General features: G+C 40.4%; 1 protein-coding gene across 3 annotated transcripts; it reads right to left on the bottom strand.

Moving 5' to 3' along the window:
• Positions 1-15,146: 15,146 nt before the first annotated feature.
• LOC139754677 (EEF1A lysine methyltransferase 1) lies at positions 15,147-66,634 on the bottom strand. 3 transcript variants are annotated; one of them, XM_071672224.1, is made up of 4 exons: positions 66,404-66,634; positions 53,233-53,413; positions 43,616-43,763; positions 15,147-15,734 (listed from the first exon to the last, which is right to left on the bottom strand). In XM_071672224.1, the coding sequence occupies exons 2-4, from the start codon at positions 53,383-53,385 to the stop codon at positions 15,382-15,384; spliced, it is 654 nt and encodes a 217-aa protein (XP_071528325.1). In that variant the 5' UTR covers positions 53,386-53,413; positions 66,404-66,634; the 3' UTR covers positions 15,147-15,381. The 3 variants fall into 3 exon arrangements, with proteins under 3 accessions (XP_071528325.1, XP_071528327.1, XP_071528328.1); XM_071672226.1 differs by lacking the exon at positions 66,404-66,634 and adding an exon at positions 66,189-66,303; XM_071672227.1 differs by lacking the exon at positions 66,404-66,634 and adding an exon at positions 62,169-62,179 and having other exon boundaries at positions 53,233-53,416.
• Between the last annotated feature and the right edge of the window lie 5,455 nt (positions 66,635-72,089).

Genomic DNA, 72,089 nt, shown 5'->3' with positions numbered 1-72,089 from the left:
ACGGTCGTATACCGGGATTGACGTGCTGTCAGTGGATTGAACCAGGGCATGTGAAGCGTCTGGGGTAATCCTTGGAAAGTTATGTATACATTGAAATGTATAGGTATGTATATGTGTGTGTGTAACATATATGTATATGTATATACATGTGTATGTGGGTGGGTTGGGCCATTCTATCATCTGTTTCCTTGTGACAGCGACAAAGTATAATGATAAGATAATGATAATGATATATATATATATATATATATATATATATATATATATATATATATATATATATATATATATTATTATTATTATTATTTTTATTATACTTTGTCGCTGTCTCCCGCGTTTGCGAGGTAGCGCAAGGAAACAGACGAAAGAAATGGCCCAACCCCCCCCCCCATACACATGTATATACATACGTCCACACACGCAAATATACATACCTACACAGTTTTCCATGGTTTACCCCAGACGCTTCACATGCCCTGCTTCAATCCACTGACAGCACGTCAACCCCGGTATACCACATCGCTCCAATTCACTCTATTCCTTGCCCTCCTTTCACCCTCCTGCATGTTCAGGCCCTGATCACACAAAATCTTTTTCACTCCATCTTTCCACCTCCTTTTTGGTCTCCCTCTTCTCCTTGTTCCCTCCACCTCCGACACATATATCCTCTTGGTCAATCTTTCCTCACTCATCCTCTCCATGTGCCCAAACCACTTCAAAACACCCTCTTCTGCTCTCTCAACCACGCTCTTTTTATTTCCACACATCTCTCTTACCCTTACGTTACTCACTCGATCAAACCACCTCACACCACACATTGTCCTCAAACATCTGTTTCCTTGCGCTACCTCGCAAACGCGGGAGACAGCGACAAAGCAAAATAAATAATAAATAAATAACGTATGTCAGTAGGAGAGATGGCCAGAGAGGGTTATTGGATTACATGTTAACTGATAGGTGCGTGAAAAAGAGTCTTTTGGATGTTAATGTGCTGAGACGGGCAGCTGGAGGACAGCGACAAAGCAAAATATAAATATATATATATTTTTTTTTTTTTTTTTTTTTTGCTTTGTTGCTGTCTCCCGCATTTGCGAGGTAGCGCAAGGAAACAGACGAAAGAAATGGCCCAACCCACCCCCATACACATGTATATACATACGTCCACACATGCAAATATACATACGTACACAGCTTTCCATGGTCTACCCCAAAAGCTTCACATGCCCTGATTCAATCCCCTGACAGCACGTCAATCCACGTCAAACTCTCATCAGCCGGTATACCACATCGGTCCAATTCACTCAATTCCTTGCCCTCCTTTCACCCTCCTGCATGTTCAGGCCCCGATCACACAAAATCTTTTTCACTCCATCTTTCCACCTCCAATTTGGTCTCCCACTTCTCGTTCCCTCCACCTCCGACACATATATCCTCTTGGTCAATCTTTCCTCACTCATTCTCTCCATGTGCCCAAACCATTTCAAAACACCCTCTTCTGCTCTCTCAACCACGCTCTTTTTATTTCCACACATCTCTCTTACCCTTACGTTACTTACTCGATCAAACCACCTCACACCACACATTGTCCTCAAACATCTCATTTCCAGCACATCCACCCTCCTGCGCACAACTCTATCCATAGCCCACGCCTCGCAACCATACAACATTGTTGGAACCACTATTCCTTCAAACATACCCATTTTTGCTTTCCAAGATAATGTTCTCGACTTCCACACATTCTTCAAGGCTCCCAGGATTTTCGCCCCCTCCCCCACCCTATGATCCACTTCTGCTTCCATGGTTTCATCCGCTGCCAGATCCACTCCCAGATATCTAAAACACTTTACTTCCTCCAGTTTTTCTCCATTCAAACTTACCTCCCAATTGACTTGACCCTCAACCCTACTGTACCTAATAACCTTGCTCTTATTCACATTTACTCTTAACTTTCTTCTTTCACGCACTTTACCAAACTCATCCTTTGTTGCTGTCTCCCATGTTGGTGAGGTAGCGCAAGTAAACAGTCGTAAGAATGGCCCAACCCACCCACATACACATGTATATACACACACGTCCACACAAGCACATATACATTCCTATACATCTCAGCGTATACACACAGACATATACATATATACACATGTACACAATTCATACTGTCTGCCTTCATTCATTCCCATTGCCACCCCGCCACACATGAAATAACAACCCCCTCCCCCCTGATGTGCGCAAGGTAGCACTAGGAAAAGACAAAAAAGGCCACATTCGTTCACACTCAGTCTCAAGCTGTCATGTAATAATGCATCGAAGCCACAGCTCCCTTTCCACATCCAGGCCCCACAGAACTTTCCAAGGATTACCCCAGACGCTTCACATGCCCTGGTTCAATCCATTGACAGCACGTCGACCCCGGTATACCACATCGTTCCAGTTCACTCTATTCCTTGCACGCCTTTCACCCTCCTGCATGTTCAGGCCCCGATCACTCAAAATCTTTTTCACACCATCTTTCCACCTTCGGTTCGGTCTCCCACTTCTCCTTGTTCCCTCCACCTCTGACACATATATTCTCTTGGTCAATCTTTCCTCACTCATTCTCTCCGTGTGACCAAACATTTCAAAACACCCTCTTCTGCTCTCTCAACCACACTCTTTTTATTACCACACATCTCTCTTACCTTATTATTACTTACTCGATCAAACCACCTCACACCACATATTGTCCTCAAACATCTCATTTCCAGCACATCCACTCTCCTCCACACAACTCTATCCATAGCCCACGCCTCGCAACTATACAACATTGTTGGAACCAATACTCCTTCCAACATACCCATTTTTGCTTTCCGAGATAATGTTGTTGACTTCCACACATTCTTCAAGGCTCCCAAAATTTTCGCCCCCTCCCCCACCCTATGATTCACTTCTGCTTCCATGGTTCCATCCGCTGCCAAATCCACTCCCAGATATCTAAAACACTTCACTTCCTCCAGTTTTTCTCCATTCAGACTTACCTCCCAATTGACTTGACCCTCAACCCTACTGTACCTAATAACCTTGCTCTTATTCACATGTACTCTCAGCTTTCTTCTTTCACACACTTTGCCAAACTCAGTCACCAGCTTCTGCAGTTTCTCACATGAATCAGCCACTAGCGTTGTATCATCAGGCAACAACAACTGACTCACTTCCCAAGCTCTCTCATCCACAACAGACTGCATAATTGCCCCTCTTTCCAAAACTCTTGCATTCACCTCCCTAACAACCCCATCCATAAACAGATTAGACAACCATGGAGACATCACATACCCCTGCCGCAGACCTACATTCACTGAGAACCCATCTCTTTCCTCTCTTCCTACACATACACATGCCTTACATCATCGATAAAAACTTTTCACTGCTTCTAACAACTTGCCTCCCACACCATATATTTTAACTTTCTAAAAGGGGAAACAGAACAAAGAGTCACGCGGGAAGTGCTCATCCTCCTCAAAGGCTCAGATTGCGGTGTCTGTGTGTGGATGTAACCAAGATGAGAAAAAAGGAGAGATAGGTAGTATGTTTAAGGAAAGCAACCTGGATGTTTTGGCTCTGAGTAAAACGAAGCTCAAGGGTAAAGGGGAAGAGTGGTTTGGGAATGTCTTGGGAGTAAAGTCAGGGGTTAGTGAGAGGACAAGAGCAAGGGAAGGAGTAGCACTACTCCTGAAACAGGAGTGGTGGGAGTATGTGATAGAGTGTAAGAAAGGAAACTCTAGATTGATATGGGTAACACTGAAAGTGGATGGATAGAGATTGGTGATTATTGGTTCATATGCACCTGGGCATGAGAAGAAAGATCACGAGAGGCAAGCGTTTTGGGAGCAACTGAGTGAGTGTGTTAGTAGTTTTGATGCATGAGACCGGGTTATAGTGATGGGTGATTTGAATGTAAAGGTGAGTAATGTGGCAGTAGAGGGAGTAATTGGTATACATGGGGTGTTCAGTGTTGTAAATGGAAATGGTGAAGAGCTTGTAGACTTATGTGCTGAAAAAGATTGGTAATTGCGAATACCTGATTTAAAAAGAGAGATATACATAAGTATACGTATGTAAGTAGGAGAGAGGGCCAGAGAGCGTTATTGGATTACGTGTTAATTGATAGGTGCGTGAAAGAGAGACTTTTGGATGTTAATGTGCTGAGAGGTGCAACTGGAGGGATGTCTGATCATTATCTTGTGGAGGCGAAGGTGAAGATTTGTAGAGGTTTTCAGAAAAGAAGAGAGAATGTTGGGGTGAAGAGATTGATGAGAGTAAGTGAGCTTGGGAAAGAGACTTGTGTGAGGAAGTACCAGGAGAGACTGAGCACAGAATGGAAAAAGGTGAAACTAAGGACGTAAGGGGAGTGGGGGAGGAATGGGATGTATTTAGGAAAGCAGTGATGGCTTGCACAAAAGATGCTTGTGGCATGAGAAGTGTGGGAGGTTGGCAGATTAGAAAGGGTAGTGAGTGGTGGGATGAAGAATTAAGATTATTACTGAAAGAGAAGAGAGAGGCATTTGGATGATTTTTGCAAGGAAATAATGCATATGACTGGGAGATGTATAAAAGAAAGAGGCAGGATGTCAAGAGACGGATGCAAGAGGTGAAAAAGAGGGCAAATGGGAGTTGGGGTGAGAGAGTATCATTAAATTTTATGGAGAATAAAAAGATGTTTTGGAAGGAGCTAAATAAAGTGCGTAAGACAAGGGAACAAATGGGGATATCAGTGAAGAGGGCAAATTGGGAGGTGATAACAAGTAGTGGTGATGTGAAAAGGAGTTGAAGTGAGTATTTTGAAGGTTTGTTGAATGTGTTTGATGATAGAGTGGTACATATAGGGCGTTTTGGTTGAGGTGGTGTGCAAATGAGAGGGTTAGGGAGAATGATTTGGTAAACAGAGAATAGGTAGTAAAAGCTTTGCGGAAGATGAAAGCTGGCAAGTCGGCGGGTTTGGATGGTATTGCAGTTGAATTTATTAAAAAGGGGGTGACTGTATTGTTGACTGGTTGGTAAGGTTATTTAATGTATGTATGACTCATGGTGAGGTGCTTGTGGATTGGCAGAATGCTTGCATAGTGCCATTGTACAAAGCAAAAGGGATAAAAGTAAGTGCTCAAATTACAGAGGTATAAGTTTGTTGAGTATTCCTGGTAAATTATATGGGAGGGTATTGATTGAGAGGGTGAAGGCATGTACAGAGCATCAGATTGGGGAAGAGCAGTGTGGTTTCGCAAGTAGTACAGGATGTTTGGATCAGGTGTTTGCTTTGAGGAATGTATGTGAGAAATACTTAGAAAAGCAAATGGATTTGTGTGTAGCATTTATGGACCTGGAGAAGGCATATGATAGAGTTGATAGAGATGGTTGTGGAAGGTATTAAGAATATATGGTGTGGGAGGTAAGTTGTTAGAAGCAGTGAAAAGTTTTTATCGAGGATGTAAGGCATGTGTACGAGTAGAAAGAGAGGACAGTGATTGGTTCTCAGTGAATGTAGGTTTGCGGCAGGGGGTGTGTGATGTCTCCACGGTTGTTTAATTTGTTTATGGATGTGGTTGTTAGGGAGGTGAATGCAAGAGTTTTGGAAAGAGGGGCAAGTATGCAGTCTGTTGTGGATGAGAGAGCTTGGGAAGTGAGTCAGTTGTTGTTCGCTGATGATACAGCGCTGGTGGCTGATTTGGGTGAGAAACTGCAGAAGCTGGTTACTTAGTTTTGTAAAGTGTGTGAAAGAAGAAAGCTGAGGGTAAATGTGAATAATAGCAAGGTTATTAGGTACAGTAGAGTTGAGGGACAAGTCAAATGGGAGGTAAGTTTGAATGGAGAAAAAGTAGTGGAAGTGAAGTGTTTTAGATATCTGGTAGTGGATTTGGCAGCAGATGGAACCATGGAAGAGGAAGTGAATCATAGGGTGGGGGAGGGGGTGAAAGTTCTGGGAGCATTGAAGAATGTGTGGAAGTCGAGAACGTTATCTTGGAAAGTAAAAATACTTATGTTTGAAGGAATAGTGGTTCTAACAATGTTATATGGTTGCGAGGCATGGGCTATAGATAGAGTTTTGCAGAGGAGGGTGGATGTGGTGGAAATGAGATGTTTGAGGACAATATGTGATGTGAGGTGGTTTGATTAAGTAATGAAAGGGTAAGAGAGATATGTATTTATATTTATTTTGCTTTGTCGCTGTCTCCCGCATTAGCGTGGTAGCGCAAGGAAACAGACGAAAGAATGGCCCAACCCACCCACATACACATGTATATACATACACGTCCACACACGCAAATATACATACCTATACATCTCAACGTATACATATATATACACACACAGACATATACATATATACACATGTAATAAAAAGAGTATGTTTGAGAAAGTTGAAGAGGGTGTTTTGAAAGGTTTGGTCACATGGAGAGAATGAGTGAGGAAAGATTGACAAAGAAGATATATGTCTCAGAGGTAGAGGGAACGAGGAGAGGTGGGAGGCCAAATTGGAGGTGGAAAGATGGAGTGAAAAAGATTTTGAGTGATCGGGGCCTGAACATGCAGGAGGGTGAACAGGCGTGCAAGGAATAGAGTGAATTGGAACGATGTGGTATACCGGGGTCGACGTGCTGTTAATGGATTGAACCAGGGCATGTGAAGCGTCTGGGGCAAAACATGGAAAGTTCTGTGGGGCCTGGATGTGGAAAGGGAGCTGTGGTTTTGGTGCATTATTACATAACAGCTAGAGACTGAGTGTGAACGAATGTGGCCTTTGTTGTCTTTTCCTAGCGCTACCTCGCACACATTTGGGGGGAGGGGGTTGTTATTTTATGTGTGGCGGGATGGCGATGGGAATGAATAAGGGCAGACAGTATGAAGTATGTAAGTGTGTATATATGTATATGTCTGTGTGTGTATATATATGTATACGTTGAAATGTATAGGTATGTATATTTGCGTGTGTGGACGTGTATGTATATACATGTGTATATGGGTGGGTTGGGCCATTTCTTTCGTCTGTTTCCTTGCGCTACCTCGCTAACGCGGGAGACAGTGACAAAGCAAAATAAATTAAATAAATAATATATATGTATCTTCTTTGTCAATCGTTGCTCACTCATTCTCTCCATGTGACCAAACCATATATATTTATAGCAGTGAAAAGTTTTTATCAAGGATGTAAGGCATGTGTATTAGTAGGAAGAGAGGAAAGTGGTTGGTTTCCAGTGAATGTCAGTTTGCAGTAGATGTGTGTGATGTCCCCATAGTGGTTTAATTTGTTTATGGATGTGGTTGTTACGGAGGTGAATACAAGAGATTTGGAGAGAGGGGTAAGTATGCAGTATGTTGTGGGTGAGAGCCCTTGGGTAGTGAGTCAGCAGTTATTCGCTGATGATACAGTGCTGGTGTCTGATTCAGATGAGAAACTGCATAGGTTGGTGACTGAGTTTGGTAAAGTGTGTCAAAGGAGAAAGTTGAGAGTAAATGTGAATAAGAGCACGGGTTATTAGGTTCATTAGGGTGGAGGGACAAGTTATTTGGGAGGTAAGTTTGAATGGAGAAAAACTGGAGTAAGTGAAGTGTTTTAGATATCTGGGAGTGGACTGAGTAGAGGATGGAACTATGGAAGCGGAAGTGAGTCACAGGGTGGGGTGAAAGTTCTGGGATCATTGAAGAATGCGTGGAAGGTGAGAATGTTATCTCGGAAAGCAAAAATGGTTATGTTTGAAGGAAAGGTGGCTCCAACAATGTTCCATGGTTGCGAGGCATGGGCTATAGATAGGATTGTATCGAGGAGGGTGGATGTGTTGGAGATGAAATGTTTGAGGACAATATGTGGTGTGAGGTGGTTTGATCGAGTAAGTCATAAAAGGGTAAGAGAGATGTGTGGTGATAAAAAGAGTGTGGCTGAGAGAGCAGAAGACGGTGTGTTGAAATGGTTTGGACACATGGACAGAATGAGTGAGGAAAGGTCGACAAAGATATCATATTTGTCAAAGGTGGAGGGAAGAGGGAGAAGCGGGAGACCAAATTGGAGGTGGAAGGATGGAAAGAAAAAGATTTTGAGTGATCGGGGAATGAACATACAGGAGGGTGAAAGGCGTGCAACGAGTAGAGTGAATTGGAATAATGTGGTATACTGGGGTCAATGTGCTGTCAATGGATTGAACCAAGGCATGTGAAGCATCTGGGGTGAACCATGGAAAGTTTTGTGGGGCCTGGATGTGGAAAGGGAGCTGTGGTTTTGGTGCATTACACGTGACAGCTAGAGATTGAGTGTGACCTTGGGCAGCTTCTGAATGTATCATTGTTAGGAACACTAGCCGCTGCGCCATGGTAGTATAGATGATCTCTCACCCCTAGTTTGTGTAGTCTCCTACTTTATCATCATATACAACCAAGCTAGCAAAAAGTACATAACTCAAGGGCACAGATAAAATGTAACCAGAAATTTACTCACATGTTTTGCACCTCATAGAGTGGAGGCATTAGCTAAGACACAATGATTCACCATCAGCAGAAATCAGAACAATTACAAACTCTAATTTGCATCATCACTATCCATATCAATGAAATACAAACTGAAAACTTGCTCTCTTTTCTCAACATAGTGAATCAGAAGACCTAAGCAATCAACTCTTGTGCACATTAAAGAAAATACACTCATATTACACCAGTCCAGCCCGTACTCATGAAGCTCTCCTGGCCTATTCCAATGAAATACCCTCTCCTAAAGAACAGGCAACCATACTCATGAGACACTGTTCAGCAACAAGCCACACACCAACTGCACCCATAAACAGGAAAGTCAAGAAAAGACATAAAGTCCATCGAAAAACAACTGCCTACTCACCCTCTGTTCTCACTGATACATGCAATGCAATTGAAATGTTAAAGAACTTTTCTACTACAGGCCCTGACAACATATCAGACTTACATAAAACACTATGGCCCATTTGCAATCCAAGCACTTACAGATATCTTGAATTATTCATGGCTACACAGTATCTAACATCTGGAAACTTGCCATCATAAGACCAATCCTAAACCCCCCTCCATACCACCAGACTCCCCTTCCTCCTCCCTCCTTATTTGACTTCCGTTCTCTGTATCCAAGCTGGGAAAAAATATTCCACAACTGAATACAGAAAAAAATACACTTCCCCTCTCAGTATGGCTTTAGACCCAGACATTCTTCCATCAGACTAGTCACCCATGTCCTAAATGTATTCAAGGAACCACAACTCCACTCTCTCTTAAACATGGTACCTGTAGCAATAGACATTAACAAAGCATTTGACACTGTCCCTTGACACATCCTCACATAAAATTTACTTAAAAACACCCTCCGCAACAGTAACCAAAAGTAGTTGGCCAGTTTCATAGCCAGCCACTATGCCAGTCACTCACAATGGCATCACCTCTAAAACACTTAAACTCTACAGTGGACTTCCCCAAGGAGCAGTTTTTTCCATCTTTTTTCAAGCTCTTCTACATGACCTTCCATTACATTAGGCAAACCTCATCATGAAGGTCCTTTCATATGTGGAGGACCTCACAATTACATCACAACACCCAACATTACATTTCCAGCATCACACCTGCAACACTGTATTATACAGCTGGAACAGTGGCTCATCCAGAGTGGAATGTCAACACCATAGAAGTTTACAGTCATTCTTTTAACCTCAAACAGACTTGAACCGAGTTCACATCCTCCAATCACTTTGAATGGGTAGTCTTTCCCACTGAGCAAAATAGCAACCATTCTCTGCATTACATATGACACACACATGACCAATAACATCAACACCAAAGCAACACACCAACACACCAACTAAGCATCCTCAGAACATTGGCTGGTGTGAGATTTGAACATGAAAAAAGATGTTCCCTCAACATCCTATGTAAACAATTCGTCCACTCAAACTTTAAAATGTGCCACCTGCCTGGTCTTCCACCCTCTCAAAAGTATGAGAAAAAGCTTCAAACCACTCAAAATAATACACTGTGAATAATCACTGTCTGCCCAGCAACCACAAACACCAACACTTTCACAGTTAAACAAAGATCATCCCAATAGTCTCCCACCGTAACATGCTCAGCACTCGGTTTTATGCAACAGCCCTAGACCCTCCCACCCAAATCACTCAATAACTAATCACCCAACTCCCAAGGAGAAATAAAAAGCTTTCCCCTGCGTCACACCTCAGTACCCTTTAAACACAAATCCTGCACCTTCAAAAAATATAAAACTGGCAAAACACATACACAATGAAATAACCTGACAAGCACTAAACAGCCAATCTCCCATCTCAGTTTTGAATTCTAACCCACCAGGCATACGCTTATCAAAATCCACTCTCTCAGAACAAACATGAGTCACGCTATCTCACTAACACTGGATATCACTCATCCTTACAACTTTACATTGTTTCAGCTTATCCCAAGACCCTTTATCCCCAAACACATACTACTCAGTTACCTTGCACTCTCTGCACATAGATTGACAGAGCATCACAACAGCACCACAGAGAGGGTAGTAGTGTTAGGAGATGGTAACAGCAGACTGACAGTATTGTATGCAAATACTGATTGATTAATAGTTAATGGGAAAGTGCACCTATCGTTGGGGTTGTGGAAAGAAAGCTAACTGAAGAGGTAAAATCTCATCATTGTGAGAGAGAAGAGAAGGCAGAGGAAGGTGAGAAATGGTTTTCTTGATGAAAGATAGCCTTAAGTTCCATGAAATAGTGGAACATGGCCCATTCAGAAAATACATAATGGGAATAGTAACTGATGGGAAGAAGTATACAGTGGTGTAATTATATAATTCTCCAAAATATTTTCCAACATTAAAAAAAACAGCTTTCATTCTATTTTCTTGCAGTATTTTTTTTTTTTTTTTTATTATACTTTGTCGCTGTCTCCCGCGTTTGCGAGGTAGCGCAAGGAAACAGACCAAAGAAATGGCCCGACCCCCCCCATACACATGTATATACATACGTCCACACACGCAAATATACATACCTACAGAGCTTTTCATGGTTTACCCCAGACGCTTCACATGCCTTGATTCAATCCACTGACAGCACGTCAACCCCGGTATACCACATCGCTCCAATTCACTGTATTCCTAATAACCTTGCTCTTATTCACATTTACTCTTAACTTTCTTCTTCCACACACTTTACCAAACTCAGTCACCAGCTTCTGCAGTTTCTCACATGAATCAGCCACCAGCGCTGTATCATCAGCGAACAACTGACTCACTTCCCAAGCTCTCTCATCCCCAACAGACTTCATACTTGCCCCTCTTTCCAAAACTCTTGCATTTACCTCCCTAACAACCCCATCCATAAACAAATTAAACAACCATGGAGACATCACACACCCCTGCCGCAAACCTACATTCACTGAGAACCAATCACTTTCCTCTCTTCCTACACGTACACATGCCTTACATCCTCGATAAAAACTTTTCACTGCTTCTAACAACTTTCCTCCCACACCATATATTCTTAATACCTTCCACAGAGCATCTCTATCAACTCTATCATATGCCTTCTCCAGATCCATAAATGCTACATACAAATCCATTTGCTTTTCTAAGTATTTCTCACATACATTCTTCAAAGCAAACACCTGATCCTCACATCCTCTACCACTTCTGAAACCACACTGCTCTTCCCCAATCTGATGCTCTGTACATGCCTTCACCCTCTCAATCAATACCCTCCCATATAATTTACCAGGAATACTCAACAAACTTATACCTCTGTAATTTGAGCACTCACTCTTATCCCCTTTGCCTTTGTACAATGGCACTATGCACGCATTCCGCCAATCCTCAGGCACCTCACCATGAGTCATACATACATTAAATAACCTTACCAACCAGTCAACAATACAGTCACCCCCTTTTTTAATAAATTCCACTGCAATACCATCCAAACCTGCTGCCTTGCCGGCTTTCATCTTCCGCAAAGCTTTCACTACCTCTTCTCTGTTTACCAAATCATTTTCCCTAACCCTCTCACTTTGCACACCACCTCGACCAAAACACCCTATATCTGCCACTCTATCATCAAACACATTCAACAAACCTTCAAAATACTCACTCCATCTCCTTCTCACATCACCACTACTTGTTATCACCTCCCCATTTGCGCCCTTCACTGAAGTTCCCATTTGCTCCCTTGTCTTACGCACTTTATTTACCTCCTTCCAGAACATCTTTTTATTCTCCCTAAAATTTAATGATACTCTCTCACCCCAACTCTCATTTGCCCTTTTTTTCACCTCTTGCACCTTTCTCTTGACCTCCTGTCTCTTGCAGTATACATTCATAAATATCATTGTTATGAAAGAATGATTGAATTTGCATACTTTGTCCTAGAATAAATCCATGTTGACCTTCATTATGTAGCTATTCTTGATTAGATGTTTTAATACATGTCCTTTTATCACTCTTTAAAAGACTTGTATTACATGGGAAATCAGGCTAACTGGTTTGTGCAGTTTCGATATTAGTTTGGATCCTCTTCTGTGTATTGGCATTACATATGCCATATTGTGATTGTCTCCAATTATATATTCATCCATATTTTGCCTTAACAGTACAGTAACATCACTGGTTTCACTGTTGCTGTCTTTTTCGTTTTAAGGAATTTAGGTGGGATTCCATCTGGGCCTTGGGCTGAAGCTTTTCTGAACTGTTCAGTGGTTCTGGTAATATCATCATCTGACATCTTAGTATCTATGAGTGCATTTTCATAATGTCTGTTAAACAGTTCATCATTTAATTTCTCACATTTTGAGCTGAATACCAATTTGTATATTTTTTTCTTTTTTTTTTTTTTGCTTTGTCGCTGTCTCCCGCGTTTGCGAGGTAGCGCAAGGAAACAGACGAAAGAAATGGCCCAACCCACCCCCATACTCATGTATATACATACGTCCCCACACGCAAATACACATACCTACACAGCTTTCCATGGTTTACCCCAGACGCTTCACATGCCTTGATTCAATCCACTGACAGCACGTCAACCCCGGTATACCACATCGCTCCAATTCACTCTATTCCTTGCCCTCCTTTCACCCTCCTGCATGTTCAGGCCCCGATCACACAAAATCTTTTTCACTCCATCTTTCCACCTCCAATTTGGTCTCCCTCCTCTCCTCGTTCCCTCCACCTCCGACACATATATTCTCTTGGTCAATCTTTCCTCACTCATTCTCTCCATGTGCCCGAACCATTTCAAAACACCCTCTTCTGCTCTCTCAACCACGCTCTTTTTATTTCCACACATCTCTCTTACCCTTACGTTACTTACTCGATCAAACCACCTCACACCACACATTGTCCTCAAACATCTCATTTCCAGCACATCTATCCTCCTGCGCACAACTCTATCCATAGCCCACGCCTTGCAACCATACAACATTGTTGGAACCACTGTTCCTTCAAACATACCCATTTTTGCTTTCCGAGATAATGTTCTCGACTTCCACACATTCTTCAAGGCTCCCAGAATTTTCGCCCCCTCCCCCACCCTATGATCCACTTCCGCTTCCATGGTTCCATCCGCTGCCAGATCCACTCCCAGATATCTAAAACACTTCACTTCCAGTTTTTCTCCATTCAAACTCACCTCCCAATTGACTTGACCCTCAACCCAACTGTACCTAATAACCTTGCTCTTATTCACATTTACTCAACTTTCTTCTTTCACACACTTTACCAAACTCAGTCACCAGCTTCTGCAGTTTCTCACATGAATCAGCCACCAGCGCTGTATCATCAGCGAACAACAACTGACTCACTTCCCAAGCTGTCTCATCCCCAACAGACTTTGTATATATCCTTGGAATCATTTTCATACTTTTCTCCAATCTTAAAGGGTTGTTTTTGATTTATTTTTTTTTGAGTTGATCATGTATGTGAACCTTAACTTTGGGTTTCTTTCCATGTTCTGTGTAACTCTTTCTTCATTCATTTTCTGTTTTACAGGATTTTAATACTTTTACATTTGCATTTTTTGAGTATTTTCTCTTCATGCTTTCTTATTCTTGCCTCTTTTGTCACTATATTTTTCTTCTTTTTTATGCCTCTTTGTAAATTCAGTTTTCTGTTACTGGGTATCTTCTTTATTGCATTTTTTCTTTTTTAAGGTATTTCCCATGAAAATCTCAATCCAATTTATGTTAAAGATAGTTTTATTGGTTTCTCTCTATTCTAATTTCTTGAGATGAAAGTTTGTCACACAGCCTACTCTGTTATCACATTTGCATCTTTATTCAAGAGATGGAAGGATGCAATAAAAGAGGCTCTGGGTTTTGCAGGCTTGAACATTCATTTGTGTGAGGCATATTTGAGAAAGAATGAATTGGATATGTGTGGTTTATGGAGGGCACTGTGTTGTCAGTGGCTTGAAATAGGGCATATGAAGTGGTAAGGGTAAACCAATAAATAGGCTGTGGGTGATGGGTTCTGGTTTTGTTGCCTTATCCAAGACAAACACAGACTGGATGTGTGCAAATAAGACCATTCTTCATCTGTCCCAGACACTATCTTGCTAAAGTGAGAGAAGCAGTTGGCTATAAATGAGAAATAAAGACAAGAAACCTATAGCAAGTATAATCAATACATGACCTACATTCATCACCTGCTTCCCAAAAGCAGATGAAAGATGGTGAAATATGTAATGTAAGAAAAAATTTGAGAATGATTGACAGAGTAGGTCAGAAGTTGCATGGAGAGACAAGTGTATGAAATGTAAGAAAAAATTTGAGAATGATTGACAGAGTAGGTCAGAAGTTGCATGGAGAGACAAGTGTGAGGTGAAGAATGGATGAAGGTATAAAACGTAACCACTAAGGGATTACATTTCTAAAGGATTATCTAACTTCCCATATCAAAACAAGAAAGGCATCAGTCAAATCTTGCAACAGAATAAGTTGTATTAATATAATTTTATAAAAAAGATATTCAGAACTTAGTGAATACATGGAAACAATAAAAAGTGCCTTCATTAAAATGTTTCTTCTTAATATCACAATAAATGACTTTCTTCTTAAGCCCAAAGAAAAGATGAGTACCATTCATTCATCCTGAATTCCAGATCCTTGGTAAAAACAAAACCAAATCCAACAAAATAATCTTTATTTCTACATAACAGAAATCATCTTGGTGTTTAACAAATTATTTGAATTCCAGCATATAAAATATTTTAAGAAAAGTTTGTGATGTAACAAAACTTTGTGCCAATCACTATGATTGACCATACCAGTAACTATACTGTAAATTGGATAATGCTTATCATACCTGAATTCAATTTTATGTAATATTACACAGTATGAGTTCAAGACAATTTTGCTTTATCAGTTTTGGCAATAATCATCAAAGTTATAGTTAGCATAGCACATAAAAGGATTACTGAGGCTCTTTGCATGCTTTACTTCAAACTCGCATTTATTTGCTTTTAATAACCGCCCTACTAACTCCTCCATAACTGATCCAGTACAAACAATAATCTTAGCACTGGGCTTCATTAAAAACTTGACTGTGATAGCAGTTTTAGTAAGGCAGTCTTCAGAGAGATATGGAGGATCAACTACAATGAGATCAAATTGTTCACAAAGGTCTCTGGGAACTCCTAAGGGATTCTTGAAGTCGTAAAAGATAAACTCTTCTTTGTAGATAGCAAATCTTTTATCATATTCCAAAACTTTCACTGAAAAAGAAGATAAAATTATAATTGTAAACAATTCATAAAATTATTATAAAACTTATATTTAGTTTAAAGAATCACAACCTCATCAGGAATACCTTTAACTCTGAAACACAAACATCAGCTTTCTTAAATATTCTGGTTACTGCATATATATCTTTTGTTAATATCCATTGTTCATGCAATAAATGTTTTTTTATTAAATCTTATTACTTATATAGTCAATACAGTCTTGGTTAAACTAATATTCACTCTTTCCATATACACACATGTTATAGGATAAAATCCCTTACAGCATCAACAACTTTACATGAATATTCAAGCCAATGCCAAACTTTTGTGAGGTTACATAATACTTGACAAGCTACTGTATCACAATACTATGGTCACTGGCAACTTTGGGTTGGCCAAAGCTTTGGAACTCTATCCTCTAATGTTTTTCGTAACAGCTATGACCAGCCCTTTTTAAAAGGAAGGTTTACTGCTTCCGCTAAAATTCTTAGAATCTTTTCCTCTTTTCTTCTTACTTCTCTTTAACCTTTTTTCATATTTCAGCTATGGTCTGGCCTCACTGAGTACCTTGTCCATTACTTGAACTGTCAACTTACAAAACAAAATAGACTGGTTTCCTTTAGTAACATTTACATGACTTAAGTTTTCTTTGTGGTTTGAAACACCCATAAACTACTGTTGTGTCCCTGTTTTATTCTTTAATTGTTTTGCCTTCTTTCCCTACCCACAACTTGTGTTTATGTTATGAGGCAACCTTTCTTCTTTTCATACATTCTTATTTTATGATTATAGTGTAAGCAACAACTCTTTAATCAAGCAATAGCATTTGTTGAGCTAATGAAAGATTTGTGAACTTTTAATGAAAATGTAGTTTTGAAGTTTGAAAAATTTTATCTCTGAGGCAGTGTCACATGAGCAATGAGATATTTCATTGATATTTAGGGGGTTAAGACCTTCTAACTGCCCATCAAACCATTGGTGTAGTACTAGCTTTCCTCATCCTTACTATTTGCTGACTTGTAGTAATGGCAGTTTGCTTGTTTTGGGTCCACCTTTGACTAATCACAGGCCACCTTAATGATTACATCACTGACCCACTTACTCCAGGGCACAGGATCTACCCGGCTGCTTAGACTTTGCAGATCATGTGCATCATCCCAAAAGTGGTCACTGTTGGCAAAGGGAAAGATTTTTCCTAAAGAGAAAGGAAAGCAGGGTAAGGTAAGAAAATTCTAAATATGATCAAGAGGCACATCAAAATTCAACTCTTTTGAAGGAAGAGTCCCATGTCAAATAGGCTTCATCCACTGTCTAAACTGTATGTTGTTTTTGGATTAGTAATTATTTATCCTAATAGTGGAACAAGTAACCATAGTCAGATGAATGCCTGTAATGTTGATCAACATGAAAGTTGTGAAAAAATACTAGATTTTAGACTTGCAAATGATAAAGATCTTTGTACTACATCTGACAAAAATTTGTAAATGATATGAAAGGGATAAGTGAAATCATACCGAGTAAAATACCATATAGTGTGTAATGTATTTGGGTCTATTTGGAATGAAATCACATCTAGAAAAAACCCCTACTCATCATATAAAAGCATAAAGAGGTCTTCATTTATCATTTATACCCAACTGCTTCTCCCACTTTAGCAAGGTAGTGTCTGGGACAGATGAAGAATAGTCTTATTTCCTCAAATCCACTCTGTGGTTGTTTTGGATAATGCAACAAAACCAGAACCCACCATCCACAGCCAAGTCCCACATCCCACAAACAATTTATTGGTTTACCCTTATCACTTCATATGTCCTACTTCAAGCCACTGACAACACAATGCCCTCCATACACCAAATCTATCCACTTCATTCTCTCTCAAATATGCCTCTCACACTACTGAATGATCAAGCACCAAAAACCCAGAGCCTCTTTTACTCTATCCTTCTATCTCCTGGAATGAAGATGTGAATGTGATACAACAACAGAGTACAACATATGCCACACCCTCCCACATCAATAGAGGGAAGAAAATACTACTTTTGGGAGGTATTTTCTTCATTAATATATGGCACAGAGTTATTCTGTAAAGGAAAATATTTTGAAATTTCAATATTCTTGTGTATGGGCACTTAACTTTAGAGAAAACTTGCAAATTGAAAGGGTTAAATGGGGTGGGGCTCCCAAAAATATAGCAAGGTCTTGTAGTTGTTAGATCCTAACAAGATCTAAACATTGTGTTGGCTGTGCTAGGGAACTCCCTTTTCCTTACACAAAGTATTGGAAGGTCCAGTTGTGCCCTCAACTGGAGAAGCACCTGAAGCTCTAACCCAAGGCCCTCTATTAAAACATTGGTGAGCCTAAGAAAAAAGGAATTCTACCCTTTTTGCTCTTATTTCATATGATGGGATCTATGATTCACCCCTTCTTAACAAGACATACTGAGACAGAAGCAGTTGCTCATAAAGTGTGCCTGCTGAAAAATATCGGTTTTGAAGGATGAAAACATTTTTCTTTAAGGCATCAAGATACATTTCTTAGAAATATGTCAGCTAAGGTTCTGTTCAGCCTCTTAGTCGGTGAGCAGGCAGCAGCCTGTGCTCACCCTTTGCAAATGACTCAAAGGTATTCATGACTAATGCTCATCTGAAGGGGTCCATTCTCAGCCAATCAGCAACCAACACCAGGTTAAAATATATCAGCTGCCTCCCACTGGCTACTTAAAGCTCAGACATTTTTCAGAGCACAGGTGTCCATCCAAAGTAGCCACAAACCCAAAGAGAAAATCTTTTGAAAAAGGAGTAGCCCAGTCAAGGGATAATAGGAAAAATTGCTCGGAAAACTGCTTCAGAGATTTAATTATTTATTTATTTATAATTACTCCAAGGCCAGTTTCCATGAAAGAATTCTGGTGTTATCCAAGACGTTTCTAAAGGCTCCTGCAGCATAAGGCTATGCTACTTCCAGTGACAGGGAAATGTAGACTCCTTTGAAGTGAAAATTTCTTTGATGAGCTGTACTTCCGATGATACAGCCTCACTTGTGGTGTAATCTGGAGTACGCAAAGCACGTTAACACCTGCTTCAAAGATTTAAGTTTTTGCGCCCCTCAAAACCTATTTTTTTTTCCTTCACAGTCTGTCCCCCAAGAACTGAGAGCATACAGGCATGAAGGAGGATGGGAAAAAAAAAAACTTCATAATAAATTCAAAGCAAAGGATCTATTGCAAATCAGGGGTACTCTGGAAGCTGATTTCTTGGAAGGGAAAGTCCCCCAGAAACACAGGGTATGCCCACCATGTCAAAAACTAAGGTACCTATTATTAAAGAAGGAAGAAGGGTGTCAAGCATCTTAATGATTTCCTTCATTCTAGATGCAGTGGTTCCCAATTTGGGGGCTATGGCCCCCTAGGGGACCTTTTTGCCATTTGAAGGGGGCCAGTGGCACCTATATCTGGTGACAATGATGCTGCTCAGAAAGAGCTTCTGAATCTTCAGGAAGATTCAGGTGCCAAGATTGAACCTATCTATGTATATCTCTGATGCCCATTCCCTCCAGGTATTCCCATCAAGGGTTGGCCATGGCAAAGGAGTCTCCTCTTATCCCTGTCCTTACATGCCACCCTCACATACACCATTCCACGCATTCTTCCTCTGTTTCTCTAACTCCAATATTCCTCCACCCTATTTGCTCATGTCACAGGCATTCTTCCACTTGCATCAACCCCTTTCATTGTACTATCATACACTCTCCTCGTAAACTCCCATTCTTGCATTCTTTCCACATGCCCAAACACTTCAAAGTATTATGTTTCATCCATTCTACCACTCTATAATTCATTCCCTTTGCATTCCTTGCCATACCACATCTCTCATACACCCTTTCATTTCTTTCTTCATTCCATCTAGTCACACTACATGCTCATCTCAAACAGCTCATTTCCACAGCCTGGATTCTTGACCTCTGTGCCTCATTCTACGTCCATGTTCTGGCTGCAAAGGTCAGGGTTGGGAGGACTATGATGTCCCTTAATCCTCTCTCCACTTCGATATATACACCCCTACCCCTCATTATTCTATTAAGGGGCCCAATGACTCTTCTACAATTTATTGCTTTCTTCCTTATCTCTCCTTCCATATGACCACACTTACCCAAGACAGCTCCCAGATACTTAAATTCCCTCACTTCTTCCACTTTTTTCCCCCATATCCTTAACAATTTAGTACACTCTTCTTTTACTCTATATGGTTTTACTAAATCTATACTTTCACTCTGTTTCCTGAAGTAGAATACTTCACTGTGTTTTGGTCATCAGTGGCAGCTAGCTATGCAAACCAATGTGATTTAATGCTCCATCTTTTCTCATTTTTTCTTTGTTTAGCTGAGATGGCACAGGCAAATGAAGCCCTAATTGAAGCCATCTCAATAACACTATATGGTGGCTGGTTCAAGTGAGAAACTGCAGAAGCTGGTGACTGAGTTTGGAAGAGTGTGTGAAAGGGGAAAGTTTAGAGTAAATGTGAAAAAGAGCAAGGTTTGAATGGAGAAAAACTGGAGGAAGTGAAGTGTTTTAGATATTTGCAAGTGGACCTTGCAGGGAATGGAACCATGGAAGAGTTATAGGGTGAGGGAGGGGGCAAAGGTTCTGGAAAGTGTGTGAAGAGCCTGTTATCTCAGAGGGCATAAATGGATATGTTTCAAGAAATAGTAATTCCAACAATACTATATGACTGCATGGCATGGGTTATAGATAAGAGTTGTTGGGGGGAGGGTGGGTGTTGGAAATGAAATGTTCGAGGACAATATGTGGTGTGAGATGGTTTGACTGAGGAGAGTTAAAAGTGTGCACAAAATAGAGTGAATTGGAATGATTGGTATACTGAGGTTAACTTGCCATCAGTGAACTGATCAGGGCATATGAAATTTTTTTTTTTTTTTTTTTTTTTTTCTTTGTCTCCCGCGTTTGCGAGGTAGCGCAAGGAAACAGACGAAAGAAATGGCCCAACCCACCCCCATACACATGTATATACATACGTCCACACACACAAATATACATACCTACACAGCTTTCCATGGTTTACCCCAGACGCTTCACATGCCTTGATTCAATCCACTGACAGCACGTCAACCCCGGTATACCACATCGATCCAATTCACTCTATTCCTTGCCCTCCTTTCACCCTCCTGCATGTTCAGGCCCCGATCACACAAAATCTTTTTCACTCCATCTTTCCACCTCCAATTTGGTCTCCCTCTTCTCCTCGTTCCCTCCACCTCCGACACATATATCCTCTTGGTCAATCTTTCCTCACTCATTCTCTCCATGTGACCAAACCATTTCAAAACACCCTCTTCTGCTCTCTCAACCACGCTCTTTTTATTTCCACACATCTCTCTTACCCTTACGTTACTTACTCGATCAAACCACCTCACACCACACATTGTCCTCAAACATCTCATTTCCAGCACATCTATCCTCCTGCGCACAACTCTATCCATAGTCCACGCCTCACAACCATACAACATTGTTGGAACCACTATTCCTTCAAACATACCCATTTTTGCTTTCCGAGATAATGTTCTCGACTTCCACACATTCTTCAAGGCTCCCAGAATTTTCGCCCCCTCCCCCACCCTATGATCCACTTCCGCTTCCATGTTTCCATCCGCTGCCAGATCCACTCCCAGATATCTAAAACACTTCACTTCCTCCAGTTTTTCTCCATTCAAACTCACCTCCCAATTGACTTGACCCTCAACCCTACTGTACCTAATAACCTTGCTCTTATTCACATTTACTCTTAACTTTCTTCTTTCACACACTTTACCAAACTCAGTCACCAGCTTCTGCAGTTTCTCACATGAATCAGCCACCAGCGCTGTATCATCAGCGAACAACAACTGACTCACTTCCCGAGCTCTCTTATCCCCAACAGACTTCATACTTGCCCCTCTTTCCAAAACTCTTGCATTCACCTCCCTAACAACCCCATCCATAAACAAATTAAACAACCATGGAGACATCACACACCCCTGCCGCAAACCTACATTCACTGAGAACCAATCACTTTCCTCTCTTCCTACACGTACACATGCCTTACATCCTCGATAAAAACTTTTCACTGCTTCTAACAACTTGCCTCCCACACCATATATTCTTAATACCTTCCACAGAGCATCTCTATCAACTCTATCATATGCCTTCTCCAGATCCATAAATGCTACATACAAATCCATTTGCTTTTCTAAGTATTTCTCACATTCTTCAAAGCAAACACCTGATCCACACATCCTCTACCACTTCTGAAACCACACTGCTCTTCCCCAATCTGATGCTCTGTACATGCCTTCACCCTCTCAATCAATACCCTCCCATATAATTTGCCAGGAATACTCAACAAACTTATACCTCTGTAATTTGAGCACTCACTCTTATCCCCTTTGCCTTTGTACAATGGCACTATGCACGCATTCCGCCAATCCTCAGGCACCTCACCATGAGTCATACATACATTAAATAACCTTACCAACCAGTCAACAATACAGTCACCCCCTTTTTTAATAAATTCCACTGCAATACCATCCAAACCTGCTGCCTTGCCGGCTTTCATCTTCTGCAAAGCTTTTACTACCTCTTCTCTGTTTACCAAATCATTTTCCCTAACCCTCGCACTTTTCACACCACCTCGACCAAAACACCCTATATCTGGCATATGAAATATCCGGGCTTAACCATGGAAAGGTCTGTGGGGCCTGGATGTGGATAGGGAGCTGTGATTTTGGTGCATTGCACATGACAGCTAGAGAATGGATGCGAGTGGATGTGGCCTTCATCTGTTTCCTGGTGGTACCTAGCTGACACAGGGGGCAACGATTGGGTGTGGAGATGGAGAATAGAATATGTTACTATATTTTCTTTTTCCTTCAAGCATTTGTGTTGTTTATCCTTTGGGGCAGAGTGGCACTGGGAATGGATGATGGTGAACAATTATGAATATGTATGTACCTGTGTACATATATATGTACATGTAAGTTGATATGTTGATCACACTAGTCTATGATGATAGTTATGAAGGTGAAATTACAGTTTAGTAGGAGTTTAGATAATTCAACATATAATTTTTCTATATGTGCATCAATACATGTTTCACAGAGACAATCCGCTTCATCAGGTGCAAACAGTTCATAAAGATTTTCAATCCCAATACCACCACAAAAGTTTCATCTTTCCTGTGCCACTCTCGACTATACATTGGCCTGACCTTAAAGGGAAAGTGGGGGGCAAATTGTGGTGAAGGGGGGTTGACCTTGGTAACGAGATGTGTTCAGCTATTTTTCTCAAGTTATCGTTTCTTCTTAATTCTTTCATAATGATTTGGTTGATAATAAGATGTGCTTTAAAGTTACCTGGGGACAAGTTAAGGTTCTTAGTATTAGCAGTTAAGAAAGATTCATTGACGCTATGGGTAGCATATTGGGTACAATGTGACTAGGTTGTTAAGGTCTACAGTGTAGTTGTTTTCATGACAGTGTTTAGCAAAAACATTCCTGTGGTCATCCCTCTGTATTGAATGACTGTGCCCATAGCATCTCTCAGTTATTAGTAGTCTAATCAATGTATACTTTATATGCCGTACATTTGATGGCATGAATACTCCCTGGTCGATGTATACACATTTGATGGCAGAAATACTCCCTGGTTAATGTATACATCTTTATTTGCCTTACATTTGATGGCATAAATACTCCCAATTTTCTGATAATTTGGACTTAAATTTTTGAACGGCTGGAGTTCCTGTCTAGTTTTGAACACACCGCCAGTCTCGACAGAAAATTAGTACATAAGATAAGAAAACAGTGATAGTGTTCAATTTGTATAGGTTCCCTCACTTGTGGGTATTGCACTTGATGTGGCAAAGAAAGAAGCCAAAAGAGCCGTTGAAAAGGCTGAGGTAGATATAATATGTATTCAGACATTGAACCAGTTAAGGAAGTGATAGAAGATGAGTTGAAATGGAAGAAAATATATGAGAAGAGTGAAATGATGAGGCATTATGTACATAATCTTAATAACACAAATTTTACATGAGGGAAAGATAAGAGTAAGTAGGTGGAAAGCCTTAGTGTTTATAAGGTTACAATTGGGTTGTAAATATTACTGGAAATTTGGAGCAGTAAGAAATGAACAAGATAAAGAATGAAGAATATGTATAAGGTCCAGATCACACACCTTGCCTAATTATGTAAGAATATCAGTCACTAAGGGAATTTAGAAATGAACAGATTGATAATCTTGCCAAGCAAATTGAATGGATGCATAACAATGGGAAGATAGATAAGATTTTAAAGATATATAGGTATTTTGCTCCTAGAATATAACGTCATTATTTGTGAAATTATGTGAGCTCCAGGAGGGACATTTTTGGACTGGGGAGGGGATGACATATGTCATTCCATTGAGGTACTGAATATTTTCTTTTACCTCTATAAACATGTCATCCAAAAATTCTCATCAAAATACAATATCAGAACAGATTGGAGGTGGAGCACAACCCACAATGCACTTTGAGGGTGATAAAACTGAGAATCAAGAAGCTGGTTGATGATACATGGCATCATCCATCAAACTGATTAAAAAGGGGAATGCAAAAAAAGTCTTGCAATGTGTTTGAAAGAGATTTCTAATGAGCTACCAGAATATATATTTCATATTCTTTCTACCACAGGGATTTTTCATTTCATTTTTCATTCCATGAACATACTCAAAGAATTTTAAAGAATCACCTTTACACATTACATGGGGCGGGGTAACAGCAGGAATGGACGAAGGCAAGCAAGTATGAATATGTATATGTGTATGTATGTATATGTCTGTATGTGTAAGTATACATGTGTATATGTTCATAAGTGTATGCATGTATATGTGCGTTTATGTATATATGCGTGTATAATAGTGGATGGGCCATTCTTTGTCTGTTTCCTAGAACTACCTCGCTGATGTGGGAAACAGCAATTATGTAGAAGAAGGAGTCATGCGGGGAGTGCTCAGCCTCTTCGAAGGCTCAGATTGGGGTGTCTAAATGTGTGTGGATGTAACCAAGATGAGAAAAAGGAGAGACAGATATTATGTTTGAGGAAAGGAACCCGGATGTTTTGGCTCTGAGTGAAACTAAACTCAAGGGTAAAGGGGAAGAGTGGTTTGGGAATGTTTTGGGAGTAAAGTCAGGGGTTGGTGAGAGGACAAGAGCAAAGGAAGGAGTAGCACTACTCTTGAAATAGGAGTTGTGGGAGTATGTGATAGAGTGTAAAATAGTAAACTCTAGATTGATATAGGTAAAACTGAAAGTGGATGGAGAGAGATGGGTGATTAATGGTGCCTATGCACCTGGGCATGAGAAGAAAGATGATGAGAGGCAGGTGTTCTGGGAGCAGCTGAGTGAGTGTGTTAGCAGTTTTGATGCAAAAGACTGGGTTATAGTGATGATGATTTGAATGCAAAGGTGAGTGATGTGGCAGTTGAAGGAATAATTGGTGTACATGGGGTGTTCAGTGTTGGAAATGGTGAGGAGCTTGTGGATTTGTGTGCTGAAAAAGGACTGGTGATTGGGAATACCTGGTTTAAAAAGAGAGATATACATAAGATATACATAAGAGATGGCCAAAAAGCATTATTGGATTATGTGTTAATTGATAGGCGCATGAAAGAGAGACTTCTGGATGTTAATGTGCTGAGAGGTGCAGCTGGAGGGATGTCTGATCATTATCTTGTAGAGGCGAAGATGAAAATTTGTAGAGGTTTTCAGAAAAGAAGAGAAAATGCTGGGGTGAAAAGAGTGGTGAGAGTAAGCGAGCTTGGGAAGGAGACTTGAGTGAGGAAGTACCAGGAGAGACTGAGTGCCGAATGGAAAAGATGAGAGCAAAGGATGTAAGGGGAGTGGGGGAGGAATGGGATGTATTCAGGGAAGCAGTGATGGCTTGTGCAAAAGATGCTTGTGGCATGAGAAGTGTGGGAGATGGGCAGATTTGAAAGGGTAGTGAGTGGTGGGATGAAGAAGTAAGATTATTAGTGAAAGAGAAGAGAGAGGCATTTGGATGATTTTTGCAGGGAAATAGTGCAAATGACTGGGAGACGTATGAAAGAAAGAGGCAAAATGTCAAGAGAAAGGTGCAAGAGGTGAAAAAGAGGGCAAATGAGAGTTGGGGCAAGAGAGTATCATTAAATTTTAGGGAATAAAAAGATGTTTTGGAAGGAGGTAAATAAAGTGCGTAAGACAAGAGAACAAATGGGAACATTGGTGAAGGGAGCTAATGGGGAGGTAATAACAAGGAGTGGTGATGTGAGAAGGAGATGGAGTGAGTATTTTAAAGGTTTGTTGAATGTGTTAGATGATAGAGTGGCAGATATAGGGTGTTTTGGTCAAGGTGGTGTGTGAAGTGATAGGGGTCGGGGAGACTGGTTTGGTAAACAGCGAAGAGGTAATGAAAGCTTTGTGGAAGATGAAAGCCGGCAAGGCGGCGGGTTTAGATGGTATTGTAGTGGAACTTATTAAAAAAGGGGGTGACTGTGTTGTTGACTGGTTAGTGAGGATATTCAATGTATGTATGGCTTATGGTGAAGTGCCTGAGGATTGGCAGAATGCATGCATAGTGCCATTGTATAAAGGCAAATTACAGAGGTATAAGATTGTTGTTTCCCATTATATGGGAGGGTATTGATTGAGAGGGTGAAGGCATGTACAGAGCATCAGATTGGGGAAGAGCAGTGCGGTTTCAGAAGTGGTAGAGGATGTGTGGATCAGGTGTTTGCTTTGAAGAATGTATGTGAGAAATACTTAGAAAAGCAAATGGATTTGTATGTAGCATTTATGGATCTGGAGAAGGCATATGATAGAGTTGATAGAGATGCTCTGTGGAAGGTATTAAGAATATATGGTGTGGGAGGCAAGTTGTTAGAAGCAGTGAAAAGTTTTTATCGAGGATGTAAGGCATGTGTACGTGTAGGAAGAGAGGAAAGTGATTGGTTCTCAGTGAATGTAGGTTTGCGGCAGGGGTGTGTGATGTCTCCATGGTTGTTTAATTTGTTTATGGATGGGGTTGTTAGGGAGGTAAATGCAAGAGTCCTGGAAAGAGGGGCAAGTATGAAGTCTGTTGGGGATGAGAGAGCTTGGGAAGTGAGTCAGTTGTTGTTCGCTGATGATACAGCGCTGGTGGCTGATTCATGTGAGAAACTGCAGAAGCTGGTGACTGAGTTTGGTAAAGTGTGTGGAAGAAGAAAGTTAAGAGTAAATGTGAATAAGAGCAAGGTTATTAGGTACAGTAGGGGTGAGGGTCAAGTCAATTGGGAGGTGAGTTTGAATGGAGAAAAACTGGAGGAAGTGAAGTGTTTTAGATATCTGGGAGTGGATCTGTCAGCGGATGGAACCATGGAAGCGGAAGTGGATCATAGGGTGGGGGAGGGGGCGAAAATTTTGGGAGCCTTGAAAAATGTGTGGAAGTCGAGAACATTATCTCGGAAAGCAAAAGTGGGTATGTTTGAAGGAATAGTGGTTCCAACAATGTTGTATGGTTGCGAGGCGTGGGCTGTGGATAGAGATGTGCGCAGGAGGATGGATGTGCTGGAAATGAGATGTTTGAGGACAATGTGTGGTGTGAGGTGGTTTGAGCGAGTGAGTAACGTAAGGGTAAGAGAGATGTGTGGAAATAAAAAGAGCGTGGTTGAGAGAGCAGAAGAGGGTGTTTTGAAATGGTTTGGGCACATGGAGAGAATGAGTGAGGAAAGATTGACCAAGAGGATATATGTGTCGGAGGTGGAGGGAACGAGGAGAAGAGGGAGACCAAATTGGAGGTGGAAAGATGGAGTGAAAAAGATTTTGTGTGATCGGGGCCTGAACATGCAGGAGGGTGAAAGGAGGGCAAGGAATAGAGTGAATTGGAGCGATGTGGTATACAGGGGTTGACGTGCTGTCAGTGGATTGAATCAAGGCATGTGAAGCGTCTGGGGTAAACCATGGAAAGCTGTGTAGGTATGTATATTTGCGTGTGTGGACGTATGTACATGTGTATGGGGGGGGGGGGTGGGCCATTTCTTTCGTCTGTTTCCTTGCGCTACCTCGCAAACGCGGGAGACAGCGACAAAGTATAAAAAAAAAAAAAAAAAAAAAAAGATTGTTGTGTATTCCTGGGAAATAAGGGAGGATATTGATTGAAAGGATGAAGGCTTGTACAGAGCATCAGATTGGGGAAGAGCAGTGTGGTTTCAAAAGTGGTAGAGGATGTGTGGATCAGGTGTTTGCTTTGAAGAATGTACATGAGAAATACTTAGAAAAAATAAATGGATTTGTATGTAGCATTTATGGATCTGAAGAAGGCATATGATAGAGTTGATAGAGATGCTCTGTGGAAGGTATTAAGATTAAATGGAATGGGAGGCAGGTTGCTAGAAGCAGTGAAAAGTATTTGTTGAGGATATAAGGCATGTGTACAAGTAGGAAGAGAGGAAAGTGATTGTTTCCCAGTGAATGTTGGTTTGCGGCAGGCGTGTGTGATGTCTCCATGGTTATTTAATTTGTTTATGGATGGGGTTGTTAGGGAGGTGAATGCAAGAGTTTTGGAGAGAGGGGCAAGTGTGCAGTCTGTTGTGGATGAGAGGGCTTGGGAAGTGAGTCAGTTGTTGTTCGCTGATGATACAGCACTGGTGGCTGATGTGGGTGAGAAACTGCAGAAGCTGGTGACTGAGTTTGGAAAAGTGTGTGAAAGAAGAAAGGTGAGAGTAAATGTGAATAAGAGCAAGGTTATTAGGTACAGTAGGGTTGAGGGACAAGTCAATTGGGAGGTAAGTTTGAATGGAGAAAAACTAGAATTGAAGTATTTAAGATATCTGTGAGTGGATTTGGCAGTGGATGGAACCATGGAAGTGGAAGTGAGTCACAGGGTGGGGGAGGAGGCTAAGGCTCTGGGAGCTTTGAAGAATGTGTGGAAGGCGAGAACATTATCTCAGAAAGGAAAAATGGGTATGTTTGAAGGAATGGGGGTTCCAACAATGATATATGGTTGCGAGGCATGGGCTATAGATAGGGTTGTTTGGAGGAGGGTGGATGTGTTGGAAATAAGATGTCTGAGGACAATATGTGTGTGAGATGGTTTGATCGAGTAAGTAATGAAAGGGTAAGAGAGATGTGTGGTAATAAAAAGAGTGTGGTTGAGAGAGCAGAAGTGGGTGTGTTGAAATGGTTTGGTCACTTGGAGAGAACGAGTGAGGAAAGATTGACCAAGAGGATATGTTTGTCAGAGGTGGAGGGAACGAGGAGGAATGGGAGACCAAACTGGAGGTGGAAGGAAGGAGTGAAAAAGATTTTGAGCGATCAGGGCCTGAACATGCAGGATGGTGAAAGGCGTGCAAGGAATAGAGTGAATTGGATCAATGTGGTATACCGGAGTCGACTTGCTGTCAATGGATTGGCCCAGGGTATATGAAATGTCTAGGGTAAACCATGGAAAGTTTTGTGGGGCCTAGATGTGGAAAGGGAGCTGTGGTTCCATTGCATTATACATGATAGCTAGAGACTGAGTGTGAACGAATGTGGCCTTTGTTGTCTTTTCCTAACGCTACCTCGCGTGCCTGCAGGGTGGGGTGGTGATGGGAATGAATAAAGGCAGCAAGTATGAATTATGTACATGTGTATATATGTATATGTCTGTGTATGTATATATATGTATACATTGAAATATATAAGTGTGTATATGTGCTTGTGTGGACGTGTATGTATATATATTTGTATGTGGGTGGGTTGGGCCATTCTTTCGTCTGTTTCCTTGCGCTACCTCGCTAACGTGGGAGACAGTGACAAAGTATAATAAAATGAATAATATATATATGTCAATGAACTGAACCAGGGCATGTGAAACATCTGGGGTAGACCATGGAAGGGTCTGTGGGGCTTGGATGTGGATAGGAAGCTATGGTTTCAGTGCATTACACATGACAGCTAGAGACTGAGTGTGAACGAATGTGGCCTTTTTTGTTACAGTTCCTGACATTACTTAGCTGAAGTGGGGGGTTGCAATGCTGTTTCCTGTGGGGTAGGGTGGTGCTGGCAATGGATTGAAGGTAAGCATTCAAACTTATCCCTGAGGATATGGGAGAAAAAATACTTCCCACATATTCCCTGCATGTCATAGAAGGTGCCTGAGGGGCAGGAGTGGGGTGCTAGAAATCCTCCCCCTCTAGTTTTTCCTTTTCCAAAAAAAGGAACAGAGAAGGAGGCCAAGTGAGGATTTTATCTCTAAGGCTCAGTCCTCTGTTCTTGATGCTACCTTGCTAACACAGGAAAATGCGAATATGTATGAAAAAAAATTAAATTAACTGCCAACAATATCTTGGAATAATTTTTGTGAGGGTTCATTAAAGGGGACATTATGTGAAAACTTCCTAAACTATAAAGAGTTTGGGCATCACTGGAGGATTCTCCCTCCCCTGGTCAGGGCCAAAAGTCCACATCATAGCTGGGCCTTAACTGATATATGAAGATTATGAAAGGGAAAAAGAAGACATGGGAAAGTATTTATGAATTTTGGAGGTAATGAAAAACCTGTCTTTTAAAATGTGCCAGGTCATAGTTATTGGGAAAGACATTAGAGGGTAGAGAGTTCTAAAGCTTCGATGTGTAGGGAAAAGGTGTAATCAAAATGGCCAACCCTTGAGCAGCCAATGGCCACACAGTAACCATGTGATGCAAGAGCTTGCTGAGATATATTAAAATGAGTTAGAGAAGGAGCAGAACTGAAGGATGTGGATGAATGCAGTGTTGAGTCATCAGCATATGAGTGAATTTTATTATTTGTGGAAGAGATGAAATTGTTGAAAAATGAGAAGAAAAAGTGGAGGGAATGGGACAAAACCTTGAGGGACACTGCTCTTGATGGAGAAAAGTGGGGATGCTGGTCCATCAGCACCACAGAGATAAAGTGACTGGAGAGGAAGCTAGATATAAAGGAGCAAAGTGAGGGAGGGAAGCCAGAAGAAGGGAGCTTAGAGGTTTCTCACACCACTGTTCTACTGTAAGGCCCAGGTCAAACCAGTAAGTGGTGAAATCTATCTATCTATCTATTTATATCTCTGATGTCTGTTCCCTTTTGGAACTCACATCAAGAAAGTGGTCATGGGAAAAGTGTCTTCACTTATCACTGTCCTTACATGCCTCCCTCACATACACCATTCCATTCATTCTTCCATTTCTCTCCCTCCAGTACTTTCTCATGTACAAAAATTTGAAATGCTTATGATTTGTATGGCACTGTAATAAAGAGAATCCACTTAACTTCTCTGTATCATTCCAGTTTAATAAATGTACTGGTGGAGCAAATACCAGACATCAGATTCTTCAAGGAAGACAACTGTATTCTGGCCAATCTGAACTGAAGTAAGTAGAAGTCATTATATTATTATTCATTATACTTAATCGCTGTTTCCCTCATCAGCGAGGTAGCACAAGGAAACAGACGAAGAATGGCCCAACCCCCCTATGTACACATATAAATGCCCATACACGCACATATACATACATGTACATTTCAACATATACAGACTTATACAAATATACACGTGCATATTCATACTTGCTGCCTTCATCCACTCCCGTCAGCACTCCACCACACAGGAAACAGCATCTCTCCTTCAGAAAGGTAGCACCAGGAAAAAAGAAAAATGCCACTTTCGTTCACAGTCTCTAGCTGTCATGTGTAATGCACCGAAACCACAGCTCCCTTTCCCCATCCAAACCCCACAGACCTTTCCATGGTTTACCCCAGACGCTTCACATGCCCTAGTTTAATCCACTGACAGCATGTTGACCCCAGTTTACCACATTGTTCCAATTCACTCTTTTCCTTGCCCTTTTTTCATCCTCCTGTATGTTCAGGGCCCCAATTGCTCAAAATCTTTTTCACTCCATCCCTCCACCTCCAATTCGGTCTCCTGCTTCTCCTTGTTCCCTCCACCTCCAATTCGGTCTCCTGCTTCTCCTTGTTCCCTCCACCTCTGACATATATATCCTCTTTGTACATCTTTCCTCACTCATTCTCTCCATGTGTCTATACCATTTCAACACACTCTCTTCTGCTCTCTCAACCACACTCTTTTCATTACCACACATACCTCTTACCCTTTCATTACTTACTCGATCAAACCACCACACACCACATATTGTCCTCAAACTTTTCATTTCCAACACATCCACCCTTGTCTATAGCTCATACCTTGCAACCATATAACATTGTTGGAACCACTCTCCCTTCAAACATACCCATTTTTACTCTCCGAGATAACGTTCTCACCTTTCACACATTTTTCAATGCTCCCAGAACCTTCGCTCCCTCCCCCACCCTGTGACTCACTTCTGCTTCCACAGTTCCATCCATTGCAAGTCCACTCCCAGATATCTAAAACACTTCAATTCTAGTTTTTCTCCATTCAAACTTACCTCCCAATTAACTTGCCCTTCAGCCCTACTGAACCTAACAACCTGGATCTTATTCACATTTACTCTTAACTTTCTTCTTTCATTCACTTTACCAAACTCAGTCACCAACCTCTGTAGATTCTCACCCGAATCAGTCACCAGCTCTGTATCATCAGCGAACAACAACTGACTCACTTCCCAAGCCCTCTTGTCCACAACAGACTTCATACTTACCTCTTTCTCCAAAACTCTTGCATTCACTTCCCTAACCACCCCATCCATAAACAAATTGAACAACCATGGAGACATCATGCACCCCTGCTGCAAACCGACATTCACTGGGAACTACACTTTCCTCCCTTCCTACTTGTACACATGCCTTACATCCTTGGTAGAAATCATATGTTATTTAATGAGTCATATATAAGCTTACTCCAAACCTTTGCCTGTAGAATGTTTGAGAAAAAACTATCCATGTTAAAAAAACAAAACCCAGGATAGAGGTAGAGGTCATACATTTCTGAGTCTAATCCAAGGTGTATGGTATTGCTGAAGAAATCCCTGGGACAAAGGTGTTGACCCCCTTGTAACTAGCATGTTACTGAGTCTCGAAAAAGCACCTGTTAAAAAGAGCCCTTTCTAGAGGACTAACTAAGGATGAATATCAATCTGGTTCCAAAATCTTCCAGCCAGGAGTTTTTACATTTTTAAATTGCTCTTCCTTCTGAGAGTGTAGTAAAACATATCTCAGAAGTAACAAAGATATCCACTGAAGTGACACTTCAAAGGAGAGGGAACCAAAAGAAAGGTTTCTCCTAATCAAAATCCCTTTTGGCAATTATCTGAACTGCAGAAGTCATCTGCCAAGAAAAGCATACTTCCTGAAAAGAGAGAGAGAGAGAGAGAGAGAGAGAGAGAGAGAGAGAGAGAGAGAGAGAGAGAGAGAGAGAGAGAGAGAGAGAAGGGAGGCTGTGAGCACAACCAAGCCAGGTACTTTATTATGACTTTAGAATTGGCAAGGCTTTGCAAATGTCTCGTGCATTAGATATTGGATAGCCACAGTCTTGTTGTAAAAACAAAAATCCCAGCTCAAGGTGCTCTGGAAAGTGAAAAACCATGGGTCCAACATCCCCTAAGTGTAGAAAAGGTAAGGCTACTGTACCCACTTCAAGGGCCCCACTTTATTATCTGAAAAACAGAAAACCCTTCCTGATTCGAAGCATTTATCTGAACTACTAGAGGGGGTGACAGGAGATCCTATGAGACAATGGTCTAGAGTGTATTTTGGCACTGAAAATATGAGTCTGTGTGTGTTCAAGGGCCCCACTTTATCATCTGAAAAACGGAAAACCCTTCCTCATTCGAAGCATTTAGCTGAACTACTAGAGGGGGTGGCAGGAGATCCTATGAGACAATGGTCTAGAGTGTATTTTGGCACTGAAAATATGAGTCTGTGTGTTCCAAAGAATCACTATCCATATAAAAACTGCTGAAATGAAGGGGTCCAGGACTTGCAGCTCTTGTCTAGTGCATGTCTGAAGCTGAAAGTACTAAAACTGTAGAGCCATATAAAAACTAAAAGGTTTTGCTGAATTGCCAGGGCTGAGCATCAAATGAATGTGAGAACTTCCTGAAATTGGAATGTCAGTGGGTTTTCAAACTGGGTTCCTTGGAACCCAAAGGTTTTGAGAAAGCTTGTTGGGGTCATGAGATCTTTTAGGAGAGACTAGAAAGAGAGGTGAGATGCTTCTGTGTTCTTTTTTCTGTTTATTTCGTTCTTGCTTTTTGTGAAAATGATTGACAATGTAGGAAGAAGTCAAGGCTTAGTGTGAATAATAAGATATCCAAGACTCGGAACTGTCAACATAGAATTGGCAATGCTTATCAAGATATGGTATGTGCTGACCCATGCAGTCACACAGGAAACAGATGTGTCTTTTGCAAACATACAGCTGATCATTAAACACTACTTGTAACTGATCCAGTGAGATTATCAGCATTTCTAGGTTTAGTTGTCATAGTTCACAAGATTTTAAAGGTATTATATACATTTCAAATATGACTGTTCTTTCATTCCAAATAATGAATAAACATGAAGATGTTTTGTAAAGATCTTTTTGCTGGCCTATAAGAGCTCAGAAAGAAACTGTATGTGATTTGTCGGTTTTCCAATGTTTTCCAAGTTGAATTATGACTGCATTTGAACCTCTTGGATATGTTTCTGGCAGTTTATTTAAATAATAAGTTTCTGTGGTTTCAAAAGGTATGAAAACCCCCTGCTTTGAGGGATGGTCATCTTGAACTGCCAAGTCTCTGCACATATAGAAGGCAAATACTTCCTCATACTAGAAATTACCTGAAGAGTCAGCAGGCTTCTCATTGGCTTGGCTAAATGATCACTGTTTAAAGTGTGGTAAACCCCCAAGTGGTGGTCAACTTGAACTTCAAATGCAGGATCTGCAGACTAGTAAATGCCAAAAATTTCCTCTTACTGGGGGTTAGGTCTGGTGGATGTCCTATAAAAAAGTCACCTTGAACCATTGTTACAGCATTTTTTTGTGTCTAGAAGACAATTCTAAATTCATTCTTTTCCTTTGAATTCCTTCTTAGATTGGAAAAACATTATAGATAAATCTGGCCCCTCTGCATGCTCCAGAACATCACTGTCATACCAACTCTGCAGCATAATCCTTTAATGGCGAAGTCAGGAATTGTCTTAAATCTGTCCATAATGGGTATGAAGTTCCTAACTCCACCTAAGGTATCTTTTCAGCAGATACCCACTAGTGTTATGACTTCTTAAAATGCAACATTTTTAAGTTTTAGAGATCACCACCAACTATTAAGGGATACTGTCATAAAAAACTGCCTAAAGACCCACAACCATGGCTTCAAAAAGGGTGCCTCTGTTTCTGGTGGGGGCAACTACAGAATGTGCAAAATGGTCTTTCCAAGAGGAGAAAAGATGTAGTGAAAAACCTATCTAAATATTCTTTAAGATTAGTAAAACAGAACCCCCAACTTACTGTCTTCTCCCTGTAATTACTATGAACAAGAAAAAACAATAGTTCTAACCTGGTGTTCTTAGAAGATTAAACTACAAGAATCTTTTGAATAGTCTCAAGGGGAAAGAGAAACTGCATGTCATCTGCACCATAACTGTAGTACAGATTACCCAAGTCTCTTGCATAGAAATGAATACTGTTATAAAGTTTTCTATATATCTATATCTCTGATGCCTGTTCCTTCAGGGAACTCCCTTAAGGGGGTGGCCATGGCAAAAGAATCTCCATAACTGTTGAATTCTAGTGCTGCTTCATATCCTTTAGTACCTCACCCTTAACAGGTCACTGGCAGAGGGCAAATCTAGCTCAGTGTTTCCGGAGGTTCCTATCCATAGATTCTCTGAAAAACTCTAGAATCACATGTTTTGTCAGCTAGAGGGAGGGTTCACAAAGGGCAGTGTGTGAGAGAAGACTTACCAACTAATATGACTTGCATTTTGTTTGCACCAAGTTATATCATATAATTTTTTGCTTCTTAATTCTAGGAGAATAATATTTAATCTCTCCTATTATAAATGTAACCACTCTGGAGGTCATAACAGATTCAACAGACTCATAACGATGGAGCTCTCAAAGGGCTAATGGAATGAAGGGTTTTTGATAGTGGAGAGATTCTGTGTCCTCAAGTTTCCAGGACAGAGATTAGCTAGATAAAAAAAAAAAAGAAATCATCCAAGGAAAAGGACAATCAAAAGGCCCCTAAAAATGGCCTTTTGACTCTCAATGTACAATCTAGGCCATTAGGTACTTGTGAAAACTCTTAAAGATTACTGATAAGAGCTGCAAAATTGTTAACAAACTAAGAGGTGGTGAAACAAATTTTTGTTGTTTGTACACAGTGTCCAGACCTCTCTTACATGTATCTAAAACTCAAGACAGATACATAATACATGACCTGAATCAAAAGAGTTGAAAACCTGCAAGAAAAAAGAGAATGACAAGGCACTATGAAGACAGGGGAAGCAATATTCATGTAGGTAACCAGGTGTGTCTATAATGGTCTTTAGGCTGAAAGAAGATCATCTATCAAGCAAGGGGTAAAGGGTAGCCATAGAAGGGTAGAATATCCATAAATTACTTCAAGAATTGACTTAGCAGAAGCAAGTGGAGATAAAAGAAATCAGGAGAATGAGGAAATACATACAAGACACCAGGAGAAAGTCAATTAGGGTAAAATGTAGTATGGAGAACCAAAGAGAATTGGTAAAAGATAAAAAAATAAAAGGTATCAGATCAAGGCAGATGGAGGAACTACATTCCCATTTCTAGCCCAAGAAGGCTGGAACAAACTAACTAATTAACTATGCTGGAAAGTCTGTATACACATGCAAACAGCCAGTGGCAAATGGAGAGGAAGTAGAATTTAAGGACCATATACGAGACTGCAACCCCAACACTGTGGGAATGGTAGGAATAAACCTTGCAAATGAACTAAAGTCTAACTTGATGTGTCTGAAAGGGCACACAATAACAAGGAGGGACAGGATTAGCCCTCTTAATAAGGGATTCCACTAAATTCCAGGAAATATCAGTAAGTGGTACCCTCACACAATACTTAATTGCTATGGGTAAGAAGTGTCTTGTAACAGTGTTGATTTACAATCCTTGAAAGAATTTTAGTGACCCAGAGCAAGTCTTTTTTGTGAACAGTGAAGGAAATGGCGAGAAACACTCTCCTCAGAGATGGTAAAGTACTGATAATGGGAGATCTCAATTACATGGAAATAGACTGGAAAGACATATTTGAAATCATGAAGACAAATTCCTTACTTAACGGTGAAGTTTTCAGGGGTCTTCGTCTCCCATAGCCAGGCTGCTGGACTGTCATTGGTCAACCAAGCTGTTGGAAGCTGCATCCCTAGGGCTTCCATTGGCCCTTAAACCTGGCTGGCCCATTACATTCTGTAGGTCCTTTATCCAGTGCACTCTTAGACTTATCTTTTGAGCATTCCATGCTGGCAAGGTGCCGAGGAGTCTTGGGTCCTCGATGTTTAAGGTGCTCTCTCTTTTTGTGCACATTGCACTTTTGTATTTTAGAGGTAAAATTTTACAGTCTTCCATGTCTGTTGAGCCACTAGGATAATATTTCTGAATGAAAGCTAGGAAATATAACTGCTAGGATTTTCCAGGTATAGTTGACATACCTCTTCCATCTGTGCTCCAAAGGAGTGTAGCCTCAAAGTTTTAGCCATTCCCAGTAATTTGATTCCTTAAACACATTGATATGGACTGTGAAAGGTCTGTGAACACATTCTAATTTTGTAATTTCACTCACCTTTTAGGGTAATGTTAGAATGGAATAATAATCAATTCATAAAAGAATCAGCACCATGAATAACATCATCATTGTCTCTTCTTCCTTGTCTTGAAGGTTCTAAGGATCCATCTTACCACCCTTCTGCATTAGGCAACCATTGTTTTGTTGTGTATGCTAAAGGTTAGGTCATCACACATCACTTTGTGGTCTTTTACTTTATTCAACTGGTTTCTGATAGCATCTTTGTCTGTCTAGTGCTGAGTTCTTTTATTTCTTCATTTTTCTCATACTGGAGGAGTTGAAACTTATCTCTCCTGAAGAGTTAGTTGTTCTTGGTTGCCCAATTAAAGACTTTGTTTATGTATCTTTGTAGCCTTTCAACATCTGTTGTTGTGATTTTCATACTTGTGCTCTAATCATCTGCAAAGGATGATATGAAACTGTGGCTCATACTTATATCAATGTCAGATATAAGAATAAGGAACAGGAGTCCAAGTACAGTTCCAAGGGGACTGAGCTCTTTATTGTGGAGGCACTGAAGATGACATGGTTTACATGTAATCTATTAGTTAAAAAGTTGTATACTCATCTAATTTTTCTGGTTATTCCCATCTTTGACATTTTATGTACTATGTCAAGTGCTTTTCCAAAGTGTGTAAATCACAGTATTTTTGTTTTTCTGAGCTTAAACAATCCTATTGTAGTAGTCAAGCAACTACAGGAGGCAAGATCTTTCTGCCCTAAAACCTTGCTGTCCTGGGTAATGTAGATTGTTCACTTCAGTAAATTCATTCAGTTCGTCTCTTCGGAATCTTTTGAAGATTTTAATGATGTGTGATGTTCATACTATTAGTCAATAGTTTTTTTTGTTAGCTTTGCTTCCATCTTTGTGGAGTGGGGCAATGTGAGTCAGTTTCAGACTTCTCGGAATGATGCCAAAATTCTGACTGTTTCTCAAGAGGATATTTAGGGGCTCGTGCTAGAGGTGTTTAGCATTTCTTTATGATGAATAAGTTCATGGGCATACTCTTGATGGCTTACTTAAGGATAATTGTTTAGGGAGAAGTTTACTGGGCATAATACGGGCTTTGGCTCACTTGATAACTAATCATATTATGTCTTTAGAATCTCACTTACATCCTGGTGTTTGTCTGTAAAATCACATCATCTGTTTTAAGTTGGGCAATTTTTTCCTATTTCATTAATAGCTTTTTTTTCTGGTGTTTAATATGAAAGTATATTGGAGGACTTCCTTTATCAGCATGTCACAGAGCATACAAGAGGTGGAGAGATCATATTCCATCTCTACATGTCTTTTTCTTTATACACTGCAACATGAAAATATTTATTTATTCATTTATTTATTTTGCATTGTCGCTGTCTCCCGCATTAGCGAGGTAGCGCAAGGAAACAGATGAAAGAATGGCCCAACCCACCCACATACACATGAATATACATACATGTCCACACATGCAAATATACATACCTATACAACTCAATGTATACATATATATATACACACACAGCCATATACATATATACACATGTACATAATTCATACTGTCTGCCTTTATTCATTCCCATCGCCACCCCGCCACACATGGAATAACTACCCCCTCCCCCCCTCATGTGAGCGAGGTAGCACTAGGAAAAGACAACAAAGGCCCCATTCGTTCACACTCAGTCTCTAGCTGTCATGTAATAATGCACCGAAACCACAGCTCCCTTTCCACATCCAGGCCCCACACTCTTTGCATGGTTTACCCCAGACGCTTCACATGCCCTGGTTCAATCCACTGACAGCACGTCGACCCCGGTATACCACATCGTTCCAATTCACTATTCCTTGCCTGCCTTTCACCCTCCTGCATGTTCAGGCCCCAATCACTCAAAATCTTTTTCACTCCATCTTTCCACCTCCATTTGGTCTCCCACTTCTCCTCGTTCCCTCCACCTCTGACACATATATCCTCTTTGTCAATCTTTCCTCAGTCATTCTCTCCATGTGACCAAACCATTTCAAAACACCCTCTTCTGCTCTCTCAACCACACTCTTTTTATTACCACATATCTCTCTTACCCTATTATTACTTACTCGATCAAACCACCTCACACCACATATTGTCCTCAAACATCTCATTTCCGGCACATCCACCCTCCTGTGCACAACTCTATCCATAGCCCATGCCTTGCAACCATACAACATTGTTGGAACCACTATTCCTTCAAACATACCCATTTTTGCTTTCCGAGATAATGTTCTCGACTTCCACACATTCTTCAAGGCTCCCAGAATTTTCGCCCCCTCTCCCACCCTATGACTCACTTCCACTTCCATGGTTCCATCCGATGCCAAATCCACTCCCAGATATCTAAAACACTTCACTTCCTCCAGTTTTTCTCAATTCAAACTTACCTCCCAATTCACTTGTCCCTCAACCCTACTGTACCAAATAACCTTGCTCTTATTCACATTTACTCTCAACTTTCTTCTTTCACACACTTTACCAAACTCAGTCACAAGCTTCTGCAGTTTCTCACCCACATCAGCCACCAGCGCTGTATCATCAGTGAACAACAACTGACTCACTTCCCAAGCTCTCTCATCCACAACAGACTGCATCCTTGCCCCTCTTTCCAAAACTCTTGCATTCACCTCTCTAACAACCCCATCCATAAACAAATTAAACAACCATGAAGACATCACACACCCCTGCCGCAGACCTACATTCACTGAGAACCAATCACTTTCCTCTCTTCCTACACGTACACATGCCTTACATCCTCGATAAAAACTTTTCACTGCTTCTAACAACTTTCCTCCCACACCATATATTCTTAATACGTTCCACAGAGCATCTCTATCATATGCCTTCTCCAGATCCATAAATGCTACATACAAATCCATTTGTTTTTTTAAGTATTTCTCACATACATTCTTCAAAGCAAACACCTGATCCACTCATCCTCTACCACTTCTGAAACCACACTGCTCTTCCCCAATCTGATGCTCTGTACATGCCTTCACCCTCTCAATCAGTACCCTCCCATATAATTTACCGGGAATACTTAACAAACTTATACCTCTGTAATTTGAGCACTCACTCTTATCCCCTTTGCCTTTGTACAATGGCACTGTGCAAGCGTTCCGCCAATCATCAGGCACCTCACCATGAATCATACATACATTAAATAACCTTACCAACCAGTCAACAATACAGTCACCCCTTTTTTTTTATAAATTCCACTGCAATACCATCCAAACCTGCTGCCTTGCCGGCTTTCATCTTCTGCAAAGCTTTTACTACCTCTTCGCTGTTTACCAAATCATTTTCCCTAACCCTCTCACTTTGCATACCACCTCGACCAAAACTTCCTATATCTGCCACTCTATCATCAAACACATTCAACAAACCTTCAAAGTACTCACTCCATCTTCTCACATCACCACTACTTGTTATCACCTCCCCATTAGCCCCCTTCTCTGAAATTCCCATTTGTTCCCTTGTCTTACGCACTTTATTTACCTCCTTCTAAAACATCTTTTTATTCCCCCTAAAATTTAATGACAGTCTCTCACCCCAACTCCCATTTGCCCTCTTTTTCACCTCTTGCACCTTTCTCTTGACCTCCTGCCTCTTTCTTTTATACATCTCCCACTCATTTGCATTATTTCCCTGCAAAAATCGTCCAAATGCCTCTCTCTTCTCTTTCACTAATAATCTTACTTCTTCATCCCACCACTCACTACCCTTTCTAATCTTCCCACCTCCCACACTTCTCATGCCACAAGCATCTTTTGCGCAAGCCATCACTGCTTCCCTAAATACATCCCATTCCTCCCCCACTCACCTTACATCCTTTGTTCTCACCTTTTTCCATTCTGTACTCAGTCTCTCCTGGTACTTCCTCACACAAGTCTCCTTCCCAAGCTCACTTACTCTCACCACTCTCTCCACCCCAACATTCTCTCTTCCTTTCTGAAAACCTCTACAAATCTTCACCTTCGCCTCCACAAGATAATGATCAGACATCCCTCCAGTTGCACCTCTCAGCACATTAACATCCAAAAGTCTCTCTTTCGCGTGCCTATCAATTAACACGTAATCCAATAACGCTTTCTGGCCATCTCTCCTACTTACATACATATACTTATGTATATCTCTCTTTTTAAACCAGGTATTCCCAGTCACTAGTCCTTTTTCAGCACACAAATCTATAAACTCTTCACCATTTCCATTTATAAAACTGAACTCCCCATGTATACCAATTATTCCCTCAACTACCACATTACTCACCTTTGCATTCAAATCACCCATCACTATAACCTGGTCTCGTGCATCAAAACTACTAACACACTCATTCAGCTGCTCCCAAAACACTTGCCTCTCATGATCCTTCTTCTCATGCCCAGGTGCATATGCACCAATAGTCACCCATCTCTCTCCATCAACTTTCAGTTCTACCCAAATCAATCTAGAGTTTACTTTCTTACTCTCTATGACATACTCCCACCACTCCTGTTTCAGGAGTAGTGCTACTCCTTCCCTTGCTCTCGTCCTCTCACTAACCCCTGACTTTACTCCCAAGACATTCCCAAACCACTCTTCCCCTTTACCCTTGCACTTCGTTTCACTCAGAGCCAAAACATCCAGGTTCCTCTCCTCAAACATACTACCTATCTCTCCTTTTTTCTCATCTTGGTTACACCCACAAACATTTAGACACACCAATCTGAGCCTTCGAGGAGGATGAGCACTCTCCGTGTGACTCCTTCTTCTGTTTCCCCTTTTAGAAAGTTAAAATACAAGGAGGGGAGGGTTTCTAGCCCCCCCCGCTCCCGTCCCCTTTAGTCGCCTTCTACAACACGTGAGGAATGCGTGGGAAGTATTCTTTCTCCCCTATCCCCAGGGAGAAATAGAATGAAACATGAAAATAGAATATATAAAGTATGATCCTCCAGTTGGAAAGAGTGATCATGCAGTGCTTGTTTGTTAGTATGTAGTGGTGGAGGATGCAAGACAAAGATTAGTGTGGGTACAAAGCCCAAAGAAGTACAGTCAGGGCAACAACACTGAATTGATCAGGTGCTTTGAAAATATTGACTGGGAGAGGGAGTTACGTAATGAGTATAGACTCATGCTTTACAAGGTTTTTTGAATTCTACAATGAGGAGTCAGAATTCAGTGTGGCCATTTGTGCAAAATGGTGAGGGATCAATGAACTAGACACTCCTAAGGCCCATTTTGTAAGAACTACCTGTTAACTGAAGTGTCAACTGACATCAGTAGAACAAAGCTAAAGAAATTGGAGACGACTGGTTAACATTTATCCCTAAGCAGGAACTTGCCTGTGGTTCAACTGGAGTTGTGGCCAACAGCAATGCTTTCTAGGTCCTTTCTCTAGCATCAATTCCCATGCCTAGGGCCCATACAAGTAAAACCTCCCAAACAACTAGAAAAAACAACACAAACACAAGGAAAAAGATAATCATGGAGGAGGGAGAAACACTGGCAAAAAAGGAGGGGCTACCAGCACTGATTATGGCAAAGTAATCACTCAGTACAAGTAATAAGAATAAACAATTGAATTTATAAATTGAATAAATTATACAGTACACCACACCCTTAAGACACTGGGGGGGAAGTGCAGGCAAAAACCAAAGGCTGGGAAAAGACATTTAGTCTAAATGTGGAGCTGCTGGAACAAGTGAGTTGGTGACAACATTAGTATGGCTGCCTCTTTTTGGCTGAAGGATGGCTTTAAATACACTAGCTGCCACTACAGATGCGTGGGGAAAGCCAGCACTACCCTACCAGTCTGATGATATTAAAAGGTCCAAACCCCCTAAATACCCTAGAGGTAACTCACTGCTTATTTGACAAGCCAGCAAAAGAGAAAAATATATATTTGATCTTATGATTATTGCCATTTATTTTGCTAAGCTTTATGTAGGATGCAGTGAATCTTCACATGTAATATAATTATAGAGTACTGTACCTGTACTTCCATCAGTTTTCTGAAATACAAGCTGGGTGATGCCACAAATGAATAGAGGAATAATGATGAATCTAAATGCAGTGGAGGTAAACTTACAAGTGCAATTGTGTTCCATTTTCTTCAGCATTCTAAACACTGTTGGTGTTGAAACACAAGCTATAGATCCATTACTGCCAGCCGATTTTACACATCCTTCAGCTAATCTTTTTGCAGTCTCTTCTGTGTACCAAAACTGACTCATATTCTAGAATAGACCATATAAAAAAACACTGATAAATATATGTACAAATTTATGAGAGAATGAATCAAATTGAAAAACACTTGAAATCAGTATAAAGCTAGAGAACGAGTTTTGATCTTGTGAAAAACTATCCTTTCCTAGAGAAGGTTATTGAGTAAAAGAAATGGGAGACCTCCACAGTCTTGGAAGATAAAGCAAAATCCCTCTCACAACCTATGGATAATCTTAACATGTATCTCGAAGGTAGGACTTGAGAGTTTAGTAGTCTCAATGGTGTTGTAAGGAGGTGAGGCATGGGCTGTAGATAAGAACGTAAGAAAAAGTGAATAAGATAGAAATTAAAAGTTTGAGGACAATATGTGGTGTGAGGAGGGTTGAGCAAGAAAGAAATGGTTGGGTAAGAGAGAGGTGTGGTAATGAGAAGAGTATGTATGAGAAAGTTGAGGATAGTGTGCAGATATGGTACAGACATATAGAGAGAATGATTGAGGAGAGGTTGACAAAGATGATGTGCATCAGATGTGGAGGGTATGGGGGGTGTACCAATTGGAGATGAGACGTAAGGCATGAATAAGGTCTTTAATTGCTTGGGGTCTGAACTTTCAGGATGGTGTAAGGCATGCTTGGGATAGAGTGAATTGGAGCAATGTGGTATGCATAACCTCTACAGGGGTTTACATGCTGTCATTGTACTGAACCAAGGCATATGAAGTGGCTAGGGGACATAGAGAAAGGTCTGTGGGGCCTGTTGTGGATGGGGGCTGTGGCTTTAGTACATTACACATGACAGGAAGATAATGGATCTGAGTGAATAAGGCTATTTCTTCATATGTTGCTGGTGCTACCTCACTACTGCAAGAAACAGCAGACATGTATGAAAAAGTCTAAGGACAGGATCACCTTGCACAAACTACTACTGATTAACATCATGTCATAGTGAATAAGGTTTATGAGACAAGGTCCAATCCAGGTAAAGCAAACGTACCTAAATCTTTCATTTCCACAAAGCTACAAACCACACTAAAGGTAGTTTAACCCTTAACTCTTCAATTTGGTTTTCTACCCATTCTGTGAATTTTATGTTTTTCTAATTTTATAGAAAATTTATTGAGCCTTGAAGTTTTAGATATTCATATGGAATAAAAGAAATCCTTCAAAGGTATCTTTGGTCCACTACTATCACACCAATAACCAGTAAAGATTTTGTAGATATTTCTGTGGAGTGCACAAACGTTGTGAGAGGAAGGCTGGAGCATTGAGATGCCTCTACACATTTATCCTAACCTTCACTGAAAAATTGGTTACTGGTTATTATTGTTTTATCTAATCTGATACGTTATCTTTTTCGTTATTTACAGTATGATTCACTGATAATTTTTTCAAAACAACAAATTATGAAAGTTTGTATAATTACCACCTGCTCCAGTCAGATGGAGAGTTGTCAGAATTATGTGGTAGCTGGCAACACTGCCTCTATTAGTGGTCCAAACACCTTTTTAATGTCTCATTATGGTCACCTTTCAATGCAAGCAGAGTGTGAATTCACGAAATCCCTGTCCACATGATCTGATAACAGATTATCCTCCTCATGTAATGCAGGATTATCTTTTGCCAGGTCCTATAAATCTAGGTAAAGCTGTTTAATTTTCTTCATTGAAAACACATGAGAAGGTGCTGTTATTGGCATAGCTGGGGGATGACTGACTGTGGAGAGAAATCCTTGTCTGCTGCCTCTGAGGCTTGACAGGCAACTTTGAAATAGAGGTGTAAAATTTGATATGTAAATATGTCTAGAAGAGTTGCCTGGCTTTTGTAAATATACATGTTTAAGAGTTTAGGGGTTAAGAAAGTAAAAAAGAAGCAGTAGGGTCCTCTGTAGTTGCAAATAGTCTTCCTGTGTATATCTATGTAAATCTTTGATGACCATTCCCTTTGCCATCTCTCTCTAGGGGTTAACCACAACAAAAGTCTCAGTAACTGGTGAACTTGAGGGTTGCAAATTAAGAAATTGCTTTCTCCTTAACAAGGGACAAAGTCATCCAGTGAGAGGGAAAACAAGACTGTAGCTAAACAGAGGGAAAACTGTCAAACATACTATAAAAACAAGGTAGTGAACACCACATAGACTGTATTCAACAAATCCAGGATAAAAGTCTTAGCAGAGCTCCACTGCCCCTAGTGACTAATGTGATCCTTGATAGGTTTCTCATTTAAGAAGCAGAGACCCACCTTATAACTTCATGGGAAAAAGCATTTAAGAAGGATGGGATTTCAGGTTGAGTTGTTTGATATGTATGGCCATGTTTCTTGCCATCATAGGGAGTTTACAGGTATGAGAGATAAAATAATCTCCAGAAAAGTGAAATTTAGCATTCAAGTAGACTTTGAAGGTGTATACTGAATGGGGACATGAAAATATTTGGGTTTGGGTGGATACTTATCCAAGCATATCTTAATGAAACTGAGCATGTTTTTGTAACAAAATGTGGCATGAATCTCACTATTGGGATGAACTCTATCTAAATCTCTCTGACGGTGTCCTAATGCAATTGTTAATAGGCTTAATTGCAATGACAACATATAAGATATTGTTCTAGTTACAAATGAGTATCTTGTCTATAATGTGGCTGGAGAAAAGTTCTGTGATCACTTACAATTGACTTCTAAGTGACTTCCAATACTGCTTGTAATGCTGATCACCATGACAGTTGTGAAAAAATATCAGAATATGGACTGGAAAGGATTCAGTAAGGTACTCAAAGTAATAAAAGGAAATTTGTGCCAATGTGTAGCAGATATTAATTATCCATGGTGGAACAGCAAAATAAAAAACTTCCTGCTTTTCTATGAAAACAGCACACAAGAAGGTTAAAATATTAGTAACCAAAATTATTAAGTTATGTAAATTTGTGTCAAAAAAATATGATATAATTAATTGATTGCACTATCCAAAAACCTCATCTGTGGAGCTCCTGCAACTCTTAGGCTGCATTCCAATCAGGAGTAAGGATTGTGATGTTCCTAAATGAGACTGTACTCATATGTCAAAGCAAACATCACTATAAAGCATATATTACTGAAAAAAGCAAAAGAAACACAAGGGAATTTCATAATTATGACAAGTAAAATGGTCATAATTGCACTCACTCATATAATTCATTAATGACAGACATAGGTGACTTGGTTTGGAACAATGAAATTGTGGTAAAGATGAGCAATTTTTTTGATATGTAAGAATACGGAACAGCAGGTGTGCAAGTATTGTTCCTTGTGGGACTGAGCTGTTTACTGTAGAGGCACTAGAAATGGCCTGGTTTACAACTATGTGCTGTGCTCTGTTAGTTAAAAAAGTTGTATATCCATCTCCCAAAGTTTCCAGTTCCATCTTGTGCATTTTATTTGCTGACACCATGACCATATATGTCAAATGCTTTTGCATAGCCAGTACTCATCACATCAACATTTTGGTTGTCCTGCAGAGTCTCCACAATTCTTGGATATTGGTCAAGCAGCTAAAAGAAACAAGATCCTTCTGCCCTAAGACCATGTTGTCCTGGGTTATGTATATATTCATATCCATACTTTCAGTCTCTTTGCACCCTAGGACTCTCTCAAAGATTCTACTAATGTGCATTGTCATTGCTATCCATCAATTTATCTGGGACTGCTTGGCTTCCACTTTAAGGAGTGGGGCTATAAGAGTCTGATTCAAAGTCTTGGGAATGATGCTAAACCTAAGTTTTTCTATGGAGGATTTTTAGTACTCATGTAGGAGGTGATTTGCATTTCTTTATGAAGACCGAGTTAAAGGAATCCAGTTCTGGGACAGTGTATAGGCATGCTCTCAATGGCTTTCTCAAAATCCTGAGGTGAGTTGGTGATATCTGCCTTGGAACATAAGAGGATTACTGTTTAGGAAGAAGTTTTTTGGGTCATTTTTCTTCTTTTTTTTTTCAGGTCTGCATTTTATTTTTGCCACCTGCTTGCCCTGCTCATTCTACCTTAGATCTCTTAAGCTTTCTCCTCGCTGGTGCGTGTCTGTTGTATCATTGGAATACCAAACTGGTCATGTCTCTAACATGCTCCACTTGGTTTTGATACTCAGAAGGATTGCCCAGTCTGCAGCTGATACCTCGTTGATCACATCATCCAATTTTATCTACTCACTATTAAAAATAAAACTACTGAATACACCTCTAGGGTTCCCCAAGTTTTGCCCATGCAGTTTATCATCCCATCTTGTTTTTCCTTTAATTACGTCGTGATCAGAATACAGTACAAGGTGTTTGATATGGTGGTGTCACATATTAGGTCCACATTATTTGTAAAGATTTAGTTCCGTGTTATTTTACTCTGGTTGGTTTTGTTATTATTCTGACCGAGGGCAAACTTGTCACAGAGTCTGTATAACTCTTTTGCATGTGTTCATCCAGTGTGTGTAGTTTTAGCTACAGTGTTGTTTCCTACCTGCTTCTCTTTCATGTGTGGTAAATTAAAGTTCTCTGTAATGAATATTTTTGGGACTGGGTTTCCAAGGAGATCAAGACATGATTCTGTGTTTCTTTTTTATGTAACTTCTTATGGTTTTGCATCTGTTGGTATTTATTTTAATGCAATGACCAGGTTTTGGTTTTTGAACTTGACAACATGTGCTTCTTTTATTACATCATTTGAGGGATTCAGGAGCTCAGTTGTTTGAGAGTATCTATTTTAGACTGTTCAACTCCTCCACATGATCTTCTGGTTCTGTCACATATAGGATCCAGATCTCACTAGTCATAAGTTCTTTAGTCTATGTTTCAGTAAAGGCCACAAATACCACCTTTGACTTTTTAAACAAGTCTCTTATGAAGGGGATTTTATTTGTTCTGTGGGGTTTGAATCCCTGTATATTGGCATATGTAAAGGATGTTAAATGACTTGTTTCTACGTTGTTTTAGGGGTTTAAGATACTCTGCTCTGTTGCGTTCAGATTTTTTATCACTGTGTAGGTGGACACCAGTTTCATTTCTTCCTGTAGCAGTTCTCACCTGTTTCTGTTTGGCCCTGTGTCTGAATCTCAAAAAGGATTCTTATTTTATTGGCACAAGGGATATGTCTTATTGTCATTGTCCCTTGTGTGTGGTGGCCCTCTCAGTACGCTAGACTACCCATAAAACCACACCCAGAGGACCTTGATGATGCCATTTAAACTGATTTTTCATTAATGAGAGAAAAGAACTGATTATTGAAAATACAGAAAAATAATAGAAATACTGTATTTATAAACAACACAGGAAACTTATTTATTGCTTTACATGATATTGGTCACAAGCTCCTTGATACATGTATTATATGCATCCCAAAAAAGTGTTACTCTCAGTGAAACTAAATGAAGCCAAATTTACTTTAGACTAACAATAATGTTATACATAACATTTCATAGGAATATTTCTGGACATATTTTCTCACGTATGTTGTTTTGTGTGTTGCTTTAATGTACTGAAGATTATCAACATAATTAGATTGATTCAAATTCATCAGTAGGACTTCATGTACTATAATATCACACATATACCCAGTTTTATATAAAAACTCAAAGGGTGGAGGAGAGCGCGGAAGGACTGCTGCACCATTGTTGTTTATTTATGGTAAACCTGGATGCATGAACAGATGGTGAACACTATGTGAATGCCACAACACTTGCACTCAAAGGTAGTTTGAAAAGTTGACTTTTTAATGCATGTTTACGGGGAAGTACCTGTTCTATTAATCTCATAATTTTATAACAAACAGAAAAGCGTGCAGTGTACATTGGTATTAGTAAAATATAGTATTGCATAATGTTATGAATCTTCCCATGTATCTATATCTCTAATGCCTGTTCCCTCCTGGAAATCCCTCAAATGGGTGGCCAAGGCAATAGATTCCCCCTAATTAATGAGCTCCAATGCTGTTGTCTTATCCATAGTGCCTTACCCTTAATAAGCCACTGGGAGAGGCCAACTCTAGTGCAGTGTTTGCAGGGGCTCCTTCCTAATATTCCTTCTGACTACTCCTACCTAATGTTTGTACCTACTATTTCTACCCAACTCTCCCACCTGATATTCTTACCTTCTACTTCAACATAATGTTTCCCCCTTATGCTCTTGCCTAAGTGTTCCTATTTACTACTGTCTATTGCTCGTACCTACCATTTTGCCAAAGAGAAAGGCTAGCTCAGAGTGCTCACAGGAAATTCTAGAGTTATAAAGAATGAGCTGTGTGAGTTGACTGTTGTCAAGTATTTTGTGCTACCAGGAAAGATTGTTTGTGGACAGAATGCCAGCAGTCCACATGTGAGTGAGGCAGAAAGAAGAGACAGCTACATGGTTTAGAGGAGTGCAACTTAACCACTGAAGTCCTGGCTTACTATGCAGCTATCACTTACCCTACTGAAAAATCTTGTGAGATGGCAGTATGATAATTTACAAGAGAAATCTGGCAATGATGTGCTTGAGGTGTTTTGAATATGAATCAAAAAGTGTCTGCTTTTTTTTTTTGTGTGTGTGTGTACAGGGAGGGAGTTTTTAAGTTATTCATATATAAATGATTTACTTGGTATGCATCTGTTGGTGAGCAAATGGACTGAGGGAAAAATATAGAGTACAACCTAACTGGTATTGTATTAAAACAAGTCTGGAGGGAGAAGTAAAGAACATCATCCTTTTGCTATCCTGTCAAAGGTTTCATAGGCAGTATTAAAATGATAATCATAAATTTCATGAGTCAAGTGAAATTTAGCATCCTCTTTACAGATATAATTATTTTATTATACATGATCGCTGCTTCCTGCGTTAGCGAGGTAACACCAGGAAACAGATGAAGAATAGCCCATCCATTCACATAACTATGCATGGATGCTCATACATGCACATAAACATACATATACATGTGTATATATACATATACACAGATATATATACATATGTGGACTCATAGGAATATCTTGATCACATGCAAAATTGTGATCCTTTCCAATATATATACACATTCATACTTGCTTGCCTTCTTCCATTCCTGGCACCACCCCACCCCACAGAGAACAGCACCACTGCCCCCTGCTTCAGCAAGGTAGTGCCAGGAAAACAGACAAAAAAGGCCACATTTGTTCACACTCACCGAATGTTTGTACCGAAACCACAGCTCCCTATCCATATCCAGACCCCACAGACCTTTCCATGGTTTTCCCCAGATGTTTCACATGCCTTGGGTCCGTCCATTCATAGCACATCGCCCCTCGTATACCATATCGTTCCAATTTGCTCTATTCCTTGCTCCCCTCTCACCCTCTTGTATGTTCAGCCCCTGGTCGCTCAAAATCTTTTTCACTCCATCCTTCTACCTCCAATTTGGTCTCCCACTTCTTGTTCCCTCCACCTCTGACATATATATATCCTCTTTGTCAATCTTTCCTCACTCATTCTCTTCATATGCCCTATCCATTTCAACACACTGGTGTCTCTTCTGCTCTCTCAACTACACTCTTTTTATTTCCACATATCTCTCTTACCCTTTCATTACTTTCTTGATCAAACCACCTCACACCACATACTGTCCATAAACATTTCATTTCCAGCACAGCCATCCTCCTCCATACAACCCTATCCATTGTCCATGCCTCGCAACCATATAATATTTGCATAACTACTATTCCTTCAAACATATCCATTTTTGCTCTTCAAGATAACGTTTTCTCTTTCCACACAATCTTCACTGGTCCCAGAACCTTCACCCCCTCCCCCACCCATGATTTTCACTTTCATGGTTCCATTCACTGGTAAGACCACTCCCAGATATCTAAAACACTTCACTTCCTCCAGTTTTTCTCCATTCAAACTCATATCCCAACTAACTTGTCCCTCAATCCACACAACACTTTTCCAAACTCAGTCACCAACTTCTGCAGTTTCTTGCTCAAATCAGCCACCACTGCTGTATCATCGGTGAACAACAACTGACTCACTTCTCAGGCCCTCTCATCCCCTGCAGACTGAATGCTTACCCCACTTTCCACTTACCCCACTCTTGCATTTACCTCCCTAACAACCCCATCCATAAACAAATTTAACAATCATGGGGACTTTACACACCACTGCTACAGACTAACCTTCACTGGGAATTAATCACTCTCCTCTCTTTCTACTCATGCACATGCATTACATACTTGATAAAAGCCTCTCTGCTTCTAGCAGTGTACCTCCCTCACCATATACTCTTGTAAGCTTCCACAAAGCATCTCTATCACCCCTATCATATGCCTTCTCCAGGTCCATTAATGCCACATATGAATCCATCTGTTTTTCTAAGTATTTCGCAAACATTCTTCGAAGCAAACACCTGATCCACACATCTTCTACCACTTCTGAAACCACACTGCTCCTCCTCAATCTCATGCTCTGTACATGCCTTCATCCTTCCAGTCAGTACCCTCCCATACAATTTTCCAGGAATACTCAATAAACTTATGCCTTTGTAATCTGAGCACTTGCCTTTATCCCCTTTGCCTATACATGCCCTTACACTATACATGCATTCAGCCAGTCCCCAGGCACTTCATTATGGTCTGTACATAGAGTGAATATCCTTACCAACCATTCAACAACACAGTCACCCCCTTTCTTAATAAATTGAACTGCAGTACCATCCAAACCTTGCCAGATTTCATCTTCCACAAGGCTTTCATCATCTCTTCTTTCTTCACCAAGGAATTATCTTTGAAAGTATCTATAAAGAAAAGAGAGAGAAATAAAATATGTAGGTTCAACTGTAATGATTAAGAAAGTACTGCAGCAGACCAACTCATGAAATGGGCAAACTTGTTCATCGGTAAACTCTGCTTCTTCACCAGCTGACAACAAAGAGAGGCAGACTTTGGCAGGTATCAACACAGTGGAAGGAAAGGCAGTGTAATATGACTGGTGGAAATGTAAGAGTAACAGTTTCGCTGATGATTATATTGTAGTAAAGTATGGTTTAAGAGTACAACATTTCATGGAGATGTCCAGGACTATTTACAGATTTTTTTGTGTGTAAAGTGACTGGCATTACTGACATATGTTCTTCTAACTCATGGAATAACTTAGACAACTGAGGCAGAGATTTACATGATAAGAAAGTACATGAAGCATCAGATTAATGTAGGGGAATGGAAAGTTAATGATGGCATCAGAAAATACCCTGCAATGATCCAGTGATTCTTAACTGCTATAAACTGCTCAAGAGAGAGAGAGTTGAGAAATTTGAAAATAATTCCCTCAGCCTAATATGTAGTCAAAATAAACTTTTATAACTAGGATTTGCTGATAACTATCTTGAACATTTGTCCATATTTGAGATCATGTTCGTATGATAATACCAGTAAAAGAAGACTGAATGATAATAATAGTAAATGTAAAAGTGACAATGCCATCATTTTTCATGTTGATGTAGAAAATTGTCATAATAGTCTTACCCAGTTTTCCTCAAAATTGTTAGGAATGTTGCCCTCTTCAATTTCCTTCATTTTTTGCTCTCTTTCTTCTTGCTCCTGATAAAATTCCATCAATGCACTCATTGTCTCTGCTGACAGGTGCAATGTTTCATCATCGCTTTCATTAGCATTCATCTTCAAAAATTATATTCTTATATGAAATCTGCAATGGAAAAATAGATCTTGTAAATGCAAAATTACATATCCAATAATTATGTAGGATTTATGGATCTGGAGAAGGCATATGATAGAGTTGATAGAGATGCTCTGTGGAAGGTATTAAGAATATATGGTGTGGGAGGCAAGTTGTTAGAAGCAGTGAAAAGTTTTTATCAAGGATGTAAGGCATGTGTACGTGTAGGAAGAGAGGAAAGTGATTGGTTCTCAGTGAATGTAGGTTTGCGGCAGGGGTGTGTGATGTCTCCATGGTTGTTTAATTTGTTTATGGATGGGGTTGTTAGGGAGGTGAATGCAAGAGTTTTGGAAAGAGGGGCAAGTATGAAGTCTGTTGGGGATGAGAGCTTGGGAAGTGAGTCAGTTGTTGTTCGCTGATGATACAGCACTGGTGGCTGATTCATGTGAGAAACTGCAGAAGCTGGTGACTGAGTTTGGTAAAGTGTGTGAAAGAAGAAAGTTAAGAGTACATGTGAATAAGAGCAAGGTTATTAGGTACAGTAGGGTTGAGGGTCAAGTCAATTGGGAGGTGAGTTTGAATGGAGAAAAACTGGAGGAAGTGAAGTGTTTTAGATATCTGGGAGTGGATCTGTCAGCGGATGGAACCATGGAAGTGGAAGTGGATCATAGGGTGGGGGAGGGGGCGAAAATCCTGGGAGCCTTGAAGAATGTGTGGAAGTCGAGAACATTATCTCGGAAAGCAAAAATGGGTATGTTTGAAGGAATAGTGGTTCCAACAATGTTGTATGGTTGCGAGGCGTGGGCTATGGATAGAGTTGTGCGCAGGAGGATGGATGTGCTGGAAATGAGATGTTTGAGGACAATGTGTGGTGTGAGGTGGTTTGATCGAGTAAGTAACGTAAGGGTAAGAGAGATGTGTGGAAATAAAAAGAGCGTGGTTGAGAGAGCAGAAGAGGGTGTTTTGAAATGGTTTGGGCACATGGAGAGAATGAGTGAGGAAAGATTGACCAAGAGGATATATGTGTCGGAGGTGGAGGGAACGAGGAGAAGAGAGAGACCAAATTGGAGGTGGAAAGATGGAGTGAAAATGATTTTGTGTGATCGGGGCCTGAACATGCAGGAGGGTGAAAGGAGGGCAAGGAATAGAGTGAATTGGAGCGATGTGGTATACTGGGGTTGACGTGCTGTCAGTGGATTGAATCAAGGCATGTGAAGCGTCTGGGGTAAACCATGGAAAGCTGTGTAGGTATGTATATTTGCGTGTGTGGACGTATGTATATACATGTGTATGGGGGTGGGTTGGGCCATATCTTTCGTCTGTTTCCTTGCGCTACCTCGCAAACGCGGGAGACAGCGACAAAGCAAAAAAAAAAAAAAAAAAAAAAAAATTCTTTAAAAGGATACATAGTTCTACATCTCAACATAAATTCTTTTTCTTTCACAAGAATTTGATATTGAGTGAAACAGATTTGCATATTCTTGCCAGGGTTTAATCCTGGAGAGAGAAATTGGCTTAAAAAAAAGCCAACATAGCAGTGTATCCTCTCAGGTCTGCTTGATAAAAGGGTACCAAGAGTAGGTGTTACCAGATGACTCCACCTGCCTGTGGTTGTTACACCATGATTAAAAATTCAGCTTAGCCAAAGCTGTATCATTATCTGTTGACAAAATGGAGAACAGTAATTAGACTGTAAAGAACTCATTTCAAAGCAGTCCACCATTTTCCTGCAACTGAAAGTAATGTTGTCTTGGAGCTGTAATAGCTTTTGGAAAATGGGTCTGTAAGTAAAATAATCAGGGCCTTTTTATGAATGGAGTCCCTGGGGATAGGGGAGAAAGAATATTTCCCATGCATTCCCCTCATGTTGTAGAAGGCGAATAAAGGGGGTGGGAGAAGGGGGCTGGAATCCCCCCATCCTAGTATTTGAATTTCTAAAAAGGAAAACAGGAGTCTAGCGGGGAGTGTTCATCCTCCTCTGAATGTGTGTGGATGTAACCAAGATGAGAAGAAAGGAGAGATAGGTAGTATGTTCGAGGAAAGAAACCTAGATGTTCTGGCTGTGAGTGAAACAAAGCTCAAGGGTAAAGGGAAAGAATGATTTGGGAGAGTCTTCGAAGTAAAGTCAGGAGTTGGTGAGAGGACAAGAGCTAAGGAAGGAGTAGCAATACTCCTGAATCAGGGGTAGTGGGAGTATGTGATAGAGTGTAAGAAAGTAAATGCTGTATTGATGTGGGTAAAACTGAAAGTGGATGGAGAGAGATGGGTGATTATTGGTACCTATGCAAACGGCCATGAGAAGAAAGATCATGAGAGGCAAGTGTTTTGGGAGCAGATGAATGAGTGTATTAGCAACTTTGATGCACAAAACCAGGTTATAGTGACGGGTGATTTAAATGCAAAGGTGAGTAATGTGGCAGTTAAGGGTATAATTGGTGTACAAGGGGTGATCAGTGTTGTGAACAGAAATGGTGAAGAGCTTATGGATTTGTGTGCTGAAAAAAAGACTGGTGATTGGGAATATCTGGTTTAAAAAGAGAATATACATATGTGAGTAGGAGAAATGGTCAGAGGGCATTAATGGGCTGTGTTAATTGTTAAGCATGTAAAAGAGAGATTTTTGGATGTTAATGTGCTGAGAGGGGCCATTGGAGGGATGTCTGATCAATATGTTTTGGAGGCAAAGGAGAAGATTTGTAGAGGCTTTCAGAAAAGAAGAGAGAAAGTTGGGGAGAAGAGAGTGGTGAGAGTAAGTGAGCTTGGAAAGAAGACTTGTGTGAAGAAGTATCAAGAGATTGAGTGTAGAGTGGCAAAAGGTGAGAGCAAATGACGTGAGGGGAGTGGGTGAGGAATGGGATGTATTTCGGGAAGCAGTGATGGCTTCCACAAAAGATGCATGTTGTGTGAGAAAGGTGGGAGGTGGGCAGATGAGAAAGGGTAATGAGTGGTGGGATGAAGAAGTAAGATTGTTCGTGAAAGAGAAAAAAAGAGGCATTTGGATGATATTTGCAGGGAAGTATTACAAATGGCTGGGAGCATTTGGACGATATTTGCAGGGAAGTAGTGCAAATGACTGGGAGATGTATAAAAGAAAGTGGCAAGAGGTCAAGAGAAAGGTGCAAAAGTTGAAGAGGGCAAATGAGAGTTGGGGTGAAAGAGTATCATTAAATTTTAGGGAGAATCTAAAGATGTTTTGGAAGGAGATAAATAACATGCGTAAAAAGAGAGAACAAATGGGAACATTGGTGAAGGGAACAAGTGAGGAAGTGAAAACAGATAGTGATGGGTGAGTATTTTGAAGGTTTGTTGAATGTGTTTGATGATAGAGTGGCAGATATATGGTGTTTTGGTCAGGATGGTGTATGAAATGAGGGTCAGGGAGAATGATTTGGTGAAGAGAGAAGAGGTAGTGAAAGCTTTGTGGAAGATGGAATCTGGCAAGGCAGCATGTTTGGATGGTATTGCAGTGGAATTTATTCAAAAAGGGGGTGACTGTGTTGTTGATTGGTTGGTAAGGATATTTGATGTATGTATGGACCATGGTGAAGTGCCTGATGATTGGTAGGATGCATGTATAGTTCCAGTGCACAAAAGCAAAGGGGATAAAGGTGAGTGTTCAAACTGCAGAGGCAAAGGGGATAAAGGTGAATGTTCAAACTAACGAGGCATAAGTTTGTTGAGTATTCTTGGAAAATTGTATGGAAGGGAACTGATTGAGAGGGTGAAGGCATGTACAGAGCATCAGATAGGGGATGAACAGTGTGGTTTCAGAAGTGGTAGAAGATGTGCGGATCAGGTGTTTGCTTTGAAGGATGTGTGTGAGAAATACTTAGAGACACAGATGGATTTGTATGTGTCATTTATAGATCTGGAGAAGGCATATTTCAGGGGGGACAGAGATGCTCTGTGAAAGGTCTTAAAGAGTATACGGTGTGGGAGGTAAGCTGCTAGAAGCAGTGAGAAGGTTTTATCAAGGGTGCAAGGCATGTGTCCGAGTAAGAAGAGAGGAGAGTGATTGGTTCCCAATGACAGTTGGTCTGTGGCAGGGGTGTGTAATGTCCCCATGACTGTTTAATTTGTTTATGGATGGGGTGGTTAGGGAGGTAAATGCAAGTTTTGGAGAGAGGGGTGAGTATTCACTCTGTTGGGGATGAGAGGGCTAGGGAAGTGAGTCGATTGTTGTTCATCAGTGATACAGCATTGTTGGCTGATTTGAATGAGAAACTGCAGAAGTTGGTGAATGAGAGACAAGTTAGTTGGAATGTGAGTTTGAATGGAGAAAAATTGGAGGAAGTGAAGTGTTTTAGATATCTTGGAATGGGCATAGCAGCGAATGGAACCATGGAAGTGGAAGTGAGTCATAGGGTGGGTAAGGGGGCATATGCGAGCGATGAAGAATGTGTGGAAAGAGGACGTTATCTTGTAGAACAAAAAATGGGTATGTTTGAAGGAATAGTAGTTCTAACAATATTATATGCTTGTGAGGCATGGACTGTAGATAGGGTGGTATGGAGGAGGGTGGATGTGTTCGAAATGAAATGTTTGAGGACAGTATGTGGTGTGATGTGGTTTGATAGAGCAAGTAATGAAAGGGTACGAGAAATGTGTGGTAATAAAATGTGTTGTTGAGGGATCAGAAAAGGGTGTGTTGAAATGGTTTGTACATACAGAGAGAATGAATGAGGAAAGGTTGACAAAGAGGGAACAAGGATAAATGGGAGACCAAATTGGAAGCGGAGGGATGGAGTGAAAAAAGATTTTGAGCAACTGGGGCCTAAACATACAGGAGGGTGAGAGGCGTGCAAGGAAGAGTGAATTGGAATGATGTGATATACTGGGGTCGACGTGCTGTCAATGGACAGAACCAGGGCATATGAAATGTCTTGGGTAAATTATGGAAAGGTCTGTGGGGCCTGGATATGAATAGGGAGTTTTGGTTTTGATGCATTACCCTTGACAGCTTGAGAATGAGTGTGAACGAAAATGGCCTTTTTTGCCTGTTTTCCTGACACTATCTCGCTCATACAGGGATTGGCAACGCTGTTTCCTGTGGGGTGGGGTGATGCTGGGAATTAATGAAGGCAAGTGAGTATGAATATGTACATGTGTATATACGTATATGGCTGTGTATGTATATATGTATATATTGATTCATGTGAGAAACTGCAGAAGCTGGTGACTGAGTTTGGAAAAGTGTGTGGAAGAAGAAAGTTAAGAGTAAATGTGAATAAGAGCAAGGTTATTAGGTACAGTAGGGTTGAGGGTCAAGTCAATTGGGAGGTGAGTTTGAATGGAGAAAAACTGGAGGAAGTGAAGTGTTTCAGATATCTGGGAGTGGATCTGGCAGCAGATGGAACCATGGAAGCGGAAGTGGATCATAGGGTGGGGGAGGGGGCGAAAATCCTGGGGGCCTTGAAGAATGTGTGGAAGTCGAGAACATTATCTCGGAAAGCAAAAATGGGTATGTTTGAAGGAATAGTGGTTCCAACAATGTTGCATGGTTGCGAGGCGTGGGCTATGGATAGAGTTGTGCGCAGGAGGATGGATGTGCTGGAAATGAGATGTTTGAGGACAATGTGTGGTGTGAGGTGGTTTGATCGAGTAAGTAACGTAAGGGTAAGAGAGATGTGTGGAAATAAAAAGAGCGTGGTTGAGAGAGCAGAAGAGGGTGTTTTGAAATGGTTTGGGCACATGGAGAGAATGAGTGAGGAAAGATTGACCAAGAGGATATATGTGTTGGAGGTGGAGGGAACGAGGAGAAGAGGGAGACCAAATTGGAGGTGGAAAGATGGAGTGAAAAAGATTTTGTGTGATCGGGGCCTGAACATGCAGGAGGGTGAAAGGAGGGCAAGGAATAGAGTGAATTGGAGCGATGTGGTATACCGGGGTTGACGTGCTGTCAGTGGATTGAAGCAGGGCATGTGAAGCGTCTGGGGTAAACCATGGAAAGCTGTGTAGGTATGTATATTTGCGTGTGTGGACGTATGTATATACATGTGTATGGGGGGGGGGGTTGGGCCATTTCTTTCGTCTGTTTTCTTGCGCTACCTCGCAAACGCGGGAGACAGCGACAAAGTATAATAAATAAAAATAAATAATTGATATGTATATGTACATGTATGGGTGTGTATGTATATATGTGTGTATATGAGTGGATGGGTCTTTCTTCCTTTGTTTCCTGGTGCTACCTCACCGATGCGGGAAATGGCGATCAAGTATAATAATATAAAATATACATTTACACTTTCTAAAAGGGGAAAAAGGAGGAGTCATGCGGGGAGTGCTCATCCTCCTCGAAGGCTCAGATTGAGGTGTCTTAATGTAAGTGGATGTAACCAAGATGAGAAAAAAGGAGAGATAGGTAGTATGTTTGTGGAAAGGAACCTGGATGTTTTGGCTCTGAGTGAAACGAAGCTAAAGGGGAAGAGTGGTTTGGGAATGTCTTGGGAGTAAAGTCAGGGGTTAGTGAGAGGGCAAGAGCAAGGGAAGGAGTAGCACTACTCCTAAAACAGGAGTGGTGGGAGTATGTGATAGAGTGTAAGAAAGTAAACTCTAAATTGATATGGGTAAAATTGAAAGCTGATGTAGAGAGATGGGTGATTATTGGTGCATATGCACCTGGGCATGAAAAGAAAGACCATGAGAGGCAAGTGTTTTGGGAGCAGCTGAATGAGTGTGTTAGTAGTTTTGATGCACGAGACCGGGTTATAGTGATGGGTGATTTGAATGCAAAGGTGAGTAATGTGGCAGTTCAGGGAATAATTGGTATACGTGGGGTGTTCAGTGTTGTAAATGGAAATGGTGAAGAGCTTGTAGATTTATGTGCTGAAAAAAGGACTGGTGATTGGGAATGCCTGGTTTAAAAAGAGAGATATACAAAAGTATACGTATGTAAGTAGGAGAGATGGCCAGAGAGCATTATTGGATTACGTGTTAATTGATAGGCACGCGAAAGAGAGACTTTTGGATGTTAATGTGCTGAGAGGTGCAACTGGAGGGATGTCTGATCATTATCTTGTGGAGGCGAAGGTGAAGATTTGTAGAGGTTTTCAGAAAAGAAGAGAGAATGTCGGGGTGAAGAGAGTGGTGAGAGTAAGTGAGCTTGGGAAGGGGACTTGTGTGAGGAAGTACCAGAAGAGACTGAATACAGAATGGAAAAAGGTGAGAACAAAGGAGGTAAGGGGAGTGGGGGAGGAATGGGATGTATTTAGGGAAGCAGTGATGGCTTGCGCAAAAGATGCTTGTGGCATGAGAAGCCTGGGAGGTGGGCAGATTAGAAAGGGTAGTGAGTGTTGGGATGAAGAAGTAAGATTATTAGTGAAAAAGAAGAGAGAGGCATTTGGACGATTTTTGCAGGGAAATAATGCAAATGAGTGGGAGATGTATAAAAGAAAGAGGCAGGAAGTCAAGAGAAAGGTGCAAGAGGTGAAAAAGCAGGCAAATGAGAGTTGGGGTGAGAGAGTATCATTAAATTTTAGGGAGAATAAAAAGATGTTTTGGAAGGAGATAAATAAAGTGCGTAAGACAAGGGAACAAATGGGAACTTCAGTGAAGGGGGCTAATGGGGAGGTGATAACAAGTAGTGGTAATGTGAAGAGATGGAGTGAGTATTTTGAAGGTTTGTTGAATGTGTCTGAAGGTAGAGTGGCAGATAGGGTGTTTTGGTCGAGGTGCTGTGCAAAGTGAAAGGGTTGGGGAAAATGATTTGGTAAACAGAGAAGAGGTGGTAAAAGCTTTGCAGAAGATGAAAGCCGGCAAGGCAGCGGGTTTGGATGGAATTGCAGTGGAATTTATGAAAAAAAGGGGGTGACTATTGTTGACTGGTTGGTAAGGTATATATAATGTATGTATGATTCATGGTGAGGTGCCTGAGGATTGGCGGAATGCTTGCATAGTGCCATTGTACAGAGGCAAAGGGGATAAAAGTGAGTGCTCAAATTACAGAGGTATAAGTTTGTTGAGTATTCCTGGGAAATTATATGGGAGGGTATTGATTGAGAGGGTGAAGGCATGTACAGAGCATCAGATTGGGGAAGAGCAGTGTGGTTTCAGAAGTGGTAGAGGATGTGTGGATCAGGTGTTTGCTTTGAAGAATATACGTGAGAAATACTTAGAAAAGCAAATGGATTTGTATGTAGCATTTATGGATCTGGAGAAAGCATATGATAGAGTTGATAGAGATGCTCTGTGGAAGGTATTAAGAATATATGGTGTGGGAGGCAAGTTGTTAGAAGCAGTGAAAAGTTTTTATCGAGGATGTAAGGCATGTGTACGTGTAGGAAGAGAGGAAAGTGATTGGTTCTCAGTGAATGTAGGTTTGCGGTAGGGGTGTGTGATGTCTCCATGGTTGTTTAATTTGTTTATGGATGGTGTTGTTAGTGAGATGAATGCAAGAGTTTTGGAAAAAGGGGCAAGTATGCCATCTGTTGTGGATGGGAGAGCTTGGGAAGTGAGTCAGTCGTTGTTCGCTGATGATATAGCGCTGGTGGCTGACTCGTGTGAGAAACTGCAGAAGCTGGTGACTGAGTTTGGTAAAGTGTGTGAAAGAAGAAAGCTGAGAGTAAATTTGAATAAGAGCAAGGTTATTAGGTACAGTAAGGTTGAGGGACAATTCAATTGGGAGGAAAGTTTAAATGGAGAAGAACTGGAGGAAGTGAAGTGTTTTAGATATCTGTGAGTGGATTTGGCATCGGATGGAACCATGGAAGCAGAAGTGAATCATAGGGTGGGGGAGGGGGCGAAAGTTCTGGGAGCGTTGAAGAACGTGTGGAAGTCGAGAACATTATTTCGGAAAGCAAAAATGGGTATGTTTAAAGGAATAGTGGTTCCGACAATGTTATATGGTTGCGTGGCATGGGCTATGGATAGAGTTGTGCGGAGGAGGGTGGATGTGCTGGAAATGTGATGTTTGAGGACAATATGTGGTGTGAGGTGGTTTGATCGAGTAAGTAACGTAAGGGTAAGAGAGATGTGTGGAAATAAAAAGAGCGTGGTTGAGAGAGCAGAAGAGGGTGTTTTGAAATGGTTTGGTCACATGGAGAGAATGAGTGAGGAAAGATTGACCAAGAGGATATATGTGTCGGAGGTGGAGGGAACGAGGAGAAGAGGGAGACCAAATTGGAGGTGGAAAGATGGAGTGAAAAAGATTTTGTGTGATCGGGGCCTGAACATGCAGGAGGGTGAAAGGAGGGCAAAGAATAGAGTGAATTGGAGCGATGTGGTATACCGGGGTTGACGTGCTGTCAGTGGATTGAATCAAGGCATGTGTATGGGGGTGGGTTGGGCCATTTCTTTCGTCTGTTTCCTTGCGCTACCTCGCAAACGTGGGAGACAGCGACAAAGCAAAAAAAAATGGACATGTATGTATATACGTGTGTATGTGGGTGGGTTGGGCCATTCTTTCATCTGTTTCCTTGCACTACCTCGCTAATACAGAAGACCAACGGGAAAATAAATAGATAAATGAATAAAATAACATTGTTCTTAGATAAAATTTATCAGGACTTGCCAGTTTATTTATTTTCATTTTATTGCTGATATTATGTTTTTAGTTTTACGTCAGTCTGTTAAGGAAAGTTCTCTTTTGTATGAAACTGGATTGAGGACATAAGATGTGTCTTTGATCCTTATTACAGAATCAAAAAAGTCATTGAACATATTTGCCATGGCTTCATTACCTTGAACCAAGTCACAGTTTTCTGTAATAATAGACCAATTGATTGGGCAATGACTATTTGCTTTCAACTTAACTGTAAAACTCCATAGGATTTTTGTTGCCATTTTCAGCAATGTATGCTTAACAGTGGTTTACTTTGTTTCATAACTCTTACTTTACACAAATTTGCATCCATGGGTATGGAGAGTGGAAGGAAAGAAACAAGTGCAGGGACTTACAGCAAGAACGGAGGGAGGTACAAAGGGTGATAATGAGGCTGAAGATAGGAAAGGCACCTTTTTTGGATAGGATTATGGCTGAAATGTTGAAGTTTGGAGGAGAAAGTGTGATAGAGTGGATGTAATTGATATGTCATTTTGCATGGAAGCAGAAGGTTGTGGCCAAGAACTGAGTGAAAACTTTTATTGTTCCTTTACTCAAAGGAAAAGGTTCTAAGAATGTATGTAGCAAATATAATTGTTAATTATAACAGGAAAAGTGTATGCAAAAGTGTATACATGAGTGTTAATTGATAGAGTGATGGAAATTATTTAATGTGTGGATCAGATTTTTGCAGAGAATAACTGAGGGAAAGTATCTAACAAAAGGTAAGAAGCTGTATGCAGCTTCTATGGATCTAGAGAAAGTGTGCAACATAGTTGAGTGGAATGCTTTATGGGATGTGTTAAGGATATATGGGGTAGATGGAGAGTTGAGCAAAAGTTTCAGTATATATATATTATTTATTTATTTTGCTTTGTCGCTGTCTCCCGTGTTTGCGAGGTAGCGCAAGGAAACAGACGAAAAAAATGGCACAACCCACCCCCATACACAATGTACACACACACACATGCCCACACACGCAAATATACATACCTATACATCTCAATGTACACATATATATACACACACAGACACATACATATATACCCATGCACACAATTCACACTTCCTGCTCCTATTCATTCCCATCGCCACCTCGCCACACATGGAATACCATCCCCCTCCCCCCTCATGTGTGCAAGGTAGCACTAGGAAAAGACAACAAAGGCCCCATTCGTTCACACTCAGTCTCCAGCTGTCACGCAATAATGCCCGAAACCACAGCTCCCTTTCCACATCCAGGCCCCACACAACTTTCCATGGTTTACCCCAGACGTTTCACATGCCCTGATTCAATCCACTGACAGCACGTCAACCCCGGTATACCACATCGATCCAATTCACTCTATTTCCTGCCCGCCTTTCACCCTCCTGCATGTTCAGGCCCCGATCACTCAGAATCTTTTTCACTCCATCTTTCCACCTCCAATTTGGTCTCCCACTTCTCCTCGTTCCCTCCACCTCCGACACATATATCCTCTTGGTCAATCTTTCCTCACTCATTCTCTCCATGTGCCCAAACCATTTCAAAACACCCTCTTCTGCTCTCTCAACCACGCTCTTTTTATTTCCACACATCTCTCTTACCCTTACATTACTTACTCGATCAAACCACCTCACACCACACAATGTCCTCAAACATCTCATTTCCAGCACATCCACCCTCCTGCGCACAACTCTATCCATAGCCCACACCTCGCAACCATACAACATTGTTGGAACCACTATTCCTTCAAACATAGCCATTTTTGCTTTCCGAGATAATGTTCTCGACTTCCACACATTCTTCAAGGCTCCCAGGATTTTCGCCCCCTCCCCCACCCTATGATTCACTTCCGCTTCCATGGTTCCATCCGCTGCCAGATCCACTCCCAGATATCTAAAACTCTTTACTTCCTCCATATATGTGGGTGTGAGGTAGGCTGTTTGATGTCATTGTGGCTTTTTAATGTATACATGGATGGACTGATAAATGGGATGAAACAAAATTAGGGAAGAGATGGAGTGTGTTGGTGAGGTATGATGGTTAGTCACAAGCTTATTTGCAGATGATACTATGTTGTTAGCTGAGAGTGACAAGAAGTTGTAGAAGAATGTGTGTGTGTGTGTGTGTGTGTGTGTAAGCAAAGGCAATTGAAGGCAAATGTAAATAAAAATAAAGGAATGGTGTTTGAAAGGAAACAAGAATGAAAGTATTGATTCTGCTAAGGTCTATGGAGTGAGAGAGGAAAGTGTACTTAACTGTATTACAGATATGGGGGGAAAATACTGGAAGAGTTGATAGAATTTAAGTATATAGGAGCTTTCTTATGTAAGTTTGGTGGTATGGATTGGGAGATAAGGAGAGAGCAGTACAGGGTAGAAGAATCATTGGTTTCCTTAATAGAACAATGAAGGGCAGAGGTATAAGTATAGAGGTGAAGAAAGGATTAAGGTACAACATATTTCTTCCATCTCGTATATGTGTGCAGATATGCAGTCAAAAATGGACATGAATGTACCACAGAAGTCAAGAATCCAGGCTGTAGATATGATCTGTTTGAGAGAAGCATTTGGTATGACTAGATGGCATGAAGAAAGGATTGAGGGGTGTATGACGGATTTGGTATAGTAGGGATATGCCAAGGGAATGAATTGTGGAGTGGTAGAATGGGTGAAATAGTGATACTTTGAGGTGGTTTGGACATGTGGAAGGATGCAAAATGGAGGTTTACAGTAAGTGTGTATGACAGTATGATTAGAGGATTTAGTGTGAGAGAAAGACCACCTGTGACATGGGGAAATATTGTGGAAGAGTGATGAAGAAAAATGGTGGAAGAATGCATGGAAAAGTATATGAGGGAGGCATGTATGGACAGGAATAAGTGGAGACTTGCCATAGCCAACCCCTTGATGGGAGTTCAGGAGGAAACGGGCATCAGATATATACATAGGTAAAACTAAAATACCCTTTATATGATAAGACTGAATCGACTCAAATTAACCACATTGTAGGAGAGGAGAAAGAGGGAACAGTAGAAATTTGCAAAATTATGGAAGGCATCTATTGCTCAAAGTTCTTTCATGAGAATAGCAACAACTTAAAAGGTAATGACCACAAGCTTCCTTATAGAAACAAAGTACTAAAAACATCAGGTGTGGGCCTCAGGAAATCGTTAAACTTGACCACAGTAAAAATGTGGGCTCCTAGAATAGACTGCCAACTGAAATGATCAACTCTACCTCTTAAAACCTAGTTATGATTACTATGATGAACTGAGTACTCACAGATAGTAGAATTATTTTTAATATGCGAAAAGTTTTAGGGATGAGCATAAAAAGCACTAATAGATGCATAAAGTCTCCTTTATTTATACTGGTAAGTGTGCCATCTTCATATGATAACGATAATTGAGCTTTACATTCTCTTTAATTAAAAAAAAGCTAAGTATGCTTATTCTCTTCAATTAAAAAAAGCTATCTAAGCATGTTTATTCTCTTACCTGTTTCGGAAAGCGGTATAGAAACCCAACTACAGTTGTAATTTGTAAATCGAACTATCTGTCAGTGTGCACACTTTTTGATATTTTTTTTCTTTTGTAGGTAAGTTAAGGTCATTTGAATGTTTAAACTGTCATAATTCCACACTTTGAAGGAGAATTACAGAATAAGCAAATTAGTAGCGCATAGTAATATTAGTAAGCACGTATCCCTGGCTGGGTCAGGCTTCCAGCGATTGTCATTTGTTTTGTTTCAAATGTATACAAACATGGCGTCCACGTCGCTGTCCCTCAGTGTGAGTTATTTACAATTGTTATAACACCGTATGGAAATACATTTTAAAGGTAGTACATTAATAAGAGTGACATGTAGAAAGATACAGTCACATGTTATTAGTATGCGGTTGTGTCGATGTGTTAATATTTGGGGTCAGTCTGTAGGTAGGTATGATGAAATTTCGTAGTTAATTTATTCGGTGATTATCTCGGCATTGGTTATTTTGCCGACTAATTGATGCATGTGTGCTACACTTATGTTGTCAGCTAGTTGTTTTCGACGGAATAAGTTTTATTGTCTTCGCTGGTCAAACGTTGTTTTGCCGATTCTGAAGATGTAGTGGTAAGCACATAGTACTGATTTCTAGTTTCACTTTTAATCGAGCTGAAGTTGATAAGATGTGATCGACTGATGAGTTAGCATTCTTTTCTTTGGCAAAGCATTAAGTCAACCATCCTATATGCTGTTTCCTTCCCAGAGCAATCACATTACAGCCATGGTTGTTTCATGATGCCTTTGAGGGTGGCATAATGTATAGAAGTGTATTTCAAAATATTAGCTATTTTCCTTGGGAGTTAAGATATTGGACTTACTGCCAGTCGTATGAAATTGCCAATTTCCTTTTGAATCTCATATGTAAAACATTCATTTTCTGACTTCTTTGTTATAGCTTGAGATATGAAACAAAATGTCAGAAGTTTGTTGGTCAGAAGTCAGAATAGAGATGCCACATTCATAGGTTTGATATATCAAGTTTTTCATGGCATCTTTGTTGCTGCTGTAAGGAATGATTTAAGAGTGTTGTATTTTACTTTTGTTCACTTTAAAACTATCATTCTATGTCAATTAGTGTTTTAGTGGTAGGATCATGAGGGAATGAGAAAATGTGTGGTAGAACAAATTGGTAATAATGTGGAAATCAAACAATATGCACATTTAACATTAAAGTAGTATTGTTGAAGATCTTAGTATTGTGATGTATTCTTCCAAAAAAACACACAGTGTTCCACTGATCTTCAACCATGTTCTATTGTTTTGTTGGCAGTGTAATGGTGAGCTCTAATGTCTAAAGAGATATCAGAATTTGACCTTGTGCGGGTGAGATCTTTTAAGTGTTAATTTGAAGCCTAAGTTAATGTAGATATCTGAATTCACCCAACAGGTATGGAAACCTCAGATTTTTGGCCTCAAACATTATGAGGCACAACAACATTCTTTAGAATACACAAGTAATATAGAATGATAGACATTTCTAAATTGCAGACAAGGTTTCTTATTACAGCATCATTCGCTTTGCATATCGACATATGAAACAAATAAAGCTCTAAAGAAGCCAACAAGTGCTAGGTGAATGTTTTTGGTCAGCTATCTGCAGGAAGGCCATTTTTCTAATGACTTCACGCAATGCTTAGACATTAGAAAATGGCATCAGGATGCCAAAGGCGTCCCTCCTATTTGTGTACTTTTTACAAGATTTTGACAGAAGTGATATGAATGCATCACTTAAACTGTCCAGTGTTGATTTTGAGTGTTTTTTTCTCTATGATTTTCCCTGTTTTAAAGCCCTCTCCACTTTACAGAAACTTAAGATATATGGAGTTACATCTAAAATCCCACATCCAGTATAACCACAGCATGCTGTAATGATGCATTCCTGAAAACTTTGTTGATTTCAGTCTTCCAGAAGATGACATATGTCAATTAGCAAATTATTATTTTTACTGCTGAATGCTGAGGATTGCAGCAATGTTGTTACACACTTGTCATGCTGATTACGCTCATGTATATGTGGATGCATGATGGTTGAGGTCAGTGCAACATTCATAGCTAAATACCATGTCCATTATATCAATGCACCACATGTCCAACAGATATTTTTAACAAAAAAGTGATCACTTTTTGGCCACTGTAACAAGACATCCCTGGTAACAAATGTCAATCAGTTAAATCATGAAAAAACAATGGGCATTTTACAACCATGGATACTGTACCAACATAGTCATAGTGTGTAAACCCAAATGTGGGCATGCTATTCATAATTCAACAAAAAAATGGGAACTCAGATGCTGGTGTGGTAGCAATTAAAATTACCCCAACATGTGGAGTGAAACCAACGATCACCAATGGGTCAGACATTTGAGAACAGCTGAGTCCACCTGACCAGTCAAGTTTTATAAGAGAGCACTGTTAAAGACAAAGGTATGCACTTCACAAAACACACTGCTTTCCAAAAGCAGGATTTGAAACTATCACATGTGTGAGAGTTGGGTTAATTTACCAGCTCCCACACAAGTGGTAGAGATTTGTATCCTGGTGTAGAGGGCATTATGTGTTCTATGAAAAGCTCACTGATTTCATTATATTCGTGTTTGATAGATTTAACATGACTAGAAATTTAAAGTAGATTATAGCAGACTATATACAACAATCAGTGATATGAAAGTAGATGATAACAGACTATGTACAACAATCAGCGATTTGATTCATACTGAGATAGACTCAACAAAAGTATAGTTGCTTATTATTGGGAGTTCATTCTCATCAAAGAACTCATTACAAAAGAGATTACATTTCTCTTCTACTGGAAATAACATAATCTTAGGCTGCTGGAGCCTTTAGAGGTGTCTTGGTATCACCAGGTTTCTTTTATAGAAATTGATCTTGGGTTGATTATAAATGAAATAGATACACTATGGAATGTATAACATTATTGATAATTTAAGGTTTCAAATTTTACTTCTGCAGTTTCATCATTTAAGGATCTCAAGCTATCAGAGTTAACCAGAATGTCTGAGATTTTGTGTATGTTTTATAACAACTTGAAAAATTTCATATCACAGGGTTGGAAAAGAAGCATAAGTCAGGAGTTAAAGGGTTAAGAGAGACTCATTTAGTTTTTTGGGCTGCAAGATAATTTTAAGTACAATATTACTAAAGGAATGTGTAAGCTAAATTTGAACTCATTGATATTTAAGGGTAACACCAAAAGTTGACTTTTGATATTTTGGAATGGAAAAATATCCAAATTCTTATAAAGGCTTCACTTTAAGAAGAGAAAGGTACTATGGTAATGATGAATTTCACTATGCAGTAACAGGCAAGACAGATGACTAAATGCATGACATTTTATTTTACCCATCTAGTCTTGAGGTCTGGTTTAGATGTTGATATGGTCTTCCAGTTGAGATTGAATGTAAGAAGAAATTTTTTTTCATTTTCATTTTATGTGGTTGTGGCATTGTACTTCTGAATTGGTGCAAGTCCCCAGACAGCACAATCATTCATAACCTTCATTTCTCATGCACACTTCCTTAACTCCTGTGGTACACTGGTTTGTTGGACCACTCACCTTGAGGCTTCAGTCAGGAACACCACCATCTTTTCCTTCCCAATAATGTTCAGAATGTTAAATACGTTCTCGGTTCATTGGGTACACACGCAGTATTTGGCTTGAATCTCTTATCTTTCGGTCCTTTCAAGCATAGACTTTACTGGCTGCTTCATGTTCTCTGCCATGTTAGCCTTCACCCTGTCATCCAAGTGAGAGTTGGACCCACTCTTCAGCCAAGAGCTAGAGGTGGCAGTGTATGGCCTTCAGTACTACATCAGCTGAACAGTGTTCAGGGTAAGCTGTTAAAGCAGAGATCAGGCTAAGGTCATTGGCAGGTTCTAAAGCTTGCAGTAGAGTAGAGCAACAGAGAGATTGAGGTCTGTTATGTATTTCTCTTCCCTATCAGTGAGGGTGACATGTTCCTTGAAAAAATGATCTCCAGGACGTAAATGGCTTTTCATGTCCCTTGGGCTTGGTATAAAGTGCTAGATGACCTGAAGTGCACCTCTACATTTTCCATCCCCCTGCCAAAGATGAGGCTCAGTTGAAGGAGCTTGACATAGTCATCCCTAGGGAAGAAGGATTTAAGGGCCACCCTACAGTAAAAGATCATTTTTTCCTGGAAGTCAGAAAGGGGGCTGGTGAAAAGCTTCTCTTGTGCAGCTATGGACGTAGTCTTTACAGGGAAGGGCCACTGTTATGCGTACCACTTGGAATGGGATATCTTTGGTCCTTTAGAGCAGTGTTTCCCAAACTTATTTGGACGTGACCCTGAACTCAGAATATTTTGGCCGGATGACCCTCAGGGCAGAAACATAGTTTCAGTGTTTCTTCCTTTAGTGTTATCCAATAAATTTTACTGAATTTTACTTTTAATTTTATGATCAATAAATTTCTAAATTGTATTGATCAAAAAAAATGAAAGGCATAACTTCATGCAAATGTAATTTCTTGCAGAATCAGGCGAGCATAGAAAAACAAAACTTATGCCCGGCAACTATGACCCTGCATCATGAGTGAGCCCTTCTAACTGTTGATTCTTTGCTTATACATTTAGTAAACAAAAACTGAGGTTACCATAATGATGCTTTTCTGTGATTGCACAAATGACAGGAATTTGATTTCTTTCTTCAAATGGACTCATTGTCAAAGTTTAAAAGGAAGAAAACATGTAGCATTATAGTGGCTACCATGATATTCCTTCATTATATGGGCAAGTTTTTCCAGTTTTGGCTTTATGTTGGTTTATGATGGTTTCTTGCTTTAGCCCTGATCATCACAAGTTGAAAATCCTTTTTCACAGAAGTACATGGTTGGAAAAGGAAGAAGAAACTTTTCAGCCTCATGAGTCAGGATTGGCTTATCCTTGAGTTGAGCCCTGAGTTTAGAGTACTAGAGACTTTCAAAATGTTGCTTATGCATCTGATTTTCCCAGAGATATATAAGTACTTGTAAACCAGGGATATCTGCTCCAACTTCACTGACGTTCTCACTGAACACATTCCTAACCCAGCTACATTGACAGAGGTCGACATTTTCCGGCAGATATCTGTCCATATCCTCCTGAAATGTCTTCAAATGATCTTGAAAAACCATTTCAACATCAGCAAGGGCTACTTCTGATGACTCTTCCAGGACTGCACTCAGTTCTAGAAAAGAAGCCATTTCCGCTTGGCTAATCTTCAGGGTGCAAGTTTCTTCTTGAATGAGGCAATTTTTTCACTAATGTCCATTATAGTATGATTTCTACCATGCATATCTGATTTCAGTTCATTCAAGTGCCTGAAGGTGTCACCCAAATATGCTAGCTTTGCCACCTAAGCAGGATCTTTGAAGCAGTCAGCCAGTGTATGCTTCTTCTCTTGGAGAAAACTTCTATTTTAGTTTTTAGTTCAATAACCCATCCAAAAATGCGCCCTTGAGACAGCCAGCAGACATCAGAGTGGAAAAGTAAGTCCTCTTCACACATTTTATGGAAAATGCGTGTTCAAAGCCTTGATAAAATTTACAATTTGGATAACATTATTCAGAGACTCAATCCATATTGAGTCTTGGCTGGAGACATTGAGAAGCCAAGTTTT

This window comes from Panulirus ornatus, chromosome 17 (genome assembly GCF_036320965.1).
Source record: "Panulirus ornatus isolate Po-2019 chromosome 17, ASM3632096v1, whole genome shotgun sequence".
Lineage (NCBI taxonomy): Eukaryota > Metazoa > Arthropoda > Malacostraca > Decapoda > Palinuridae > Panulirus > Panulirus ornatus.
The sequence above is the reverse complement of the archived record's forward strand: the minus strand, read 5'-3'. Positions and strand labels throughout refer to the sequence as shown.

Excerpts from the sequence above, each read along its gene's own strand:
- LOC139754677 (XM_071672224.1), bottom strand. The coding sequence starts at position 53,385 with ATGAATGCTAATGAAAGCGATGATGAAACATTGCACCTGTCAGCAGAG. Across the intron at positions 43,764-53,232 it reads ACAATTTTGAGGAAAACTGG|AATATGAGTCAGTTTTGGTA; the intron begins GTAAGACTATTA and ends GGTCTATTCTAG. Across the intron at positions 15,735-43,615 it reads AATGGAACACAATTGCACTT|TGAAAGTTTTGGAATATGAT; the intron begins GTAAGTTTACCT and ends CTTCTTTTTCAG.